This window comes from Heloderma suspectum, chromosome 4 (genome assembly GCF_057233095.1).
Source record: "Heloderma suspectum isolate Gila_16-S chromosome 4, 16-S_ref, whole genome shotgun sequence".
Taxonomy (NCBI): Eukaryota; Metazoa; Chordata; class Lepidosauria; order Squamata; family Helodermatidae; genus Heloderma; species Heloderma suspectum.
The window spans coordinates 157436085-157508173 of record NC_139461.1 but is presented as its reverse complement, the minus strand read 5'-3'; the positions used below and the strand labels follow the sequence as shown (position 1 = coordinate 157508173).

The following is a 72089-nucleotide window of genomic DNA, read 5'->3' as shown; positions in this document are numbered from 1 at the left end:
TGTGTTTAGCATCACAACAAGAGACGCAAACTCCATTTTATTCTTATAGAGCATCTCTACACCAGCCTAAAATCCTGCATTTAAAACAGGGCTTTCTGCTTCCGTTTTAAATGCAGGATCATGACGGACTCCCGTTACATGTGCTTCCTTCCCCCCACTCTTTCCCCCTTCTTTTCCCCCTTATCTGAGTCTTCTGTATGTTTCATTATGCAGCCACTAGATGGCACTGTGGTCTAGCTCCCCTTATTGCTAGTTTTCCTCTTTTCACCAGGGATCTCAAGCGGAACTCAAGCACAGTAATTTGATAGCTCATTATCTCCAATCTTTTAAAAAATGGAATAAAGGTCATTTAGTGCACGAGGCACCCTGGAGGTTGCCAATGTCACCTAAAGGGCCCACAAACTTCAGTGAGTTACCAACCTCAATAGCAGGATAAAAGCTCCATGTGAAGAGAGCCATAGCCCTGATGGTGCCATGATTTAAGTAAATTTACAGGGTGAAACTGCACATGATATCCTTCTGGACCACCTGACTAGGATGGGAGTTGGGGACAAGAAGAACCTCCACCCCACCACACACACACACACATACACACACACACACTTTCATGTTGTGTCACAACAAAAATTTATTGTCTACAGAAAGTCTCAAGCTGGATTTTGTATAGAGATCCTAACGTAATAACACAACAAAGATAAATGAAAGAAGGAAAACTCTCTCCTGAGACTTACCTGCCCAGATGAATTTGGAGCTGTTTCCTTCCCATTCTTCACCTCTCCATTCTCCACAAAGGCAGGGATGTTGGGGCTGAAAACCATGAGATCATTCTTGGCACCAGCCTCCCCAGCTGCACCTGCCAGGATGTGACTGTGGCAATTGGAATATGACCAGCTGCCCACTTCGCTGGCACAAACCAATGTGGCTGTGCCAGGGCCATACAGCACTCCCCCCTTCGGCTGACACTGGCATCGCAGGGCCATGTATACGATGATCACCAGCAGGAACAAGCTGGACACAGAGCAGATGGCAATGATCAGGTAAACATTTGTGTTTTCTGCAAGGGGCCTTGGGTTCCCTCCTACCCTAGAATGGTGGCCATCAGTGTGGATGGCCTGGGCGCGCACCACCAGTGATAAACTCAGTGTGGCTGTGGCTGACCGCATTGGCTTGCCATGATCCTTCACGAGCACCAACAGATTCTGGCTGCTGCCATCACCATCCATCTCATCCAAGGCACGTGTGGTGCTGATCTCCCCACTATACAGTCCTACCCGCCAAAGACCACTAGTCGCCTCATGAAGCTCATAGTGAAGCCAGGCATTGTAGCCTGAATCAGCATCCACAGCATGGATCTTGCCTACCATCTGTCCAGCCACCAAAGGGACCACCAGCAGGCTGGGAGCATTCTCTGGCCCAGATACTGTTGGGGCATTGTCGTTCTCATCCACCACAAAGACTTGCACAATTACATTGCTGGACAAGGAGGGCATCCCGGCATCCCTGGCGCTCACTTTGAACTCCAGCAGCTTCAGCTCCTCGTAGTCCAAGGGCTGCAGGGCATAGAGCTTCCCACTCTCCGAGTGCACTGAGATGTAGCTGGACAGGGGCCAGAGCTTCTCATCCAGCCAGTAGCTGACCAGGGCATTCTCAGCCATGTCTAGATCTGATGCAGACACAGTGAAGATGTGGGCACCAGGCGGGTTGTTCTCCTTCAGAAATACCATGTAGGAGGGCTGAGCAAAAGCAGGTGCATTGTCATTCACATCCCCAATGGGTATTACCAGGCTGGTGGTGGCTGACAGGGATGGAGCCCCTTGATCTTGGGCTGTTACAACCAGCTTGTATTCTGCAACCTTCTCCCGATCCAAGGTCTCATTTAGCACCAGTGAGTAGTAATTCTTGAACATAGATTCCAGCTTAAATGGGAGTCCAGGAGGCCACAGAGAGCTGCTTACTTGTCCATTGGTTCCAGAGTCCTTGTCTGAGACACTGATCAGGGCCACCACTGTCTCCAGCGGTGAGTCCTCTGACACAGGCACTGACAGAGACGTCACTGACACTTCTGGGTTGTTGTCATTCATGTCCATTATTTCTACGATGACATTGCAGTGCCCAGACAGAGGGGGAATTCCTTTGTCTTTCACTTCAATTTCAATGTCATAAAGATTAATATCTTCATAATCCACTCTTCCTTTTACTCTAATTTCGCCTGTATCTGAATCTATACTAAATATATGTTTTACATTGGGAGAAACATGCTTACTGAAGTAGTAGTAGATTTCTTTATTCATTCCCTCATCTAAGTCTGTTGCATTAAGGTGAATAACCAATGTTCCATCAGCCACATTTTCTAACAACTTCACTTTATACGCCGACTGATTGAATACAGGCGCATTATCATTTGCATCCATCACAGTGATCTCAAGATGGACCGTGCCTGTGAGTTCTGGTTGGCCCCCGTCAGTAGCTGTTAACACCAAATGATGCACAGGAGTTTTCTCTCTGTCCAGAGATTTCTTTAACACAAGAACTAATGATTTACTGTGCCTGTCGTTGATCTTCTCTTCAACAGCAAAACATTCGGTGGAACTGAGCTTGTACTTCAGCTGAGTATTGGCACCAACATCTGCATCAGAGGCTCCCTCTAGAGGGAAATGAGCACCCGGCAGTGTTGACTCTGCAACACTCAAAATCTCCTCACTCTGGGAGAAAACAGGAGCATTATCATTCACATCACCGACCTCCACTTCCACATGGAAGACCCGCAGGGGTTTATCCAGGATTATCTCCAGATTAATGATGCACATGGGGCTCTGGGCACACAGCTCCTCCCTGTCTATCCGGGAATTCACAAACAAGGTCCCATCCTGCACATTCACCTCTAAATAACCCTTGTGCTCTTTGGACACCATCCGGGACATCCGAGGCACCAGCTCTCCCGCCTCCAGCCCCAGGTCCTGGGCGAGGCGGCCCACGACGGTGCCGTGCTGGGATTCCTCCGGCACAGAATAATGGAGCTGGCCGATGCCCACCTCCCAGGCTGCGTGGAGCAGGGCCAGCTGCAGCAGTCGCACCGTCAGCTGAAAATCTCTTGGCAGAACATACATGGCAAATGCAAGTACTAACAATCTGTTGTAAATTATCCGGTTATAACTGAGTTGATGCTGACTAACCTGGCTAGAAAGGAATAGATCCCAGTCCTTTCACAGCAGGAATCAGAAGCTCCCAGGGAAGGATTTTGATCTAGTCAAGAGGAGGAGCATGTTCTTCTTGCTTTTGGAGACTGTCTTGTTAGTCAATGGCTCCCCCTTGTGTTCGATACTCTTGCTTACACAATATTCTGGAGCTCTTTCTTCAGTCTAGTAGAACAGATTTATTCTTCTGATTAATCCAAACATAACGCTATTTTATTTAAAAAATAAATAATGTTGGAGCTCTAGGATGCTTGGCCTTCTTAAAATAAGAAGAAAGGGGTATTCTGCTAAGTATGGGAATTCTAAAATCTATAATGACATATTCCTATACAAGCCTATTCCCCATACAGTTACTGGTATATTTTATGTTTAAAACCGTATTGTCTAGTTTTTCTGGACTGTCCAGACAGCTTTGGCTATTGGGTGGCATAGAACTGAAATAAATAAACAAATCCCTTCTTCAATTAGGACATCAACATTTTCAGAATACAAGCACTCATAGCCATTGATACCTCAACATAAAATTTTAAAAGCTCATGAAATCTTCTCTTTGGTAGTCATTCTTCCATATGTGAATGATGGCAATTTACCTTTTTTTGAAGGGTTCCATGCTGCTTCGAGTTCTTAAATGCTGCTTTCCACCTGTACCAAGGATCTCCACTGGATATTTGTACCAGATTTTTTTAAAAAGATAGATGTTTTAAAAACCTTGTAGACTACAGTAGTTGTTTCTTTATAAGAAGCTTGCATGACAGAGAAACTTACATGTTGAATTTGGCACCCATCTTACATACCAAACTAATATAACTTATAACTATGCAGTTCAAAATACAGCATGCAAAAGTATATGGAAATGATCATTTATAACCATTTTAGCATGAATATTTAAATATTTTTATTATTTTATTTCATTTTATATTCATAACCTGCTTTTCTTTCCCAAAGGAAGCCCAAAAACCATCAGCACAGCAAAGTGGTTTTCTAATTCCCTGACGATTAATTCCTCTGGCTACATTATTGAGAATAGTGTGATATGATGCACTGAGGTGCTGGATGAACTGGGAAGACTTGTGTCCGTCCATTATGCTCCCTGTGTGGTCCTGGGTCAGGCACAAGTTCTTCGCCCACCCTAGCTCACATGGCTGTTGTGCGGACAAACTGAGGGAAAGGAAAAACCTTGTAAACCACAATGGGTTCCTTGGAGGAAGGGTGGAATTAAAAGAGTAATACATTGGGGGGTGGGTGTAAATGTAGCTTTAATAGGAATGTTACCTAAAATAAATAAATTGTAAATTTTCTTTTTGCATCCCAAACACTAGACTACATTGCAGTTCATTGTTTGACAAAATGGGTAATTCACTAATATTCAGTCCTAAATATGTTTACCTTGCAGAACAATCCCATTCATTTTAATTGAATGTAATTCCAAGAAAGAAAAAGTCTCAGCCAGAGACTGTGGGTGAATACAAATGACCAGCTTACCACGTGGTTGATGTGATTAAGTTTGTCCACTTCTTAAATGTGTACTAAAGTATGAAGTGCAGCAATACAGCTGAAAATGGCTGCCTTTGTCTTATTCTATGACTGCTATAGCTCCACCCCTAGTTACTGACTAGTTTTGTTACTATGGTGTGAAGACCTATCCCTCCATGCATTGCTGTAATGCGGATGGAGTGATAAGCCTTCACGTTGCTGCAGTGTTTAGCTTTAATCCTGCAACTGAGATTGCTCCTTCACAGAAGTTAGTGGGCTCTTTACATGACACCATGAACCTCCAAGGCGTCTCCTGCACTAAATGCCCTTTGTTCCGTTTCTAAATAGATCGCAGATAATGAGCTATCACATTACCCCATTGTGTTCCGCTTCAGTTTCCTCCATGAAAAGAGTAAAAGAGGCAAGAAGTGGATTACGATCAATGAAAGATAATGAAAGACTTAGTTACGGGGAGAAGGAGGGGGGAAAGGAAGCACATGAAAAAGGGAGTCTTTGTTATCCTGCATTTAAAATGGAAGCAGAAAGCCCCGCTTTAAATGCAGGATTTTAGGCTGGTGTAGAGATGCCCTTTGCTTAGGGAAGTACATGGTTATTCAGTTCTCCCAGTCTTAGGGTGCAATCCTATGGGGATAGGTGGCCACCTCTGAACTCAGAGGCGGCCGCCTATCCAATGCAGAGCAGGAGAAGCGTGAAGGGGATCACCCCCTCTGCACTTCAGCCACCCTGCATTTATGTACTTCCTGGAAGATGGGCTGTTGGCTAGGGATGGGTTGCACCTCACAAAGGATGGGAAGAATGTGTTTGGCCACAGCATGAAGAACTTCATCAGGAGGGCTTTAAACTGAATCCTACAGGGAAGGGAGATGTAATGTTGGGGGTAACAATGGACATAGGCGCATGCACTGCAATGGAGAGAACAGCTCTGATAGCGCCCAATAATAGTCTTCAGACACATGTAGGAAGAAAGTCAGACTATGAAGCACATGGTCTTCGATGTCTATATACTAATGCCCAGAGTATGGGAAACAAACAGAATGAGGTTGAACTCTTAATACAAGAGTATTAAGCCAGTGTAGTGTAGTGGTGAGAGTGACGGACTGGGAGCCGGGAGATCCGGGTTCTCGTCCCCACTTGGCCATGGAAGCTCACTGGGTGACTTTGGGCCAGTCACAGACTCTCAGCCCAACCTACCTCACAGGGTTGTTGTTGTGAGGATACAACGGTGAGGAGGAGGATAATGTAAGCCGCCTTGAGTTCCTTGCGAGAGGGAGAAAGGCGGGGTATAAATGCAATAAATAAATAAATAAATAAATAAGAGGGAAATTATGACCTGATAGGTATAACTGAGACTTGGTGGGATGACTCTCATGACTGGAATACAGCAATTGAAGGATATAACTTGTTCAAAAAGAACAGGAGGAACAGAAAGGGAGGTGGGGTTGCACTGTATGTGAAAAATACATATCTCTGCACAGAAATACAGGAGGAGGAGCTTGGTAGCCCCATCGAGAGCATCTGGGTTGAAATAAATGGAGCAAAGAATAAAAGGAACCTGGTGGTCAGAGTCTACTACCGGCCACCCAATCAAGGAGAAGACAAGGATGAAACTTTTGAAAAGCAAATAGCCAATGTTTTAAGGAAGCATGATGTAGTAGTAATGGGGGACTTCAATTTCCCTGATATTTGTTGGGAGACAAATTCTGCAAAACATGGCCCCTCCAGGAAATTCCTGACTTGTGTGGCGGATAACTTCCTCCTACAGAAAGTAGAGGAAGGAACTAGAGGATCGGCTATCCTTGACTTGATCCTAACCAACAGAGATGACTTAGTGGATAAAGTAGCAGTTACAGGAACTCTGGGGGAAAGCGACCATGTTGTACTTGAGTTCTTGGTTCTAAGGGAAGCAAAAGCCGAGTGTAGTCAAACGCGTACCCTGGATTTTAGGAAAGCTGATTTTCATAAACTCAGAACAATGATCAGTAAGGTCCCATGGCAAGCGATGCTAGCGAGAAAAGGAGTCCAAGATGGGTGGGAGCTTTTAAAAAAGAAAATTCTCAAGGCACAATCACAAGCAATTCCAACAAGAAGAAAAGGTGGAAGACAACAGAAGAAGCCAATGTGGCTTCACAAAAAGCTTAGGGATGACCTGAAAACAAAAAAGGACACATATAGGAAGTGGAAAGAAGGCCAAGTAACAAAGGAAGAGTACAGGCAGATAGCACAGAATTGCAGGGATGGTGTCAGGAAGGCTAAAGCTGAGAATGAGCTGAGGTTAGCAAGGGATGTTAAAAACAACAAAAAGGCTTTCTTCAGCTACGTGCATAGTAAAAGGCAGAGGAAAGAAATGGTGGTTCAGCTATTAAATAAGGATGGCAAAATGATAACAGATGACAAAGAAAAGGCAGAGGTGCTCAATTCCTACTTTGGCTCAGTCTTCTCCCAAAAGAGGGTCTATGACCCCCCTGGCAAAGGCGAAGTACAGGCTGAAGGGGTAGGATTGCAGCTGGAGATCAACAGGCATATGGTCAAGGAATACCTCATTACTTTGAATGAGTTCAAATCTCCAGGGCCAGATGAACTGCATCCTAGAGTCATAAAGGAACTGGCAGAAGAACTCTCAGAACCGCTGTCTATTCTCTTTGAGAAATCATGGAGGACGGGGGAAGTGCCAGATGACTGGAAGAGGGCTAACGTTGTCCCTATCTTCAAAAAGAGTAAAAAAGGAGGAACCTGGGAACTACAGACCAGTCAGTCTGACATCAATCCCTGGGAAAATTCTGGAGCAGATCATAAAGCAATCCATCTGGAAGCACCTTGACAACAATGCCGTGATTACTCGAAGCCAACATGGATTTGTCAAAAACAAGTCCTGCCAGACAAATCTGATCTCATTTTTTGATCAAGTAACCTCCCTTGTAGACCGTGGGAATGCTGTAGACATCATATATATACCTTGACTTCAGCAAAGCTTTCGACAACGTGCCCCATGATATCCTGATGAGCAAACTAGCTCAAAGTGGGCTAGATGAAACAACGATCCGGTGGATCCACAGTTGGCTACAGAATCGGACTCAAAGAGTGCTTATCAATGGGACCTTCTCAAACTGGGGAGAGGTAACGAGTGGGGTATCGCAGGGCTCAGTCCTGGGCCCAGTGCTCTTCAACATTTTTATTAATGACTTGGAGGAGGAGGTGCAGGGAATGCTGATCAGATTTGCAGATGACACAAAATTGGGCAGGATAGCTAATACTTTGGAAGACAGAAACAAAATTCAAAGTGATCTGGATAGACTGGAGCGCTGGGCAGAAAACAACAGAATGACATTTAATAGGGACAAATGCCAAGTTCTGCACCTAGGAAAAAGAAACCAAATGCACAGTTACAAGATGGAGGATACGTGGCTCAACCACACTACAAGCGAGAAGGATCTTGGAATTGTTGTCGATCACAAGCTGAATATGAGCCAACAATGTGATGTGGCTGCAAAAAGGGCAAATGCTCTTTTGGGCTGCATTCATAGAAGAATCGCTTCCAAATCCCGGGAAGTACTAGTTCCCCTCTACTCAGCACTGGTTAGGCCTCATCTGGAGTACTGTGTCCAGTTCTGGGCACCACACTTTAAGAAGGATGCAGACAAACTGGAGAGGGTTCAGAGGAGGGCAACAAAGATGATCAGGGGACTGGAAACAAAGCCCTATGAAGAGAGACTGAAAGAACTGGGCATGTTTAGCCTTGAGAAGAGAAGACTGAGGGGAGATATGATAGCACTCTTCAAGTACTTGAAAGGTTGTCACAGAGAAGAAGGCCAGGATCTCTTCTTGATCATCCCAGAAAGCAGGACACGGAATAATGGGCTCGAGTGACAGGAAGCCAGATTCCGGCTGAACATCAGGAAAAACTTCCTGACTGTAAGAGCAATACGACAATGGAACCAATTACCTGGGGAGGTGGTGGGCTCTCCCACACTGGAGGCCTTCAAGACAAGGCTGGACAGCCATCTGTCGGGGATGCTCTGACTTGGATTCCTGCCTTGAGCAGGGGGTTGGACTCGATGGCCTTGTAGGCCCCTTCCAACCCTACTATTCTATGATTCTATGATTCTATGTCTAGACAGCCGATTTCGACTATCTAGCCGCAGGAAGGCAGAGCGGGGGAAGCAGCTGCCGGATGACACATAGCATGTGTTGTACCAGCATTTCCGCCTTCCCTGCCCCGGAATGCCCCCAGGAACACCCCATTTTCACCGCTCCACACTCCTCTTCTGAGCGCGGTGCCATCCCAAGCTGCCTGCGAGGTTTCTCAGGGAACCAACCTATCCTATAGCTGTCTAGCCGCTGATGAGCAGCCATAGGGTTGCTCCCTTAAAGGTTTATCCACACTGATGAAGACATTTTTCCAAAGATGTCATTTTCTCTTCTCTTTGGAGTTATTTTCACAGAAAAAACACCAGCCTTTAAAATAAAAGACTGCCTTACTTTAAGCCTTCAAAGTCTTCTGTCGCTTTGCTATTAAGCCTTGTTAAGCCATCTATTGTGTGTTATTTTAGATTATCCATGCATGTTTTGTGGTTATTTTTTAACAATGATTGCAATGTGTGCACATAGCAGTTGTGACGGATTAAAAAAACATTAAAATAATTTTAAGTTTACACCTTGAAATCACACTTACCTCACCCTACACGTAGAAAAGAGATATTACTACAAATTCTTGCCAAGAAAAACCTCAAACACACCAAAATGTAACTGACTTACCTCAGATAATGGCAAAATTTAAATATTTTAAAATACATAAACAACATTTGGAATAGAAATCTTAAAGTTAAGATTTAGAAGGCATGGGTGGAAAGCAGGAAGACAAGCTGTTCCTTAAAAGACCGTTCTGAGACACGACAGCACACTAGATGTCACCTGTCACAGATTACTAATACAGATGACCAAGTTACCGAGTGGTTGATGTGAGGAAGCCTGACCACTTGATAAGACCCAAAACTTTACCGCACATTAGATTCTGTAGCAGGAAAACCCCCCCACCACACATCCTTTAACAGAGATGTCTAAGCAAATTCATGGAAAAAATCCTTGGTGAATTGGTCATCTTACAGTGCAGTGTAGACAATACTTGTCTACTCAGAAGTAAGTCCTATCAAATTCAAGGGCACTTATTCCCAGGTAAGTGCATATAGGATTGCAGCCTTCACAGTTCTTCACAGAGGCAATTGATATTTTGCACATAATTAGTAATTGCATGGGCATATAAACACAGTATTGATATAAAGCATCTTCAGAAATAAAAATGAAGAATTCACAAATCCTTTTGCTAAAGGAGGCCCTGTGTGACATCTGATCTGAGCCCTGTGCAGATTTCAGACTCTGTACAATGAACATGCATTGAAGGGAATGGGATTATGGCAACAACCCCACCTCTAACCTACACTCTTTCCGTGTTCTATGTACAAGCTGCACATGCATGACCAGGAACCATACATGAGACAGCAGACAAACCTGTATGCATAGAGTTTGTTTTAGAGCTTTGCGCAAATGGCCTCTTGAAATGCTTCAACTTCTGGGCAGATAAGTTTGGCAGACAATTTCACTGAATTTCTCAGGGAGAGGAGAAATTCTCAACCATTTCTCACCGGTAGGGTTCCCTATTGTCAGCGCTTGTAGCACAGCTTTTTCCTTTTTTGATTAAGGGGAGGGGGGGTTGTGCCACAACAGCATCAACTGTCTTGGCAGGCTGGCCCCCAGTTTGTATCCTCGACAATGCAGGTGGGAGCAGTGTTGTGTCCAGCTCCAGGGATGAGGAGTTCGTTCTCTGCCAATATCTGTCCTCCAATTTCCTGATTTTTTCTCCCCCCATCAAAGAGGCTTCCATTGCTTTGCCTCATTCAGGATGTTTTATACTGTATTTTTGTTTTTGAGCTTACCTAATCACAGCTAGCCTCCCAGGCCTGCGCTTCCTGATCTGAAAAAGCCCTATGAGAGAAATTATCTCATGGAGCCATAAACTGGGTTTTAACTGAAGGCTACAGGCTGCTGGAGAGATGATTGTACAGTGAAAAACAGGACACTTGTGCTTGCTCCTCGGCCACCTCCTAAGTAAGGTAAGCCCAAGAAACCCAAACCCAACCCACGAGAATTTCTCTGAAATTTATTCACCACTGAATTTCTTTTCAAAAGCAATTTCTCTTCTATCACATTCAATGAGAATGGTGGGGGAAAACGTGGGAGAAATTTCAGCACAGGACTCGTTTGTCTGCATGTGGGTTCTATGCAAAGAGGGCCTACTACCTCTCCCCCGACGTGCCCTGACTGTACACAGTTCTATAGATCTCCAGACTACCCAGAGGCAGGTAGCCCAGTGCAGTCCTAACAGGAGCTTGACTGAATGTTTCTTAAAAACTTCCACTGCATAAGCTATAAAGGAATTTCCTACAGATGTGCAAAGTGAAATATATACAGCACACCTCAGGAGCCTCGACCAGGCATCTTCTATCTGCTACCTAAAATACACAAACCAGGGAATCCTGACCATCCCATCGTTTCAGGCATTGGGACTATCACAGTTGGGGTATCTGGCTACATGGACTCCATTCTCAGACCATATCCCATCATGATTCCAGGTTACTTACTTACTGTCTTCCAGGGAAAACTACAATGTATTGACAATCTTCCAGAGAATACCATCCTAGTCACTATGGAAGTTGAAGCCCTTTACACCAACATCCCCACAAAAAATGAACTACATCAGGAATATCGTTCCAGATGGGGTACAGCACATCAAGCCACCAAACTCTGCCAATTTGTATTTACCCACAATTACTTCAGCTTTGGCAAGAACATGTATCTTCAGGTCAGTGGCACTGCCATGAGCACTTGCACAGCTCCACAGTACCCCAGCATCGTCATTTCTGAGCTAGAATAATGCTTTCTCAGCTCCTGCTCTACCAGGACTTTGATAACTTGCACCGCACATTCAGCCTGAGCCTAGACCAGTCCATGCAACAGATTCTCTTTCTCAATACTACTGTAGAACTACATAAGTATCACATTATATTGGAAATATAATGACTACTACATATACTTACTTGCTTCCAGCTTCCACCCAGAACACACCACAAAATCCATTGTCTAAAGCCATGCCCATTGTCTAAAGCCAACCATATCTGTACAGACTGGTCAACAGAGACTCACAACTAAAGGATTTACATCAGGCATTTCTCGAACTACAATATCCACCCATAAAAAAGAAAAGAAAAAAAGACATAGCCAGACTGGTACTCTGGAATAATTAACTACAGAACAGACCCAGAAAAGAAAACAACAGAATGCTCCTTGTTGTCACCTACGGCTCCCAGCTGAAACCACTCAGACATATCTCCAGTTATCTACAGCCCATCCTAGACAAGGATATTTCTCTCTCCCAGGCCTTGGATGGTAGGCCTGTACTTGCTTAAAGACAACCACGCCCCAAGCTAGAACAGCTACTCACTAGCAAGAACAGGCCACATAACAAGGATACAAACACACGGAACAGAACCTGCAACAAACCCAGTTGCCAACTCTGTCCCCATATCTACTTTTGCAACACTATTACAGGCTGTAATAATATCTCCCCAAACATCAGGAGTTCATTCATGTGCTCATCTTCCAGTGTGATATGCTATCTTCTGTCAGCAATGCACTTTTGCATTCTACATAGGGCAAGCAAAAGTCTCTATTCAAAAGAATAAATGGATACAAATTTGACATCTGAAATGGCAATATTCAAAAACACTTCAGCCTCCCAGGACACTTTTTATCACTGACCGCAAAGTGGCCATTGTGGAGCAAATACACTTCAAAGAGAGATTAAAGTGAGGGACTGCTGAGTTACAATTCATCAAGATCTTCAATTGTATCTTCAGAGGCTTGAATCAGGATAAAGGTTATTGTAACACTAAATGTGTGAATTGGCTTACCTAGACCCCAGATGTTTGTGTTAACAACAACTGTGATCATCACTGTCTGTACTTTCTGCATTTAATGTTCCTCTGACCTCACCGTTTACAATCCCCACCCCCCAATCATGTGTACTGTATATATACCTGAACCTCTTCATCTGATGAAGTGCATCTGAAGAAATGGACTGTAGTCCATGAAGGTTTATGCCATAAAAAATGTATTAATTTTAAGGTTCTTGAAGACTCTTGGTTATAATCTCCCTGCCTTCTTCTACTGTACTTATACTGAGGTAGTGTTTACTAATATTTAACCTCAGTTTACACCCCTGCTTAGTGCGCTGCCATCAATAGTGCTGTTCTTCCACATTAAATCTTTTCAAACATCTGAAAATTGACAACAAAGCCAGATTCAATCTTATTTTATGTATGACCAACACAAACAATTCCCTCAGGTTACATTTGAATATGATTTCCTTCTAGAGTTTTTATCATCCTTATTGCTGTCCTCTGGAACAGTCCAAATTTGCTAAGATCCTTGTTCAATTCTGGTGGCAAGAATGGGAAAAAAACTAGTCCCAGTCTCCCATTGATCAAGCGTATTTTAATATTTTTGTTTGCTGTCTAAACTGTTTCCCTTTTTGTGGCCACAGCAATCATATGAACTTATTTGGAAATATGTCCCACAGAATTATGTGGGACATGCTTCCAAGTAAACATGCATAAAATCAGTCTGCCAGTCTGAAACCAATTTTAATTAGTTGGCACCACTACCTGCATACAACAAAAACTAAGCTTCAGTTCATGATAATTTCTTATTATTTTTATTCTGGGAAAATGCGAATCTAGTCATCAGATATATCTATTTCCTGGGAACATGAAAAGTTAAAAGTTCCTACCCATTTTTGTTTAACCATCACTTAATTTCAGAAAATCAAAGCATAATTTCATTAGCACAAATTTCAGAAAATCAGAACATAATTTCATGTCCTTTTCATGGTTTTTAATTGCTAGGCATTCCATTTCCAAAGATACCTTTTTGCCATTAAATTATATTTTACAGTGCAAGGATGTTAACATCTATAGCTGATCAACTTTATTTTTAATCTGTATATACAGTGTATATATACTACAGACTTAAAAGTGTTCTTTTAGTTATTCCCTCTCCCATGGGAACCCTGCAAAGTGTATTTTAGTGAGGAGACTAGGGTTGTCGAACAGACAATTTTCAGAATAGTAGTTTAAATTCCTAGGATTCTTGGAGGAATGAATGCCACTTAGATATAATTTGTAGTGTAGACATGCCCTGAATTGCATTAAACTATCATATAAAACAGCATTCCTCAAAAGGAAAGGAGCTGTGAAACTGAACAATATAGGGGAAAACAGACGTATTCTTCATAAATAATCTATTTGCAGTCTAATGACTCAAAGCAGATACTTACGGAAATTTACAACTAATTTCAAATTCAGTGTTGAATTGTACGAAAAATTATTTTTCAATCTTACAGAAACTGCAGAATTTCTCAAAGGAAAGCCACAGCCATTTACTAACCGTTGCACAGAGCAGGTCCTGCTGTTTCCCATTCTCAGCAGAAGCAGGAACGTTGGGGCTGAAAACCATGAGGTCACTCTTGGCTCCAGCCTCTCCATTCACACCCGCCAGGATGTGGCTGTGGCGATTTGAATACGACCAGCTGCCCACTTCACTGGCGCACACCAGGGTGGCTGTGCCAGGACCATACACCACGGACTCCTCCGCCTGGCAGTGGCACCGCAGGGCCACGTACAAGGTGATCGCCAGCAGGAACAAGCTGGACACGGAGCAGATAGCAATGATCAGGTAAACATTGGCAGTGTCCTGCAACGGCCTTGGACTCTCTCCTGTCTTAGAAAGGCGACTGTCACTTTGAACACCCTGGGCACTTGTCACCAGTGACACACTCACTGTGGCTGTGGCCGAGAGCTGAGGCTGGCCGTGGTCCTTCACCAGCACCAGGAGAGTCTGGCTGCCGCTGCCCTCCTCCTCATCCAAGGCACGCGCGGTACTGATCTCACCACTGTACAGCCCCACCCGCCAAGGGCCTCTCGTTGTCTCATGCAGCTCATATCGCAGCCACGCATTGTACCCTGAGTCAGCATCAAGGGCACGGACCTTGCCCACCACGTGCCCAGACACCGCAGGGGCCAGCAGGAGAATGGGATCCTCTTCCGCTGGCCTCGACACGGCAGGCGCGTTGTCGTTCTCATCCACCACAAAGAGCTGCACCGTCACGTTGCCACACAAGGAGGGCAGCCCGGCATCCTTGGCCCTCACCTGGAACTCCAGCAGCTTCAGCTCCTCGTAGTCCAAGGGCTGCAGGGCATAGAGCTTCCCACTCTCCGAGTGCACTGAGACGTAGCTGGACAGGGGCCAGAGCTGCTCGTCCATCCAGTAGCTGACCAAGGAGTTCTCAGCCACATCTGGGTCTGAGGCGGACACTGTGAAGATGTGGGCACCTGGCGGGTTGTTCTCCTTCACAAAGACCGTGTAGGAGGGCTGAGCAAAAGCGGGTGCATTGTCATTCACGTCACTGACTGGCACCACCAGGCTACTACTGGCTGACAGTGATGGGACCCCTTGGTCTTGTGCCATCACCATCAACCCATACTCGGCCACCCGCTCCCGATCCAGGAGCTCAGCCACCACTAACGAATAGTAATTCTTGAAGGTGGACACCAGTTTGAAGGGGAGCCCCGGAGGCCACAGTGAGCAGCTCACTTGCCCGTTGTCTCCAGAGTCCCTGTCTGAGACACTGATCAGGGCCACCACCATCCCTGGTGGGGAGTCCTCTGGCACTGGCACTGAGAGGGATGAGACCGACACCTCTGGAGCATTGTCATTCATGTCTAACACCTCAATGACCACTTGGCAGTGCCCAGACAATGGCAAGCTGCCTTTATCTTGCGCAACTACCTGAAGATCATATACACTAATGTCTTCAAAATCTACTTTTCCATTTACAATCACTTCCCCTGTGTTGGAACTTATACTAAACATTGTCTGAAACGTTGGTGGCACATGATTAGTAAAAGAGTAAGAGATTTCCTTATTAATGCCTTCATCTAAATCTGTGGCATTCAGTTTAATAACTAATGTTCCAGCAGCGGCATTTTCCAATAATGTCACCTTGTAAACTGACTGGTTAAATACAGGAGGGTTGTCATTTGCATCCAGCACCCTGATCAATAGCTGGACTGTGCCTGTGAGCTCTGGTTTGCCCCCATCTGTGGCTGTGAGTATTAAGTGATGCACAGCGGTCTCCTCCCTGTCCAAAGGCTTCTTCAAAACAATCGCCAAGGGTTTATTGTGTTGGTCATCTGTTTTCTGTTCAACAATGAAATATTCATTGGGCCTGAGCATGTAGGTTAGCAGAGCATTAGTACCGATATCTGCATCAGAGGCTCCCTCTAATGGGAATCTGGTTCCAGGTGCTGTTATAAATTCTGCTATGCTCAGAATTTGTTCATTTGCAGAGAAAACAGGAGCATTGTCGTTTATGTCCCTGATCTCTACCTCCACATGGAAGACCCTCAGAGGTTTATCCACAGTCACCTCCAGGTGAATGGCACACACAGGGCTTTTGCCACACAGCTCCTCCCTGTCTATCCGGGAATTCACAAACAAGATCCCATCCTGCACATTTACCTCAAAACAGTCTTCATGTCCTTTGGACGCCATCCGGAACATCCGAGGCACCAGCTCTCCCACCTCCAGCCCCAGGTCCTGGGCGAGGCGGCCCACGAAGGTGCCATGCTGGGATTCCTCCGGCACAGAATAATGGAGCTGGCCGCTCCCCATTTCCCAGGCTGTGTGGAGCAGAACCAGCTGCAGCATCCGCTTTGCCACAGAATCATTCTGCCAGGTAAGCATTGCAAACACAGACACAAAGCCCAGCTGTGCCTTCTCTTTTTTCAAAAACCTTTCTTTAAAAGAGTGAAGAGCAGAATCCAAGGAGCTCATCCAATCTGGCATGTATGAAATCACTGAAATAGTCCAGTACTGTTGCATTCTGTGCTTGATATTGCAACTGTGAATCTTACAGGCAGGATTTTCAGTCAATCTGAGGGAGGAGCTCTGTTTTTTTTTTATTTTTCTTCTATATTTCCTTAGGCAACAGTGACCTCTAGTGAATGAATTTTGAAACTGAGAAGCAGATGATTAAACTTTATGAAATGTTTGTAAAAAGCTTTTGCTCCTTCATTTGATTTTAGGAACTTTTACTTTCAAATGAAATTCTTAGCACCCCATCATTCCAAAGGGGTGGTTTACACATGTACATCTTATCACTGCTCTATGTTCTCTTATTATACACTCTTATTGTGTGAGCTGACTCCACTCAAAAGCATTGCAGTTGTAGTAGCATCATGTGAGATCAAAGTTCTATCAGGTGTTAGATCTTTGAAGGCTCGTTCACAATTCACTAGTTGATGCTGAAGTGGTGCTTCATTTTATGCATTTCCTTTAACATTGTTCAAACAAAATAAAAGGTTAATGTGTTTTTCAGGATTAATTCACCTTACTCTCTCATGTAGGAACTCATGCTTGAAACAGCAATTGCCCAAGTTCTTTTCCACTTCCAGAGAAAAAGATATGGGTGCCACCAGGATCTTTTCCTTCACAGGTGGAAAATCAGTTTGAGAAGTGATTTTGAGCAGAAAAATGGCTAGAGGGGAAAACATCAAGGATCCCCTTCTCCTGTTGTTCCTTTGCTTAAACACAAAAGGCAGAAGATTCAAGTCTTCTTTTAGTTAAAGAAAAAAATAAAATCAGGAGAAAGTCACATATGACTACATGAAATGTCTATTTGGCCCACAAAAAGGAAGGAAAATGTCCCTGATACTAAGGGGTTCATCACATGGCGCTTTTATCCTGCTATTGAGATGGCTCTGTCATGGAAGTTTGCGGGCTCTTTAGATGACACCGTTATCCTCCATGGTGTCTCCCGCAATTTCCCCCAGCCTATCCCATGTTTTCCCCAAACACAATAAATGTAGTATTTTTTCCAACCCACAGAACAGGAGCGCCATGACCTCCCCATGAAATTCTCCAATAGTGGGAGAAACCTCTCTGTCTTCCTGCTGTAGGCGTTTGTTTTCAGTTGCTGGAGGGGCAGGCGGTCAGGGTGACGAAGGCATCCACTCAAGTCTTGCTGAGGAAGGACTTTCCTCAATTCCCAGGTGTCTGTCATGTGCTTGAGCACATTTCTCAGTTGGAGGGAGAAGAGGGTAAAATGCCTCCCTGCAACGAAGGGAGACTCATCTGATCCCTCACCCCACCAAGTTCAGAAGCAACGTCCTCTGTTGATTCAGAGCACCCCATTAAGTTTAATGGGGCTTACTCCTACGTAAGTGTGCTGAGGGTTGCAGACTTACAGGGTGATTTTATGTCTGCTCAGAAGTAAGTCCCATTGAGTTCAATGGGGTTTACTCCCATATAAGTGTGCTGAGAGTTGCAGACTTATGGCACAATCTTGTCTTTTTATAAGACATTTTATGTCTACTCAGAAGTAAGGAAGAGGTTTCCTGGGGGCTGCGAGAAAATAGTACAGCAGAAATTAAGCTATGAAAACAAGACACCCTCCCCCCTTTGCACACATGCCAGGGAGGGAGAAAGGCACTCCCTCATTTCAAACCACATATCTGTCATGTAAAGGAGCCCTTCCTAATACTGCAAAGAAACGGAAAGCAGGAAGCTCTGGAAAGGATGTGGATTTTTGAGGGGGTTTTGCTTAATGTAGAGACACCCTAAGAGAATAACTTTGAAGCCAACTGCAGGTTGCAATCCAAAGCACACTTACATAGGTGGGTTTAAAGTTGCAATCTTAAACAGACTTACTTGGCATCAATCTCCAGTGAACGCAGCAGGGCTTTTTTCTGAGTGAGCATGTGTAATCCAGTGGTATATTTTTCTTTAAGAATTCTGAGTGGGAATATTCCTGCACATGCTCAGTAAAGGAGTGAGATAGGGAGTGGCCACCATTTTAGGCAGTTACCAAAATGCGGTGTGGAAGAAGCTTGCTTTCTTCTCCCTGTAAGACCCTGAACCCTTGAGACAGGTTAGCAGGGCAGTTTCCTTCTGAATTTGTTTAGAAGAGTCCTTTGCATTTCGATTCAGCAAATTTGTACAGAGCAGGAGGAGGTGGAACAAGGCCTGCAGTGGCAGCCAATGGGAGCAGGGAGATGTTCACCAGCTCTGGAAACCCTGGGCTTCTCCTGGTGGATTCATTCAGCACCCTTTAGTCTTTCAGCCTCTGTGGTTCTCAAAGAAATTATGACTGATAGTGAACCATTGCTTTGTGCAGCATGACTTCGTGAAGGTGTGCAAAACTCTCCTTTGAGTTCTGTAAGGAGGATGTAGGTAGGTGGTATGATCTGTGGAGTTGTTGCTGGCAGCATCCATTTTCACTGGAATTCTTACAAGAGAAACATTGTTGTATTGGTCTGAGATGTTTCCTGCTTGGGACTGGTGCTGAGATTACCTATAATGAATGGTTTTGAGCTACTCGTGCAAGCGGCCTTCACCCATTTTCCCTGATTCATTCCTCCTAGTGGAGGGATGCTCCATGCCCCAAGCATTTCCTAGGGGTCCCTCAACAATCAAGGAAGGCTCTGGGGGATTTTTCAGGCTGAAGTGGGAAAGAGGGGGCAGGGAATTCCCCTAGTGCAAACAATCTTGCATGATATTGAATACAACCCTGTGTCTCATGGCAAAGGACTGCTAAAAAAAAAATACCAACAACCCAACCCAATGAACACTGGATATGGAATCTAATTTAGAAAATTAATATCAGTCTTAGTAAAAATGTCCACCTAATCTATACATATTCAGTATTTCTTCTATATCACATTGAACACGTCATGTCTTATATTTTCAAATTAATCAGTTCTATTCCAGTATCTAACAAATGGGTACCAATTCTCCAATGGTTATTTTGTTGTTTTTAATCCATCCTACATTAAATCTCCTGTTTAATTTGTGGCCAATATGTAACATCTCCTTGTTTTCCTTTGCCGTTACTCCATGTCCAAATGAGCTTCATATATCCATTCCAATACAGCTCATCTTTGACTAATAGACACCCCTATCCTATTATCTTTGAAAACAACCCCAGCAATTGCACTTAGTTTGTTGCCATGATTCCTATAAGGCAATGGAATTTTCTTCATATTACTCCCAAATTTAATTGCTTGAATCAGTTGACCTCAGTGTAACAGCATGCTGTGTTGCCTATCTATTCACATTCTATTTGTCATAAATACTTGTTATTTCAATAAATGTACAGGTACAAATTTTGCCTCAACATTTTCATTTTTCTCAACATAAGCCCTAGATGATGTGTTAGCAACAACCAATGACCACCATGGAGCATAAAGTAATTTAAAAGCATATAACTGCTGCTGAAAAAGATAACTGTTCTAAACATGGAGGTGTATCCCACAATTTTTTTATTTAAAATAGTTACTAGTGCCTTATGATGGGTCTCTGCAATGAATACAAAAATACACTAACTATGTTTACTTGTAAAAACAAGTGCTAAAGCCTCTGGGTATCTCTACATTAAGCAAAAAACCAGCAAAAAAACACATCCTTTCTGGAGCTTCCTGCTTTCAGTTTCTTTTAGGGATTAGGAAGGGCTTCTTTACACGGCAGCTGCGTGGTTTGAACTGAGGGAGTGCCTCCCTCCCTTGCATGTGTGCAAAAGAGGGGGGATGTCTTGTTTTCATACCTTAACTTCTGCTGTACTGTTTTCTCACAGTCACCAGGAAACCTATGACTTACTTCTGAGTAGACATAAAATGTAAAATCGTGCTGTAAGTCTGCAACCCTTGGCATACTTATGTGGGAGTAAGCCCCACTGAACTCAATAGAGTGCTCTGAAACTACAGAGGACATTGCTTCTGAGCTTGGTGGGGTGGGGGATCAGATGTGTCTCCCTTCATTGCACGGAGGCATTTTACCCTCTTCTCCCTCCCATGCTTTGATACATCTGTTGATATGTGAGTTTCTCTACTGTTATCAAAATATTTTACTGCCCGTGCTCCCTTAATTAAATACTTTATTCTTATAAACTCTTTCTGATAATACCCCTCCTAACACTGCTTTGTAACATTTTAAAAGTTGTTTAAATGGATTGTTGCCTGTGCCAAATTAAGATTGTATTTTCCCAGTAAATTAAGCATGCCCAATACTTTCTAAACATCTTCCTTGTCTTGGTAGGTATGATTGTGATCGCCTTTACTCTGTGTTGGTATATTTCTATTCTAACTACTGATAACCTTCCCCCTAAATATGAAATTTTCCTCATTCTAAACTTAAGTACTTTCATTCAGTTCTGGCCCTGCTTCGTGTACTTTATATGTTTCCTCCCCCCATTTCTCATCATGCTCTTCTAAAGTTAAACCCCAAATTAAGTTGCTGTTATCCACCACCTCTCAAAAAGATATATTCAGTTAGCTTTTACATTTCATTCAGCCTCTAAATCTTCCCTAAGCATTTTCCTATATTAATAGCCAATAAAATAATCTGTGGGGTCAAAGGAAGGGGATAATCTCTACACAATCCAGTCACAGAGGCAATTTTACCCCAGACATACAAAAAGGCAGCTTTGGTTTGTGCACATTTTGAACATTTATCATTTCTATTTCTATAAATCTTACTAAAATTATAGTGTATCAGATAGCTTTGTAATAGTATTTTACAATGATTATCCTTTATAGTGCCAGGGGAATATGCAGGACCTTTCATATATATGGACTGACAAACATGATCTGTGATTAATATTGTCAACATTTTTCTCAGCTGACCTTAAAAGAATTCCCTCTTGCATTTTCCAATGAAATCTGGTAGATTAGCATTTTCTCAGGCCACTTATCAAATATTCCCTCTCATCAAATATTATCATTTCAAAGACCATCAGATTAATATTATAAGGGGATTGTCATGCAGGATTGCTAAAACAGATTTATGTTATTTTTTATCTACAGATGCTCATCAGCTAGTAAAGTTCAGTTTCCTTCTGTAAGATGTCATGCTTTAGTTTTTTTGTGTGTTTATGCATTGATAAACAGCATTTAGACAAAAAGTATAATAATATGAATAATGTTGAGAATCCTTTTATGTAGCATCTGCATTGGTGTCATTGGACTTCTTGTTCATTTCATTAAAATTTTTGCCAGTTTCTAAATGTTACCAGAGAGATTGATATGGAGAAACCTTCAGAAATAAACAGCAATCTACTGAAATAGCAAACTGTACTCAAATTAGACCACCATATTTTACAACATTATTTTAAAATATTTCTTTAGTCAACAATATCCAGCAATTCACTTTTTCCTCATAATCCTATATCCAGAAAATTTACTATATTGCTATATATAATTCAAGACTTCCAGAACTGATTCTGGTGAATTCCATAATAAATCCATTGTATCAATTGCCTATAGGGAATTTTAAAATATTTTGTTGACCCATTGTAATCCCCGTTATAGTTGGGTTAGACCTAAACAAAGCTGTTAAGGGTTCTCTGTAGGTAATAGAGCAGAAAAGGGGCTTCTATGTCTACCTCCTTGCTGAAAAGTTAACTCAAATTTTTTTTGCCCATTAATCATTCTTATGGTTGTGGGTTTACTATTGATCAACTTAATAGAATTCCAAAACATATTCCAAAATTTAAAGTTTTGGAGGGACCAAAATAAATAAAAAATCTACTCCACTCAGTCAAAAGCCTTTTCAGCATCTACAAATATAAATCTACTTCTTTTTAGAATTCTTACTATTCGGTATTTATAAGGCACAGCCCTACCATTAGTCAGAGTGAGGCACTGGTGCCAGGCCGCCAATTTGGGGTGTCATTAAAGGACAGCAAATCGTTAGATATTTTAATTTGTTGTATTGTTTCTGCCATGGCTGGGAAGAGCTGCTTATGGGATTTTTCTCCCTCATGTTCCAAAATAACTTGGCTGGCTTTGAGTAATATGTAGTGGTGAGAGTGATGGACTGGGAGCTGGGAGATCCGGGTTCTAGTCCCCACTTGGCCATGGAAGCTCACTGGGTGACTTTGGGCCAGTCACAGACTCTCAGCCCAACCTACCTTACAGGGTTGTTGTTGTGAGGATACAACAGAGAGGAGGAGGATAATGTAAGCAGCCTTGGGTTCCTTGCAAGAGGAATAAAAGCGGGATATAAATGCAATAATACATAAATAAATGCCTTGACTTAGGTGGGAGGGACACTATATGCTGCTCTACCTCAGGCAGCAAACTGTCTTGGGTCAGCCCTGGTACATGTTTCTGCAGGCAAGAAAATAGCTTGCCTGCAGTATAGCAAGTGTGATCATGGTGTGTGTAATTTCTGATTACTTTGTTAGCAAAGATAGATTTTAAAATCCTGGATTAACAGTGGTATTGGTCCATAAGAATCAGCAAATGTTGGAATTTATCTTTCTTTATGTATTAATGATATAAACCTTTCCATTGGGTCGAAGTTTGGTGTTTTTACAAGCATTCATTAAATAAGTTAGATAACAGAAATACATAGACAGTATATAAAGACATTGGCTCCAGACTGGCCATTCCATAAATGGAAGGGCTCCTTCCTTCCATAGAAGGCATCAGGATCCAGCGGAGGCTCCCTGTTGGAGGATGGGAGCAGAAAGGTGAACTTCACAATTCCCCCTGCAGCTGCCTGCATCACTTATCATTTATTGTTAAGGTTGCAATCCTATACCAACTTACCTGGGAGTAAACTCCATTAAACTCAATAATACTTATGGGTATACATGTCCTGTAAAGGTCTTCAGTTATGTAATGATATTGTGTGTAATGCTATGTAATTAAGATACATATTTCTATAAGCCCTAATTTAAATTCAAATATTAAATCCTATAGCCGTTGCAAACAATACAGAGTTAGGTACAATTTCAACAATAAATATGTATTGCAGTACTAGTTAATCGGATACTGGATAATTCAAAGGGAGAAATATTGTGCTGCCAGATATCAAAATATTCCACATATACTGCTTGGTTGCTGAATGCTATACAGTAGTTAAACATTATTAAACCTCACATACAATGACTGAACAAGTAAAGAATGCAACAGTATACTGTGTACATTTCACAGCTAAATCCCTGATCATTTCACTTAACCATAGTCATGAAATGCACTACCCAGTGATTGCTGTTGCACTTCCCAATATTTGACTAATTGCACAAATACAGTATATGTTAAATAATATAGAATATTTCACTGTTGAATATTTATTAGTATTTCATCATCATGAGAAAATATCTGAATCTTGAATTTTAACAGCAGGCACTTTCTCCTAACAATCAAATAATAATTTCAAACAATTGATTGATTGTTCTAATTAATTAATTTAAGCAAATGGAGAATGTTGGCTCTTTCAGTAAAGATTTTTAGGTAGTCTGTAGATTAGTTTATTGTGAGCCTGATATTACACATGTTGAAGTCCACAAAAGAATATTTTTACAAGCTGCAATGGCTAACCCAGAATAATTTCTGCAGTAATTATGGATTAGGTATGTTATTTCTGTCTCCTAATAAAAGTCACAAATCACTTCAAGCATAATAAAAGGTGTAAAGGTGTCCCCAACCAGTCATGTCCGACTCTAGGGTGTGGTGCTCATCTCCATTTCTAAGCCGAAGAGCCAGTGCTGTCCGAAGACGCTTCCGTGGTCATGTGGCCGGCATGACTGAACACCGAGGTGCACGGAACGCTGTTACCTTTCACGCCGAGGTGGTACCTATTTATCTACTTGCAATTTCTTGCTTTCGAACTGCTAGGTTGGCAGGAGCTGGGACTGAAGACGGGAGCTCACTCCGTCACGCAGCACTCGGGTCTCGAACTGGTGTCCTGCTGACCTTCCGGTCTGCAATTCAGCGTCTTAACCACTAAGCCACCGCGGCCCTTCTTCAAGCATAATACTTAACAATGTTTACAGCTCCATATAGGGTGAGTGAACCTGCCAGTTATGGTGACAAGAGGCACAATATGAAGGGAGTAGCCCATTAAAGAAGGAAACATCCCCACAAGTTCAAGATCACCATGACCTTTCTCAGAAACCATTATTGATTCATTCCCAAGAATTCTGACATTCCTTGATCAGATTTATATTCTAACAGTTTCCCCAAATCATTCAAGAATATGGCTTTAAATACTCCTATATTTACACACAAATTGAATAATAGTGATGATAACACCCTTGTTCAACTCCATATTTAGGTGTAAACAGATATCAGATTGGCCATTTACTATTAATCTTGCAGAAGGAGAAGCATATTATTAATGATCCAAGTGCCGGTCCTTATGCACCCAAAATGGCACCACCCATGCACAAGAGGGAGGTATCAGCAGACTCAGCAAAACCCAAAGTTTGTAGAAGAACAACAATTCTTTAGAAAAAAACTCAGGGGCAACCCTCGAAACAGCCCAATGAAGACTGAGGATGCTCAGTGGACATGGAATGCTGACTGATTATTGGAGTGAAAAAATGGGGGAGGGGGAAACAAAGGAGTGTCTGGATACCTGAACAGGGAGCACTCTACATTACAACGTTTAGTTCTCCTTCGTGGTCTCTGTGCATCACACATATAGGTTCTGTGCCTCCGCTGAGTCTTGTTCGGGAAACTTCTAAAGCTGAGGAACGTTTTGGCGGAAACCCTCCCCCACCCTCCACTGCGCATGTCCCAGTGGGTTCCCGCCCATTCCCTCAGTTCTCTTTCGACTGCCTAGCAGTAGCCTCTTTGGGAGCTTCCTCCATGCATGGAGAACTTTTTTGTAAGTGTGTTACCCTGCGGCTGAGGTCTTTTTGCTATTTTTTCTCTGTTTTTTCTCTTTTGGATGTTGTCTTCATCTAAAAAAAAAAAAAAAGTCTGTTGTTCGTCCTTCACCATCTTCTGCATCTGTGGTCTGCATATGGCCACAAAGGCCCCGTTTCACAAATGCATCAAATGTGGGAGTAAGATGCTCCCCACTGACCCTCACTCCCTTTGCCTTTTTTGTTTGGGTGAAGGCCATCTACCCGGCACTTGTTTTTTGTGCAAGTCCTTCACAAAACAGGCATGAAAGAATAGATCTGACAGGCTCAAAGCAGGTCTGTGGAGGAGGGCTTTGTTGGCCAGATTTCCAAAGAACTCCACCGACTCTCATGTAAAGGAGAAGGGAGCAGCTGCTATGTCTTTCTCAAAGCTGTCATCTCCTTGTCCCTCTGGTTCTGCTAGGTAGCATCTGATCCCGAGGCACTCTTCAGCACTCTCAGCCACGAGGATGATTTCAAAAAAGGCTAAGGTTCCATAGTTGGGATCTCATAGCCTTAAGAAATAAAAGAAAAAGAAGGTTAGTGATAAGCCTTCAATACCTAAGGTTCCAACAACCCCTCCTTTACTGGACTCGCCTATTCATGTCCTTTTGTTAGTACAGACTGTTCCTGTGATCAAGCCAATTCCTACGGCACCAGAAGGTGAAATCTTAGAGTTGTCCCCTCTGCAGCTGGTTTCTCGGAATCAAGACATTTCCCCATTGGGAGATTGTCAATTGCTGTCTGCAGTGGCAGATGTGTCTCCTTGGCACCAATTGCCTTCTCCCTGGGACTGAGAGCATTGGTTCCTTCCTCCTGAGTCATTCAGGTCTCTGTATGGCGATCATCGTTATGAATTTCAGTATAGGGAGAGGTCTAGGTCTCCTCATGGCAATTGGGATAGAAGTTCAGAGTGGTCTTACCCACCACCACGGCACGGTGCTTTTGAGGACTGGCCTCGTTCTCGAGATCAAGAATATTATTATGATCATACAAGATACCTAGGCGTAGCCTCGCCTCGGTACCATCTGCAGCTGTCGGTGACTATCGCTCATCCTCCTGGATGAGTTTGTTTCACCTCCACCTGTGCTGCCTCGATCCTCATCCTTGGTACGAAGCCAGTCAGTAGCAGACAAGCTGATGCAGTTACCACCTTCAACTAGTCCTTCCTCCGGTCCAGACTCCTCTACCAGCTTTGCCTCATAATTTGGCTGATGATTACCAGTCCGATTCTTCTTCTTACTCCTCCGTTCCACTTTTTGTTCCCTCTCCAGATGATGTATCAGGAATGCAGGAGGAAGCTTCTCCTTCAGAGGACATGTTCAGTTTTGCTGAACAGGTCAGCGGAATGGCCCAGAATGGGTATTGAATTTCAACAACCGGAGCAGCATATTCAGGACCCATTTTTTGATGCGGTCCATACTGAATCATCAAAACCAGTAATGGTCCCATTCCTCCCAACCCTTCTTCAAACAGTGCAACTATCATGGAAGGCTCCCTCTTGGATGGCACCTACATCTAAGTAGCTCGAGTCCCTCTACCATATGCAAGAGAAGGATGCAGCATTTTTATATTTACATCCTCGACCAAATTCCATCATCATGGAGTTGGCGCAGAGACGGTTGCAGAAAGTTCATGCTTCCCTAGTTGACGAGGAGGGTGGAAGATTGGATCTTTTGGGGAGGAGATTGTATTCTTCTGCTGCTCTTAGACTCTGTGTGATGAACTATCAGGCCATGATGGCCAGATACCAACTGTTCCTATGGGAGAAAATGGACTCTCTCTGCGTTATACCAAAGGGATCTTGCCAGAGTTTTTCATGCGGAGGTTGTCAAGCTGTCAAGGCAGCAGATTAACCATTCCCATCATGAAGCTGAATGTAGTGCCAAGTCAATGGTTCATGTGTTCACTCTCTGGAGGCATACCTGGTTGAGATCTGTGGGCTTAACTCCTGAGGCTCAGTCACAAATTGAGGACTTGCCCTTTGATTTTGATGGCTCTTTAATGCCAAAATGGATGAACAAATGGACTCTGTCCAGAAAGCAAAGATGACTACTTGAAAAATGAGTTTAGGTCCTCAATCTCCACAGCACCAGTACAAGGCATGCAGGTGGTTCTGTCACCAACTGTATGCAACCAAGCAGCAGTTTGATCATTACTTGCAATACGAGCCTCCCCTGCAGAAGAAGAAGCAGACCACTCCTTTTTCAAAGTATTGTGAGGGTCATAGTAGGCCTGACTCATCCTCCAAGCAGGGACTTTGACTTTCTGATGTTTGCTGTCCCCAGCCTCTCCAGCCAACCCTTCTTCAGGTCCATCCTGGCTTGTTTCTTGCCAACCTGGAAGATAATAACAATGGACAGCTTGGTGTTAAGTATAATCAGTCGGGGTTACATGTAGGGGTGTATGAAACCCCATTTACCTGGCTCTGCCGGGTTCCGCAGGTGGGGGGAGGCGATCCGTTCCTCCCCTGGAATCCTTGACGGGGGGGGGAGGCGATCCGTTCCTCCCCCCCCGGAATCCTGCCCGGCTGGCTCCGCTTCGTGGCCAGGCCGCGGGGCCGCTGGCCGGGCCAACCCGCAGCAGGGCCTCCAGCCCCTGCTGGGCTGCTGCGGACGCAAATGGTGTCCTGTGTAGGGGACGCCATTTCCGTCCCTATGCCAGCCCGTGATAGGCTACGTAAATATTTACATAGCCTATCACGGCAAAAAAAAAGGGAACGCAAATGGCGTCAGCTACGGCGGCCGCCATTTGCTTTCCCTTTTTCACTGCAATAGGCTATGTAAATATTTACATAGCCTATTACAGCCTCCGCAGGGATGCAAATGGCGTCCCTGCGTTAGCCATGATAGGCTACGTAAGTATTTACGTAGTCTATCACGGCCATTCGAAAGACACGAATGGTGGCTGCAGACGCGGCCACCATTTGAGGAGCCCCAGAACGGCCGACAAAGGTAGGCTCCGTTCCAGGCCCTTTTCATGGGGGGGGGGGCAAGATGGCTTCATTCCACCACGGATTTCTCACCGAGATCCATGGCAGAATACTCTGCCATGCCTAGTTACATGATAGAGTTTCACACCCCTCCCCAACTGGGTGTTGTTCAGGTTACCCCTCCATTGCAGGCCCTCCTCTTGGAGACAACCACTCTGCTCCAAAAGGGAACGATCCAAAGAGTTCTTCTATACTGACCGGAGGATGGTTTCTTTTCCTGGTATTTCACCATACCAAACGGAGGCCTCCATCCCATCATTTATTTGAGGAACTTGAACAACTTTATTACTCCCAGGAAATTCAGAATGATCGTGATGGCTTTGATCCTCCCTCTCCTTTGGAAGAACGTTTGGTTTGCTGCCATAGACCTGAAGGACACATATTTCCATATAGTGATTACAGAGACTCACCAGCGGTACCTACATTTTATCATTGGTACCGACATGTTCCAGTGTAGGGTCCTGCCCTTCAGTCTAGCAACTGCCTGGGAGTTTTTACAAAATGCATGGCGGTTGTGTGTGCATATGTGCAGCTTCAGGACATCAAAGGCTACCCTTACCTGGACAATTGGCTTCTCGTCTCAGACTCCAAAGATGCCCTTTTTCATGCCATTGAGATTGTTCTGAACCTTCTGGGAGCATTGGGCCTGTATGTCAACAGGGAGAAGTCAACTTTGAAGCCAACACAATGGCTCCAATTTATAGGGATGCTGCAGGATTCGACAGTTGCACATGCTTATCTTCCTCAGCAAGATCAGTTGACTGCTTTCGTGGAGACCATTTTCTATCCTCAGCGAATCCCCATTTACACTACTCAAACACTACTGGGGCACATGGCAGCAATGATCATGGTTGTTCATTGTGCAAGGCTTCAGATGCAACCACTACAGAACTGGTTGCTCCAAAACTTTGATTCCATCTCCAATGCTCAAAGTCATCTGAAAGTTCCAGACAAGATAGCAAAACCCCTCTGATGGTGGATGCAGCCATGCAAACATACTTCAGGGAGTTCCCTTTGTCCAAATATTCCCTACACAGATATTGACAACAGACGCTTCCCTTTCAGGCTGGGGAGCTCACTGTGGCCCACATCGTACTCAGAGAACCTGGTCTGCAGTGGAGAGGAAACATCACATAAATTAACTTTAATTTCTTGCCACTTGGAAGGCGATGCGGGCATTCGAGACTTACCTTCAAGGAAGGCATTTTCAGATAACATGTTATGGCACATCAAAAAGCAAGGGGGCATGCATTCATCCAATCTTGTGAATCTCACAGTGGACGTGTTCCAGTGAGCAATCCAATGGAACATTCTTTTGAGTGCTCTTCACATTGCCAGAGAAGACAACGTGTTGTATGATCAACTCAGAGTGTCTGCCAAGTCATCCCATGAATAGCAGATGTCTACCTCCATCCTGCATCGCTTCTTTCTGAAATGGGGTTGGCCCATGACGGACTTGTTCACGACCCCATCAAATGTGATATACAAGAGATTCTGCATGACAGTGGGGATAGGTTGATCATCCTTGGTCAACGCTTTTCAACTATGCTGGCATGGGGTACTGTTTTACCTATTCCCTTCATTTCCCCTTCATAGAATCATAGAATCATAGTATAGTAGGGTTGGAAAGGGCCTATAAGACCATCGAGTCCAGCCCCCTGCTCAATGCAGGAATCCTACTCAGAGCATCTCTGACAGGTGGCTGTCCAGCCTCATCTTGAATGCCCCCAGTGTGGGAGAGCCCACCACCTCCCTAGGTAATTGGTTCCATAGTTGTATTGCTCTAACAGTTAGGACGTTTTTCCTGATGTTCAGCCAGAAACTGACTTCCTGTAACTTGAGCCCATTATTCCGTGTCCTGCACTCTGGGATGCTCAAGAAGAGATCCTGGCCTTCCTCTCTGTGACAACCTTTCAAGTACTTGAAGAGTGCTATCATATTTCCCCTCAGTCTTCTCTTCTCAAGGCTAAACATGCCCAGTTCTTTCAGTCTCTCCTCATAGGGCTTTGTTTCCAGTCCCTTGATCATCTTCACTGCCCTCTTCTGAATCCTCTCCAGTTTGTCTGCATCGTTCTTAAAGTGTGGTACCCAAAACTGGACACAGTACTCCAGATGAGGCCTAACCAGTGCTGAGTAGAGGGGAACTAGTGCTTCCTGGGATTCGGAAGCTATGCTTCTATTAATGCAGCCCAAAATAGCATTTGCCTTTTTTTGCAGCCACGTCACATTGTTGGCTCATGTTCAGTTTGTGATCTACAACAATTCTAAGATCCTTCTTGCTTTAGCATTGTGTGGAGCACCCTTCTCTCAAGTATGCTCCAAAAATTAGCACACAATGGGATGGACCGCATTTTGATCGCTCCTTGGCTGCTGAGGCAGCCATGATTTGCAGCCCTGCTGTGTCTGTCCAGGAGATAGTTCCTGTGTCTTCCACAATCTTCAGATCTAATCTCTTGGGACCAAGGCAGGATCCGGCACCTGGTTCTCAACACCCTGAAATTAACAGCCTGGAGGATTCAGCAGTGAGTACCAGTATTCAACTCCCATCAGAAGTTCAGACAGTTTTGGACGCAGCTAGGAAGCCAGTTACACGTTGGTCCAATGCTACTAAGTGGTCATCGTTTTGAAGTTTGCAAATCTCCACGGTTTTGATCCTCTTCAGGGATTGATTGAAAATGTTCTTTTGTTTCTGAATGACTTGTTTCAAAAAGGTTTTAAACTTTTGTCCATAAGAGTTTATTTGGCAGCTTTTTATAGCGAGGAAGTTCAAAGTTTTTCACTCTTCGTTCACCCTACTACTTGTCAGTTCCTGCAGGGCTTAAAGAATTTGGCACCTCCAGTAAGAACTGTAGTCCCACAGTGGAATCTCTCTGTTGTTTTCCATGCCCTTCTTTCAAAGCCCTTTGAACCTCTGGCCACAACAGATCTTCAGTTGCTATCGTGGAAGTTGGCCTTTTTGGTTGTCCTCTAGACATGTTAGTGAAATTTGTGCCTTATGGGTGGATCATTCCTTCATGAACTTTCAGACAAAGTTGACCTGAGGCCGGATATGTGGTCTCCAATTTCCATGTCAACCAATCTATCTCACTACCGACTTTTTTCTTGGACCCATCTTCTGACTTGGAAAGTTGCATGCTCTGGATGTCAAGAGGGTATTGGCATCTTTTTGTAAGACACAATGACTTTTTGTTTGTTATAGTGGCTCCAAGAAGGATTTTCCTGTCTCCTCTCAAAGGCTGGTCTCATGGATTGTGCAGACTATTGGTTTAGCCTATGACTGAAAAGGTTTGGAGCGCCCTTCTCACGTCAGGGCACATTCGACATGAGGGATTGCCATGTCTACAGCCTTTGGCAAAGGTATCCCATTGTCAGACTTGTATAAAGCGGCGACATGGTCAAAACCATCGATGTTTGTAAAACATTACAAACTGGATGTTAAGGCACATTCTGACTGTGCTTTTGGGTGAGCCGTGCTGCCATCAGTCCAATCATGAGACATCTACCAACCACAGGTAAGTGAGCTTGCTAATCGCCCATATGTGTGATGCACAGAAACCATGAAGAAGAAATGCAGGTTGCTTACCAGTAACTGTAGTTCTTTGAGTGGTCATCTGTGCATTCACACAACCCACCCACCGTCCCCACTTTGGTGTCAATGTCAAATTCAATGTTGGTGATTCTCCCTCAGATTCAAGGCCACACTAGGCAGTCTCAAAGAACTGAGGGAACAGGCGGGAACCCGCTGGGACATGCACAGTGGATGGTGGGGGAGGGTTCCTGCCAAAACATTTCTCAGTTTAGAAGTTTCCCAAATGAGGCTCAGTGCAGGTGCAGAGCCCATATGTGTGAATGCACTGATGACCACTCAAAGAACTACAATTGCGGGTAAGCAGCCTGCATTTGCAGCTCCCACTTGTTTATCAAAGTTATACAAGAAACCATAAGATATTTCCATTCAATCTTATCAACCACTTTCTCTGCATCTGCAAACTCTAGTATTGCTGGTATCTTGTTTTGAAAGGTTTATTATATTGATAAGTTTTCTTATCTTTACTTTGAACTGTCAGCTCTTTTAAAATATCACATAACCTCAGTGTATATTCTTCCTATATACTCCCCAAGAACCTAATTTCACTTCTTACCTTTCTGCTAAGATAACAGCCAGAAGTGAAATTAATCTAAAAGTGTCTTCCCCTCAACATTTACATAAGCGTTGCAGTGAGTGAAAGCTTAGTTTCTGTCTGAGAGATTCACTTTTGCCTTAGACAATAATTAAATAATTCTACAATTTTTGGAAGTGTGTTTAGGACCATATGAAAAGTAAACCTTTCAGGAAAGTGAAGCATTAAACAATAAAATCGGGCAATAAAAATTGAAAAAATACGAAGTAAGCAGAAGCTTCACAAGCACCGAGTTCAGTCTTTGAACATAAAATGACACTTATGCACTATGAATTGAGACTAGAGCATGCTTGCTACAGAATATTTCCCTTATGTCTATAGAATACACTAATGCAAAACACAGCAGCAATTGTTCATCTGCAATAATCTGAGCCCAGGTACATTTCCATCTAAACCCCAGACAAACTGGGATCCCTGGATGCATTTTTTCAAGCAGATATCTATAATACTATATAACTAGACAATACAACAGTTAACTGAAGTTCCATTTATAGCAATGGTGGTGAAACCTTCTCTGGTCTGGGGGTCAGACTGACCACCTGGACCAGTCCAGTGGGCCAGTTGATGTCATGGGGTGGAGCCCACCTCGAAGCCAGTGGTGGCTGGTGGCCATTGTGTTTGGAGGGGCAGGGAGACAGAGGCAAGGAGTCACGGTAGGATTCCCCACCCACTCCCAAGCAGAAGTGCAATGTAATATTAAATTCATTCAGACAGATTTTAAATGGTCTTACTCACTTACTCCCAGAGATACAAAATAATATTAAGCCCAACAAGTGCTGCTTAAATAAAATAGATAAGAATAAACAGAATAGGCCACAGAGAGAGGAGCTTCTCTCCTCATGTTCATCCTGTCTGCTGCTGCTGCTCTGCCTCTGCCTCCTCCCCCTTGGCTGAAAGAGTAGAGACTACGACACAGCAGTGGGAGGAGGGCAGAACTAAGCTGTGGTGGCACTCTGTGCCCTCATAAGTTTACTTCCAGCCCATCCCTTTGGGAAGGATCAGGGTCAGATCCAGCTGGCTGCCTGGCCCAGAAAGGCTGTGCCTTCATAGCTTGTTGTGCTGTTTTTTACAATAATCCCCAGTTTCGGAGGAGCAAGCCCTCCAGGAAGGGAAGTCTTTCTTTCTTTTACTGTGTGCACATGCACTTGCACAGTTAGCATGCTGACACTACCAGAACTTCCTTCTGGCCTGCAGCCGCAGCCACCATCATAACAGAAGCCGCCACCACAGTTGGCGGGACTCACAGGAGTTTTATTTTTTTTAAAGACTTGGTGGGTTGGTAGGGGTGGGGCAGTGAACACCCTGACCTCTGATTTGCCCTGATACTGCTTGAGGCCCCATCTGATGACATTTGTGCCCTCGGAGCCCATTTTGCCTTTCTCCATGCAGAGGGAGGCATGGAGTTCCATGTCTCTCTCTGTACAGAGAAAAGGGCTCAGCCACCGCCTGGAGGACTGGCTCCTCAGGCAGCCATGGAGCTGAGTGCCTCCTTCGCGTGCTGCACCCCTTCCTGATCAGGGCAGTGAGCAGCATGTGAAGGCTCCTCCAGACAGCAACAAAGCCAGGTGTCTCCCTCACATACCACTTGCTGTCCTGATCAGGATGGCACGCAAGGGGAACCCTGACTGGAGATAACAGTGGGAATTCCTCTGCTCACAGAGAGGGAGGGATTTGAGAGGGCAATTTCCATGGGAGGGATGGAGAAACTGAGCCTGCAGGCCGCAGGTTCCGCATCCCATCCAACTTCGCCATTCCGTGAACAGATGGGGCTCTTTGATCTAGCTAATGGAAGGGGTGCATTTTCACCAGTTCCCCCTGTGCCCCCAATCTGTTGCAGAAAGTTCAGAGACCCCCTGGAACAGCATGGGAAGTGGTGTGGGGGGCTGCAGTGAAGAGAGGGAATTGGCAAAAGTCACCTCCCTGTTCCATTACAAGAAGCATCTACTAAATCAGAAGCCCTTCCATTCACAGAAGGACACTGAATGCAACCAAGTTCATCAACTCACTATTTGACAGATACTAAAAGGGAGCACCTCTTCTTTTCCCCTACAAAACTTTAAATACCTTGACATTTACATACCCATAGAACCTCCCTTAAGTATGTCAGTTAAGTGTGCCCTTTGGGAAGCTCCTTCATTTCTAAAATAAGAATAGGACACCTTCTCCCTTCCCCCTACAATATTCTCACTATAGGTCCACAAAAGAAGGATAATGAGTGCATAAATATTTAAACACTGCTTGACCTGCCTTAAGCCTGGAAGTAAACGAAGGGAAGAAATTCAAGAAAGGAGGAAGACACTGCAAATAGCCTTTTAAATTACAGAACCTAGGTTGTGGAACTACCTGCCTCTGGAGTTTTTATGGCCTTCTGGTGTGCTTATAAAATTGAGTTGCATCCAGTGGTGTCATTCTCCATTGCACAAGCTGTTCCACAAGCCATTGCACAGCCACTGCACTGATTATTGTATGAGCTGTCACACATTTCGTTATGACTTCATTGTGCTAGGGGTTCCTTGCAGTAGTTGTACTAGTTGTTCTGCTAGTGGCTGCACAAATGCTAGTGGAACAACAATGCCTCTTGTAGTTTTTCTGCTAGCATAATGTTGGATACAACCCATTGTTTTGCTTCGTTGGGCTTTTGGCCTTGCTTGGTTTGTTTGTTCCTTTTTTCTGTATTTTTTATTTGAAAGACTGGCTTTCTGTTGCACTGCACTCACTAGTTTATTTTGTTTTATTGTTTTATGATGTAATGTTTTATGTTTTTAACTTTGTTAGCCTATAGGTCTATAGGCAAAAAAGCATCCTACAAATATGAATATGAATACATTTGTGTGCAGAACTATCATGTCTCATAACATCTGATAGTTGCCATATTCTCCATATTCTCTGAACACTTCAGTATTTTCATAACAAAAAGAACAGAAGGTCAGTGTCAAGGATCTTGAGGATTCCATTCAACTCACCTCTTCAGATGAATTTGAAAGCAGCTCCTTTGCATTTTCCACATCCCCATTCATTGCAAAGACAGGAACATTGGGACTGAAAACCATGAGGTCGCTTTTGGCACCAGGTTCCCCACTCACTCCTGCCAGGATGTGGCTGTGGCGATTTGAATAGGACCAGCTGCCCACTTCACTTGCACACACCAGTGTGGCTGTGCCAGGACCATATATCATGGCCTCCTTGGTCTGGCAATGGCATCTTAGGGCAATGTATACTATGATCACCAGCAGGAACAAGCTGGACACTGAGCATATAGCAATGATTAGGTAGACATTGACATTGTCCACCTGGGGCTCGGGGCTCCCTCCCACCCTGATGAGGTGGGCATCAGCCTGAACAGCCTGGCTGCTCGCCACCAGGGACACACTCAGTGTGGCTGTGGCTGACAGAACAGGCTTGCCATGGTCCTTCACCAGCACCAGCAGACTCTGGCTGCTACCATCACTCTCTGCCTCATCCAGGGCATGTGTGGTGCTGACCTCACCACTGTAAAGCCCCACTTGCCAGGGGCTGTTGTTTGCCCCATGCAGCTCATAGCGCAGCCATGCATTGTAGCCTGAGTCAGCATCCAGGGCACGGATCTTGCCCACCACATGCCCAGCTCTGATGGGGACCATGAGCAGGACAGGGGCCTCCACTAGCTCTGATACTGAAGGTGCATTGTCATTCTCATCCACCACAAAGACCTGAACAGTCACGTTGCCACACAAGGAGGGCAGCCCGGCATCCTTGGCCCTCACCTGGAACTCCAGCAGCTTCAGCTGTTCATAATCGAAAGGCTGCAAGGCATAAAGCTTCCCACTCTCCGAGTGCACTGAGACGTAGCTCGACAAGGGCCAGAGCTGCTCATCCATCCAGTAACTGACCAAGGAGTTCTCAGCCACATCTGGGTCTGAGGCAGACACTGTGAAGATGTGGGCACCTGGTGGGTTGTTCTCCTTCACAAAGACCATGTAGGAGGGCTGAGCAAAAGTTGGTGCATTGTCATTGATGTCGCCAATGGGCACCAGCAAAGTACTGCTAGTCGATCGTGATGGTGTCCCTTCATCCCGAGCCATCACCACTAACACATATTCTGCCACCCGCTCCCGATCCAGGGGCTCCTCCAGCACCAATGAGTAGTAATACTTGAAGGTGGACACCAACTTGAAGGGGAGCCCAGGTGGCCACAGGGAGCAGCTCACTTGCCCATTGGCTCCAGAGTCCCTGTCTGAGGCACTGATCAGGGCCACCATCATACCCTGTGGGGAGTCCTCTGGCACGGGCACTGACAGGGACTTCAGCGACAGCTGAGGGGCATTGTCATTCATGTCTAGAATCTCTATCACAACTTTGCAGTGTCCAGTCAGGGGAGGGTTGCCTTTATCTTCTGCTACAACTTGGATTTCCCACAAATTAATGTCTTCATAATCTATTGGCCCTGTAACCTTGATATCACCAGTGCTTTCGCTTATTTGGAAGATGTGTTTAACTTTGGAAGGCACAAGGCTGCTAAAGGAATAAGAAATGTCTTTTGAAATTCCTTCATCCATGTCTGTGGCATTGAGTGTAATTATCAGTGTCCCATTAACTGCATTCTCTGGCAGTCTGACTTTGTAGACAGATTGACTGAATAACGGTGCATTATCATTTACATCCAACACACTTATCACCAGCTGGACTGTTCCTGTGAGCTCTGGTTTGCCCCCATCGGTGGCTGTCAGTAATAAATGATGCACAGAGATATCTTCTCTGTCTAGCAGTTTCTTTAATTCAAGTCCAGCAGATTTTGTATGGTCTTCATTTGTTACTACATGGAGCATGAAATAATCATTTGGATTGATCTTGTAAGTTAACAGAGCATTAGTGCCAATATCAGCATCAGAAGCACTGTCTAGTGGGAAAAGAGAGTGTGGCAATCTCGATTCTGCAATAACCAATGTTTGCTCAATGACAGAGAAAACAGGGGCATTGTCATTTATATCTGCAATCTCCACTTCCACATGGAAAACCTTCAGTGGTTTATCCACAATCACCTCCAGATGAATGGTACAAACAGGGCTTTTGCCACACTGCTCCTCCCTATCTATCCGGGAGTTCACAAACAAAATCCCATTCTGCAAATTTACCCTGAAATAGTCCCCATGGCCTTGGGATTCCAGCTGGAACAGCCGAGGGACCAGCTCACTCACCTCCAGCCCCAGATCCTGGGCGATGCGGCCCACGAAGGTGCCGTGCTGGGATTCCTCTGGCACAGAATAATGGAGCTGGCCGCTCCCCATTTCCCAGGCTGTGTGGAGCAGAACCAGCTGCAGCAGCAGCCTTCTCACCAAGGAATCTATCCACATAATAATGATGGAGATTTGAGATTAGGGTGCTTCTAAATGTTTGTTTTAAGAGTAGCTAATATGGGTGGTCTGGGTCACCAGGGAGTTGCATCATTGGTAGAAATCTCTCTGGATCTTGTAGTTGCATCTGGATGTCTCCTGACGTCTTCTTCCAAATGCTTTTTTAAAGGGGAAGAGCAGAATTTTGAGGTTCCCAAGATTATTTATGCAATTGCGACACCTCGTGACTGACTATAGGAAGTGCAGAAAAAAACAGACTTCCACCTTTTGCCTCCAACCTGGAATCCAGATGTGTTGGACTATAACTCACATCATCCCCATCAGCATGGTCATTGGCCACACTGGCTGGGGATGATGGGAGTCCAACACATATGGAGGGCATCAAGTTGGGGAAAACTGTTTCAGGAGAATCTGCTCATATCACTGTCAAACTCTACACAAATGGAAGACTTCAAGATTCTACAGGGAAAAGTTCATTCTGCCTTCATACATTTTGCAAAGTGTTGATGTTCCTCTTCATCTTCAATGTTAGCAAAGTGTTCAATAACTCAGGTCCCATAACTTCCCAAACTGATGGTTCACAAATGTTTGTTTTGTTCATTAATTTTTTAATGATGTTTTCTGATTTGCCAGTAATTTGGAAGAGGCGGTGACATCTTTTAAGGAAATGGATTGCTTCTGATGAGTTTTTCTTTGTAGTGTTTCTTTCCTTTGATAACATAGGTTGCCACTCAGAAAGGTCAGTGACACCAGAGGACTCCAGGCAGGGGACCCTCCTTCAGCCCGAGGGCCAAATTCCATTTTGGAGATGCTCTTGGGAGCCACCTTCCAGCAGTGGGTTGGACCAGGGGCAAAAAGGGCAGGGTTAGAAAGACCAGCATCTTTCATCTTCAAGCTCTTAGTGCCAGCAACTCAGGCTTAGGAGAGGTTTAGCAATTGGGAAGGGGAGAGTGCAAATGCTGGAAAACCACCAAATGGTTGGAGGTCAGGGAAAGAAGATGTGGCCATCTAGGGAAGCCTGGAGGGCTGGACTGGGACCCCAGGAAGGCCGAATTTGGCCCATGGGCCTGAGGTTCCCCACCCCTGACTTAAGGTGGCTAAAAATCTTCACCTTAAATGCCAGTGTAGTGTAGCAGTTAGAGCAACATACTAGGACTGAGAAGACCTGGGTTCAAATACCCACTCCACCATGACTTGGGTGACTTTGGGCAGGGTGGTTGTGAAGATACAATGGTTGAGAACACATAAGCCACCATGAACACCTTGGAGAAAGGGTGGGATAAAGGTTTAATAATTAAATACATACGTTTAGGGATTAAGCAGCTGCCCCAGCTTAGAGTATATGGATATTTTACAATGTGGTAGCCCCGATCAGCTCTGCTGATGCCAGGGGAAGTGACATCAATGCATCATAATATTACGTGATGGCATTACATACTATAATCATGTATCACTTTATATTGGACTGTCTTCAAATTTCAGCAAATAAAAGAAATGTACAGATCTAAACTCAGGCCCAAAGACATGACAGTAGCCACAGAAAAAGCACTTGCCTGCATTTGCTTTCTGTGTCAAGTATAAATGCGCTAATCACATAAAATGGCCCATTCACATGTAGAGTTAGCACATTTCTGGCGTGTTAACTCTACTTGAAATTGGCTGGCTCCAGTTGTAAGGGTGTTTGTTTGTGAAGGGAAGTGCACAAAATGCTTACAGGAGATAAAGTGTTTTACCCACTGCCACTGATAAGTGTATCTTGTCTGCCTTTTTGCCCATTTTTAATTGATAATTAAAATTATAATTCAGAAAGCTCTGAATTGTCTGCCGATTTTTGCTTATGCTGTTCTTTTGGAAAATGTCATTTATTATTAGCATTATTATGGCTACAAGCCTATGGTACCTGGGAGGGCATTCCAGAGGCAGAGGACAGATCAGATCTTCCCCTCTGTGAGTGGAGAGAAAGGTCCAACCACAGAGCAGGAGAGCTGGCCTCAGAGCCCCATGCAGCCCCTGTGGAGACCTCCGCATTTTGATGTCAGAGAAGAGGGAAAGGGGGGTGGATCAGCAGGCAATCCCTGGGTATGCTGGGAGACGTCTTGGACCCACAGGATCCATAGCCCTCCCAGTCGCCTCCCATGGCCACAGAACAGGGCGGAGGAGGTCTACACCAGCCCCAGAGTTGGGGTCATTTATTTCCTTCCCACTGGAAGGAAAGCAAAGGGGGAAAGGAAATGGAACTGGGAGGTGGGGACGCTCCTTCTTCTCTCCTGCCCTGCCAGGCTCACACTGGCAGGGCTTTGGATATGTTGGAGCCTTGGAGGCTCCAACATTGGAGCTCTCATGAAGGGCAGGTGGGATTGCTCTATTACTCATATATATAACTCTTTTTTTTAGATAATAAACTTTTGTTTCTCATACTCTATTGGATCCCTTAATTTGATTTTTTTGCAATGTATTGCCACTTCCTAATAGGAGAGTGCCAGCCATCCTCTCCTCCAGCAGGTCATTACATCCCTCCACTCCCCAGTTTCCCTTCCCCCCCCCCAACTGATAGTCAACACTCCATGGCTACTGAGCATGCTCAGTCCTTGGTGGATTGTGTGTGTGTGGGGGGGGCGTGTTGTTCCTTTCTTTTTTGGGTTTCATTATCCTTATGCAACCCTTACACCTCCATCTTGTTTCTCGGTCACTCCATTTTGGCTCTATGCCTGTTGGCACTCACCACATGAATTCAGTATTATTATTAGTGATGGATGCATTTTAACTGATCCTTTTGGCAAGCTCTAGAATACTTTTAGTAGTATTTAAAATCCTGGTCCAGTACAAACCAGACTTTTGTAGTTTAGGTCAGGGGTTGCCACCTTTTTGGATCCATGTGCACATTTGGGAATTTGATAAACTGCTGTGGGCACACCACGAACTGGCTCCCATGGAGGATGTGGCTAGTCACCTGATGGCTGCTCTGGGGCCTGGCTAGTTACAAGTGAGCTAAAGAGGTGGGGGAGAAAAAGCAAGCCTAGAGGCTGGGAGCAGGGAGAAACAGCTGGGTAAAGACGTGGGGAGAGCAAGAGTGAAGCCAGAGGCTGGGAGGGAGAGGGAAATGGGAAAGCAAAGTGATACAGAAGGAGCAAGGCTAGAGGCTAAGAAGGGGAGAAACACTGCGCTAAAGATGGGAGTGGAAAGAAACAGTGAGGGTAGCATGGGAGAGAAATAAGATTGCCCTAACATTTTCCAAGGTTTTTATTTTAAAAAAAATTTGAAGGGGGCAGGGAGGGGAGAGCATAGCTGGAGTACTTGAAGGCCCAATGGACGCTATGTCACTAACAGGCACCACACTGGGGACCCCTAGTCTAGGCAAAGCCAGCGAGGTACCCAAACCAGCTGAGCACCATTATAATAATAAAGAGATGTCTGGGGCCATGGATTCTCAGTCTCACATGCTCTTTCACAGTATGTTCACAGCCTTTTGTCCAAATCCTGCACAAATACAGAAAATTCTTACTGTAATGACTGAGCATCTGGGTACCCAGTATAGCCACAGAGAGCCAGTATAGTGCAGTGATGAAGTCTTTCAATTTGGATGTGGGAAACCCAGAATGACCAACACTGACTCACATGTATTTTTCCCCTAATATTTTTTCTTTACACAAACAGTAGCTGTGAACTGAGGATCAGCAGGGATGGAAGGGTCCACCTAACCATTTCTCCTTGGGCCATTTTCCCTCCCAGCTGATTTTTGCCCCACATGGGAACAGATAAAGGTACCCATTTATTTCTCTGTGTTGGTAAAAACTCAGCTGGTGGGGTGTGGCAATGTTGGGCAGAAAAACAGCCAGTGGTGGACTGTTTGAGCATACACTTCCTCCCCTGCTGCTGCTCCACTGAAGACTGCAGCCCTATGGCTCTTTTTAACTTAAAAAATGATTTTGGGGGAAATACACATGACTCGGATTGCCACTTGGCATTACACAAGAAATTCATCAAAACCTCCCAACAGTCTCCTAACCTGACTGAATTATGTCTTATTATCACAGTTAAAATAAACTTGCAAGAACCTTTGTTTTAGTGTGTGTGTGTGTGTGTGCACTTATTTTTTAAACAGAAAATAACCAGCATAACATATATTCTTCTGTGAATGAGTTCCAACATCTAATACAGCGTTTCTCAAAGTGTGGGTGGTGACCCAAGCCTGGGTCGCAGAGCACTTCCAGGTAGGTTTCGGGCCTTCATCACTTCGTCCGCCACCCCCTCACCCCCGCTGCCTTATGTCACCACCCACCTTGCTGCCAGTTCCGCCTCCCAGATATTCCATTCGGCTGTAAAGTTGTTGTTGTTTTTGCTCCCCTCTAGCCTTTCTCTCTCTGACTGATCAGCAAAGGAAGCCATTTGAGCCAGTGCATGGCCTGCTTGGAGTTGGCGTTGTCTTCCCTTCTCCCTCCTTTCCAAACTGCAAATCCCGGCAAGCGCTGGGAGGGTAGGGATTGTTAAAGAAAGAAACATACTTTTACATGAGGAAGAAGTGTCCACGTAGTCGCTGCTTCTTAACATGCAGGAGCAGGGGAGGTGGCAATGCCCCCTCCCAATCTTGCAGCTCTCTGTGTATGTGGATAGAGATGATGCTGGGGCGGGCAGGGGTAGAGAGAGTGAGGGTGAATGAAAAAAGGAAGGGAAGCTGCCACTGTTCAGATGTTAGGACAGAGAGAGGGAAGGAGATGTTTTAATCTTGAAAAGCAAGTTGCAAAGCGATTAAATACAGAAATAGCATAGGGGCTGCAGTGGCTTAGTGGTTAAGATGCTGAACTGCAGACCGGAAGGTTGGCAGGACAGCAGTTCGAGACCCGAGTGCCGCGTGACGGAGTGAGCTCCCGTCTTCAGTCCCAGCTCCTGCCAACCTAGCAGTTCGAAAGCAAGAAATTGCAAGTAGATAAATAGGTACCGCCTCAGCGGGAAAGGCAACAGTGTTCCGTGCACCTCGGTGTTCAGTCATGCTGGCCACATGACCACGGAAGCGTCTTCGGACAGCGCTGGCTCTTCGGCTTAGAAACGGGGATGAGCACCGCACCCTAGAGTCGGACACGACTGGTTGGGGACACCTTTACCTTTACCTTTTACTACTCCTTTTAGTTATGTAACAAATGGATTGGGGTGGTTTGATTCACACAAAGTGAAGAATTTACAAGAATGAATCAGAGGCTGGAATTTATCACACCCTAGCCTTGCTTAAAATGTAATTAAAAAATAAGTGTAACAGTGTGTAGCCTTTGTCTAAAATATAAACCTACAGAAATTGTCCAGTTAGACTGCAAGATATACACACTTACCTGGGTGTATGTCCCATTGAATTCAAGTTGGGCTTACTTGCAGCCCCCACCTACCAGAGGGAATCGTAATGGGCACCCTGTCTATGTTGAATTTAATTTGATTTGGAGGGGGTAATGGTATAATAAAGAAAACATGGAGAAGCTCTATACAGTCAGTAAAAACAAGACCTGGAGCTGACTGTGGCTCAGATCATGAGCTTCTTGTTGCAAAATCTTGGCTTAAATTGAAGAACGCAGGGAAAACCACTAAAGCATTCAGGTATGACCTAAATCATATCCCTTATGAATATACAGTGGAGGTGACGAATAGATTTAAGGGATTAGACCTGATAGAGTGCCTGAGAAACTATGGACGGAGGTCCGTAACATTGTTCAGGAGGCAAGCAACTCAATCCATCCCAAAGAAAAAGAAATGCAAGAAAGCAAAGTGGCTGTCTGATGAGGCTTTACAAGTAGCTGAGGAAAGAAGGGAAGTGAAAAGCAAGGGAGAAAGGGGAAGATATATCCAACTGAATGCAGAGTTCCAGGGAATAGCAAGGAGAGACAAGAAGGCCTTCTTAAATGAACAATGCAAAGAAATTTAGGAAAACAACAGAATGGGAAAGACTAGAGATCTCTTCAAGAAAATCGGAGACCTCAAGGGAATGTTTTGTGCAAAGATGGGCATGATAAAGGACAAAGAAGGCAGGGACCTAGCAGAAGCAGATGAGATTAAGAAGAGGTGGAAAGAATACACAGAAGAACTATACAGGAAAGATCTGAATGTCCCTGATAGCCATGATAGTGCGGTCACTGAACTTGAGCCGGACATCCTAGAGAGTGAAGTCAAGTGGGCCTTAGGAAGCATTAGTAACAACAAAGCTAGCGGAGATGACAGTGTTCCAGCTGAGCTATTTAAAATCCTAAAAGATGATGCTGTTAAAGTGCTGCACTCAATATGCCAACAAATTTGGAACACTCAACAGTGGCCACAAGACTGGAAGAGGTCAGTTTACATACCAGTTCAAAAGAAGGGCAATGCCAAAGAGTGTTCAAACTACCGTACAATTGCGCTCATTTCACATGCCAGCAAGGTTATGCTCAAATTCCTACAAGCTAGGCTTCAGCAGTATGTGAACCGAGAACTACAGGAAGAACAACCGGGGTTTCGAAGAGGCAGAGGAACTAGAGATCAAATCGCCAACATTCGCCGGATCATGGAGAAAGCAAGAAAATTCCAGAGAAACGTCTATTTCTGCTTCATTGACTACACTAAAGCCTTTGATTGTGTGGATCACAACAAACTCTGGCAAATTCTTAAAGAGATGGGAGTACTAGACCACCTTACCTGTCTCCTGAGAAACCTGTACGAGGACCAAGAAGCAACAGTAAGAACCAGACATGGAACAACCGATTGGTTCAAAATTGGGAAAGGAGTACGACAAGGCTGCATATTGTCGCCCTGCTTATTTAACTTATATGCAGAGTACATCATGAGAAACGCCAGGTTGGATGAATCACAGGTCGGAATTAAGATTGCAGGGAGAATTATCAACAACCTCAGATACGTAGATGATACCACCCTAATGGCAGAAAGCGAAGAGGATCTAAAGAGCCTCTTGTTGAGGGTGAAAGAGGAGAGTGCAAAAGCTGGTTTGAAACTCAACATTAAAAAAACTAAGATCATGGCATCTGGCCCCATCACTTCCTGGCATATAGAAGGGGAAAAAATGGAAGCAGTGACAGATTTCATTTTCTTGGGCTCCAAGATCACCGCAGACGGTGACTGTAGCCATGAAATTAAAAGACGCTTGCTCCTGGGGAGGAAAGCTATGGCAAACCTAGACAGCATAGTAAGAAGCAGAGACATCACCTTGCCAAAAAAGGTCCATATAATCAAAGCTATGGTTTTCCCAGTAGTAATGCATGGCTGTGAGAGCTGGACTATAAGGAAGGCTGAGCGCCGAAGAATTGATGCCTTCGAACTGTGGTGCTGGAGAAGACTGTTACGAGTCCCCTGGACTGCAAGGAGGTCAAATCAGTCCATCCTAAAGGAAATCAACCCTGACTGCTCATTGGAAGGACAGATACTGAAGCTGAAGCTCAAATATTTTGGCCACCTAATGCGAAGAGAAAACTCCCTGGAAAAGACCCTGATGTTGGGAAAGATTGAAGGCAAAAGGAGAAGGGGACGGCAGAGGATGAGATGGCTAGATAACATCACTGATGCAATGAATATGAAACTGAGCACACTCCGGGAGAGAGCGGAGGACAGGAAGGCCTGCTGTGCTATGGTCCATGTGGTCACGAAAAGTCAGACACGACTTAACGACTGAACAACAACAACAACGCTATGATGGTTGACTTGACTGAGAGTAATAACTGAAGGAAAACAATTTTAGAGTTATCTGGGAGCAAATTGATTGAATAAGAGAACAGATGTGGGTGATCTGGGGTGGACTGCAAATTAATTTAAGAATCTGGAGAGAATTTGGATGGGAAATTAAGTGTAAAGAATTATTTTGCAATTTTACCATTTGTTCAAGGGAAAACTGCTTGCCAGTTACTGCTTGTAACATATAGTTAGTATATTTTGTGACTGGCTCTGCTTGCACCTGCTGCTATTTTTGACTGGCCCTGCCTGCACCTGAGACCCACCATTTTGTGACTGGTGAGTCTAAGTGATTTTCAGCCCTCTAAAGTGGGCCCTGGGTGTAGAACACTTGAGAACTAATGAATATATGAGATCTTGAGATCTAATGAATATATTCCACTTTATATTAAAGGGAATTTCCATCTTTCATGGTATTTTCTAATCATCTCATTTTTCCAGGCTTGACATCCAGACCTCAGGTGCTCATAATGTTTTCGTCAAATACAAGACAAGCATTAAAACTCCCAAATATTTTCTGGTTCAGATTTTAATCCTAGCCAAAGAAACAGTCTCCTTCTGTCCCCTCCCTCCCTCCCACCCAATTTATGAAACACTGGCAGCAGTGGCAACCTGTAACCAGCAGAGGGAGGGAGGCGGGAAAGAGTTATCTCCCTTGCCTGTACCCACTTCCTGCAGCTTGACACCACTGCTGGAGGTCTGCTCAAGCAGTGAAGGGAGCAGGGTGAAAGGGAGGGAAGATTAGGGTTTGCTGCTCACAGGGGTGAGGTTGGGTGGAATCCAAATTTGGATTGGCTCAGAAACAAAACAAGCTATTTCCTGATCTGGGGTAAGTAGCTCAGCTTGTTTCTGAGCCAACCCAATAGGAGCTAGGAGAAGCTCACCACCAATCACTAGTATTTACAGAGATATGTTTAATTTGAACTTGAGTACATTTATTGCTACTATTTCAAATTCACCTACATGTACTTGATATCCATATGCCTTACTATACTTTAGTACTATTCTTTGTACTTTCTCAATTGAGTTAACAGAGTCAGTAATTAAAACAATGGCATCTGCCAGTAATGTAACTGCATTGCTGCTTTGGATTGTATTGATTATTTGTATATCTCTGTTGCCCTGACACTCCACTCTGTAGGAAAGGTCTTTATACCCAGTGCCTAGGAGAGAGCTTCTCTGGAGAAAAAAATGTTCTCAATAATTTCCATTTATCAGAATCAATATACCTAGTAATTGTATAGCATTCTATACCATTGCTTAAATATTTTTCCTAACTCATATTCTTCCAAGAATCACTCAAAAATGTCCATTCTAGTCTATCAAAGGCATTCTGTGCGTCAAGTAACATCAAAATGGTTGGCACACTGTTTCTTATTTTTTCTTTGAAATAATAATTCTTCCAATATTATCAAATAAGTAACTAGCTTTAATAAATCTCATTTGATCAAGATCAATATGATAAAGAAAGCTACCAAGTTTACCATCTTTATGGACAACAGGATCTTATAAAAAACAAAGAGGCTTGTGGCAACTTAAAGACTAACACATTTATTCTGGCATAAGCTTTCTTGCACTATAACACCCTTCATCTTGGCATAACATATTCATAAAGTGTTACTGAGTACATATAAAATGTTACTGAGAGTTTAAGGTATATAAGTGGGGGAGGTAAGGGGGGACGAACTGTAAATAGTGAGACCAAAAGGAAACTAAATGCAGAGAGTTCTGACAGTGATTATTAACAGCAATTAATTAGTTGCTGCTGATAACACAAATGTCCTAGCACTAGGTAAGCCAATTAACACATATGGTGTGATAAAAATCCATTATCCTGATTTAAGCTTCTGGAGATACAATTCATCAAGAGGTTCAATTGTAATTTAGCAGTCTCTCACTCCAGTCTCCCACTGAAATTTCTTTGCTTACCAATGGCCATTCTAAGGTCACTGACAGAGCGTCCTGGAAGGCTGAAGTGTTCTCTCCCTCTTTGTTTTTTAATATTGCTGTTTCTTATGTCAGATTTGTGTCCATTTATTCTTTTCCATAGAAAAGTTTGTTTCATGTAGAATGTCGATGGGTATTGCTGACAGGATCTCATAAGCCCTCTTTCATGTGTTACTCCTGTGAAGGTGACTCCACACACTGATGGTAACTAGGGCCCCATCCTTGACATCAGGTGCACCACTGGGTCTGTCTCTAGACACCCACATATTGGCACGCACGTCTGCAGGAAGGCAGGCTTTGCAAGAGCTGCTGCCCAATTGCATGAGAGCCCTAATCGCATGGAAGCATATGCATGAGCAGCTTTCATCCCTGCAGACATCCATGCAGGGATGTGTGACGAGCGGAGCCAGTAGTATATTTAGTGCTAGTAGCAGAGCCGGTAGTATGACTCCACTCCCCATCATTGCATGGATGCCTCCTCTTGTGAGTAACACATGGAGTGTCTGTACTAATAAGTGAAATGGATGTAAAAAAAATCTGGTAGAGATTTTTCCTTACAAGACTTACAAGTCTTTTCCTTGTACAGTATATGTATAGGTATCCATTTCACATAATTCCAAGTGGAAAAAAATCTTACATAACTTGATAGATTCATAATAAACTTGAGTGACAGCAGATGAGAGAATTGCTGAATTTTTTTTGTAGAATTCTGCTGGTAAGCCATCTCAACCATATTACCTTTCAATGCTTTCAATGGAATTTTGTACTCCTGGAGAATTCTATTTAAGTGACTAATTTTAGGGTTATTTAACCTATTCAGAGATTTCCTAATATTTTCTTAGGATGATATTTCTAATGTACATAAATCTTTTAGGGCGCAGTCCTATCGGGATAGTTGACTACCTCCAAACTGGGAGGTGGCTGACTATCTAATGCACGGCAGGCAGAGCACAGAGGGGATCTACGCTGCCATGCTCCTGCTGCCCTGCATTTGCAGCCAGACAGCAGATTTTCACAGTCTAGCTGAGGACATCAGAGCAGGGGGGTAGGCCAGAGGGTGCATAGGAAGCATCATAACAATGCTTCAACAGTCTCCTCCCCTCCAGACCCCCGGGAAGCACTGCAATTATGAGCATGGAGACATAACTGAAGAACCATGCTGCCTATAAGGGGGAAGGGAGTGCAGTTTCTGGGAACCAAGCTCAGTTCCCAGAAACTGAAAAATCCTATGGCCATCTAGACACTGTCTAGCAGCATAGGATTGCTCTTTTATTTTTAAAAAAATGGTGATATTTCTTCTGTTTCATGACAATAGCTATTGCTACTGTCCTTACTGTTTTTTTTAAATGACAATGTCCTGTTGTCATTTTACTAGTTTCCATGTCAACATTTTACTAGGCTTATTTCCAAATTCACAAAAAATCTTGATTATGCAAATTCATCTTCTGTTCCACCTTATGAAAATGGAGAAAATCTAGCTCCTTTCTGGCCATCGTAAATGTCTTATGAATCCAGGGCCAGTTCCAGGTTTTGGGGCCCTCAGCAAGATATTAGCTCCTCCTCCTCCCTGGCCATTGCACAGAGGGAGTGGGCAGGCAGCAGTAGTGGCTACTGTCTGTGCTTGCTACCACGACCGGTAACTCATCCATTTGCTTGGCCACTACTACCTGCCCTCTTTTTCTCCCCTGTGCAATGAGCCCAGAAAAGGACACCTTCCCCACTTCTATATGCTCCCCTTTGCCACCCAACAAAACCCGTCCCTGACTGCTGGATGTGAACAATTTCTGACAAATATAATTGAAAGTATGGTCATTGATAAAGCAAAACATGGCTACATGACTAATGCAAAAGACATGATAAGGAGCATCACATGAAGAATTTGTTGCTGGGCTGTACCACTTGAAATGGGGGGGGAGTATCAGGTGTGTGAATGTTCGCTCCCTCATGTATTAAACAATGTCAGGGAAAGGCCTAGGCTGGAAACCTTCTCCCTAAAATGCTACTCTTATATGTTCAGCTTGCTTGAAGGGAAGTGTTTGTTAGTTTGTTTGCTTTCTTTTCTAAAACAATCAAACATTCTATCTCCTATCTGCAGTCCAAAGTGGTATAGCTCAACTTTACCAAACAGAACTGGTGATTATGTACAGCAGCCCTCAGGAAAGAATGAATGAATGAATGTAATGGCTTCCACATTCATATTGCATTCCACAATGAATGTAATATCTTCCATGACTATGCATACAAAGTAGACAAATCAGAATGCTTATATTTAAATAGTCTGTTCTGACAAATCTAGGCTAATTTCCAGTACCCCAAACCAGCACAGGAGATTTGCAACCTCCACTGACGTGGATGTGCATCTGGATACGAATGTGCATGAGATACTCATCTGGTCACCATTGAACTTACTGAATGGATTTAAAGCAGCTGGAGAAATGCATCCTTATCCCAGGCTCCTAGTTACAAGAGGAAGAGCATGACTGTCTAAACATGCATAGGATTGCGCCATTGAAGATCTAAGACAATTGACACTGGAAAGTCCTTTCCTCACTCACATCACAGCAAGCATTCTCAGTGGTGATGGGGATGGAATGAACAATGACTACAATTGAATATGATTTAAAAAACACCCAGATGTTCTTTAAAATGTGTGACTCACCTGCACTGATGAATCACTAAGTATTTGTTCCTGTTTTTCACTGCCTGGAGGAGGAATATTGGGGCTGAAAACCATGAGATCACTCTTGATGCCAGCTTCACCACTCACTCCCGCCAAGATGTGGCTGTGACAATTTGAATATGACCAGCTTCCCACTTCACTGGCACATACCAGTGTGGCTGTGCCAGGACCATACATCATGGCCTCCTTTGCCTGGGACTGGCATCGCAAAGCAATGTATAGTATGACTGCAAGCAGAAACAAGCTGGACACTGAGCAGATGGCGATGATCAAGTATTTGTTGACATTGTCCACCAAGGGCTTTGGGCTCCCTCCCATCCTGGGAAGGTGAGCATCACTGTGGATGAGCTGGGTGCTTGCCACCAGGGACACACTCAGTGTAGCAGTGGCTGACAACACTGGCTTCCCATGATCCTTCACCAGCACCAGCAGATTCTGTCTGCTACCACTAACATCTCCTTCATCAAGGACACGCGTAGTGCTGACCTCACCACTGTGCAGCCCCACTCGCCAAGGACCATTGGTCCCCTCATGCATTTCATAGCGCAGCCATGCATTGTAGCCTGAGTCAGCATCCAGGGCATGGATCTTGCCCACTACATGTCCGGCCATCACAGGAACCACTAGCAGAACAGGCACTTCCTGAGCCAGTCCAAACACTGCAGGTGGATTGTCATTCTCATCCAGCACAAAGACTTGCACCGTTACGTTGCCACACAAGGAGGGCAGCCCAGCATCCTTGGCCCTCACCTGGAACTCCAGCAGCTTCAGCTCCTCATAATCCAAGGGCTGCAGGGCATAGAGCTTCCCACTCTCCGAGTGCACTGAGACGTAGCTCGACAGGGGCCAGAGCTGCTCGTCCATCCAGTAGCTGACCAAGGAGTTCTCAGCCACATCTGGGTCTGAGGCAGACACTGTGAAGATGTGGGCACCTGGCGGGTTGTTCTCCTTCACAAAGACCGTGTAGGAGGGCTGAGCAAAAGCGGGTGCATTGTCATTCACATCACCAGTGGGTACCACCAGGCTGCTGGTGGCTGACAGGGATGGTGCCCCTTGGTCTTGGGCTCTTATGACCAGTTTGTATTCTGCCACCTGCTCCCGATCCAGGGGCTCAGCCACCACCAGCGAGTAGTAATTCTTGAAGGTGGACACTAGCTTGAAGGGGAGCCCAGTGGGGTGCAGGGAGCAGCTCACTTGCCCATTGGCCCCTGAGTCCTGATCTGACACACTGATCAGGGCCACCACCGTCCCAGGCAGGGAGTCCTCTGGCACTGGCACTGACAGGGACTTTAGTGACATCTCGGGGGCATTGTCGTTGACATCAAGCACTTCGATGACAATACTGCAATATCCGGTCATGGGATTGCTCCCTTTATCACTAGCTTGTACTTGAATCTCATACTGGTGATCTTTCTCAAAATCTAATTTTTCTTTAGTTCTTATTTCACCATTAACTGAATCTAAGGTAAATATATTTTTTAATTTAACAGGCACATGGGTCTGAAATGAATACGTAACATCCTTATTGATTCCCTCATCCAAATCTGTGGCATTTAACTTAATCACTAATGTCCCACTTCGAACATCCTCTGCCATTTGGACTTTATAAACTGATTGATTAAAGGCAGGTGTATTGTCATTTTCATCAAGCACAGAAATCACTAGCTGCGCTGTGCCGCTGAGCTCTGGTTTCCCCGCATCTATGGCTGTGAGCAGCAAGCGATGCATAGCCTTGACCTCTCTGTCTAGAGAGATCTTTAACAGCAGTCCTAAGGATTTACTTTCATCATGTTTCCTCTGAACGTCTAGAGTAAAGTATTCATTGGGGCTGAGGGTATAGGTGAGATGAGAGTTGGGACCAATATCTGCATCAGAAGCTCCCTCCAGTGGGAAAAATGATCCAGGCATTCTAATTTCTGAAACAAAGACATTTTGTTCCTTTCGAGGGAATGTAGGGGCATTGTCATTTATGTCCTTGATCTCCACCTCTACATGGAAGACCCTCAGAGGTTTATCTACAATTACCTCCAGGTGAATGGCACACACAGGGCTTTTGGCACACAGCTCCTCCCTGTCTATCCGGGAATTCACAAATAAAATCCCATTCTGAACATTTACCTCTAAATAATCCCCTTGGCTTTGGGACTCCATCCGGAACATCCGAAGCACCAGCTCATCCACTTCCAGCCCCAGGTCCTGGGCGATGCGGCCCACGAAGGTGCCGTGCTGGGATTCCTCCAGCACAGAATAATGGAGCTGGCCGCTCCCCACCTCCCAAGCCATGCTGAGGAAAAAAACCTGCAGCAGTTGCCTTCTCACTCGACACCATTGGAGCAAAACAACCATAACTAAGGTAGGTTTAATTCCTAGTTTTTAAAATTAAATCCACTATCTAATGTTGGCATTAAATGTTGGGGAACAGCCAAATGTTACGCTGCTGTATCCATCCTGTCGTCTCACAGCCTCTGCTCTTCTTGTATAGCTGGGAGGGGCTTGGATCTTTGTATCAAACAAGCATTTTGATTTTCAGTGGGCAGCGACATCTTGTGACAATTGGTATAAAAGGCATTCTGATTTCCATTCCTTTTAATTTTTTTATTTCCTCTATTTCTTTTACTCGAGTATTAATTAATTACATTCTAGAATTCATGTGAAGTTGGGTGATATATTACACTGTAATATTGTTCCTTGAATTGTTCAATTGTTCCTTGTCTTAAGTATATCATGTTAATTATTTTCTTTTAAAAATCTAAAAATGCAATCCACAGGGTAGGTGGAGTACTTTAATTGGCCAAAATTAGATTAAAAATACTTTGGGTTGTAGCCTCTGCTTTTACATGTTGCTAGAATTGTACTGCCCTTTTTAGACATTATCTTTTTTGAGATCCATGGTACTGGTAATTTTTCGTTCACTGTGTTTTTTGCAAAGGACCAAAAGGGCCTGTCCCAAAGGCAAGTCTGTCTTGCCACCAGTCCACGCTTCTCCCGTCAGTCTGTACCATGATGGCTGTGGTCACAGCATATAGCTAAATGGACTTGCACAGTCTGTATGGCTCCAGCAAGGTTGCCGATAAGCCACAACTACGAGGAAAGGGGGAAAGCCTCAAGTCCCTAGTCTGAAGGGGTGCGGGAGGTTATTTCTTCCAGACCTTAAATATGGCAAACAAGAGAAAACCCATCTGCTAAGTCAAGGAAGAAAAAGAAAGGGTGCAAACCACATGCTAGTCATGGGAATCCCTGAAGTCCCAGAAGAAGGGGATGGGTCACAACAGATAAACAGGAGAATGGACGTTGCAAAATATCCTTTCTACCTAACACATGCGGATGCTGTGCACTCAGTGAGTTTCATTTTGCTCCATGAATAATAGAGCAAAATGTTTCCTCTGTGTTTTGAATTTTACATTGTGAGCTCCTTGGGGCAGGGACTTGTCCCCATGTACTCTGTAAAATGCCGCATACAGTGAAGGTGCTATATAATAATAACCATCGTCATCATCGTTCTATCCTGAAATCCTAATTCCCCTAACAAATCTAAACGTGGCTTGAGTTTTCAGCTGTATCTAATATTTAATTATATTTAATCAACATGGGTTTTCCCTGTGGAAAGTACAGTGTCAATGGAAGTATCTGAAACAATGGCACTCTACATCACATTTCTCTACCTTCTCCATAATAATTTCCATCTCTCAGTTTCCATAGGTTTCAGTATTACACTAATGGAAACAGAGAGTGAAAAGCAGTAAAACAGTTTTCTGTTCTAACTCACTGTGAAGCAGAATCATTTACCCACAAGAACCAACCTATGCACTCCAGAAAGAGACGTGCTAAGAGCAGAGGCCAGGTTCCATGGAAGGGGTGCTTATAGAGCTTGAGCTCCAGGTGAAGCATGCAAAGGATACATAAAATAGAACAGGTGGGGAGGAAGGGGACTGCAAAAGGAATAGGAAAACCACCAAAAGGGTAACCGAACAGTCCTACACCATGGAAAGACTCTGAACAAGTAATGTATATTTTAAGAATGTAAGAACAGAACACAGTCCAAAAGAATAAACTGCAGTTAGATACAATTTACATATGAAGACTCCCATGTATCCAAAAGGGCAGCATAATTTGCCAGGATCTCTTCTCCATCATCCCAGAGTGCAGGACACGGAATAATGGGCTCAAGTTACAGGAAGCCAGATTCCAGCTGAACATCAGGAGAAACTTCCTGAGTGTTACAGCAATATGACACTGGAACCAATTACCTTGGGAGGTGGTGAGCTCTCCCACACTGGAGGCATTCAAGACGAGGCTGGACAGCCATCTGTTGGGGATGCTCTGACTTGGACTCCTGCATTGAGCAGGGGGTTGGACTCACTGGTCTTATAGGCCCCTTCCAACCCTACTATTCCATGGTTCTATGGTTCTATGACTCTATGATTCTATAATTTAGCTCCATAATGCTCTATATAGGTACTTCAGTTGTATATACCCCAAAGCAACAGTAAGAAATCAACAGTTTCAGTGCATACTTTATTGATAGAATCTCTCATTCAGAGCGTGAATTGATTCTATCCAGAGAAATATTCTTTTTTTCTTTTCTTTTTTGCTCCATCTGTCAAAGCTTACGGATGTACGGAATTATTTAAATAATATGAACAATGCAATCCTATATAAATCTACTCGTAAGCCCCACTGAGTTCAGTCAGACTTACTCCCAAGTAAGTGAGCATTAGGCTGCATCCTGTACATCTTTACCTGGAAGTAAGTCCTACTGAACTCAGTGGAGCCTACTTCTGAACAGACATATAGAGGATTGCATTGTAAAGGACCTTTTTGAGAACAGGGAGTTATTTTCCCTTTGATAAATTGGGGAAATGTATCCCTTTGATAAATTCGTAAGTATCTAGAGTTGGACCTCTTTTCCCTTGGCGGGTCGCTTCATTAACTATGTTTCCGTCCAACCTAACCTCCAAGGAGCTCAGAGCAGCACACATGTGTTCCCCCTTTATTATTCTCACAATAACCCTATGAGGCAGGTTAGGCTAGAAATAGTGACAGGCCCAAGGACACTCCGTGTATTTCAAGGCGGAGTGGGGATCTTGTCCCAGCCCAATACAAGCTTCCATCCACTACATCACACCATCTCTCATCACATAAGAACATCAGAAGAGCCATGCTGGATCAGACCAAGCCTCCATCTAGCCAGCATTTTGTGTACACAGTAGCCAGCTACTCATGGGAAACCCACAACCATGACATGGGTGCAACAGCACCCTCCCACCCATGTTCCCCAGCAACTGGTGTACATATGCATACTACCTCTGATACTGGAAGTAACATATACCCATCAGGACAAGTAGCCATTGATGGCCTTCTCCTCCAGGAATTTGTCCAGTCTCATTGTGAAGCCATCCAAATTGGTGACCATACTAAATCTTGTGGTAGTGAATTCCATAGTTTAACTATGTGCCATGTGAAGAAGTACTGGAAAGTTGTTCCAGCCCCTTGATCATTTTAGTTGCCCTTTTCTGCACTGTTTCCAGCTCTACAATATCTTCTTTTAGGTGTAGTGACCAAAACTGTATCCAGGATTCCAAGTGTGGTCGCACCACAGATTTGTATAAAGGCAGCATGATATTGGCAGTTTTATTCTCAATTCCTTCACTAATTATGCCTAACATGGAGTTTGCCTTTTTTTACAGCAGCTGCACAATGGGTTGACACTTTCATCAAGCGTCATCCAAGATCTCTTTCTTGGTCAGTCACCACTAGCTCAGATCCCTTCAGCATATGTGTGAAGTTGAGATTTTTTGCTCCAATGTGCATCACTTTACACTTGCTTACACTGAGCTGCATTTGCCATTTGGATGCCCATTTTCCCAGTTTGGAGAGATCCTTTTGGAGCACTTCACAATCTGTTTTTGTTTTAACCACCCTCAATAATTTGGAGTCATCTGCAAACTTGGCCACTTCATTGCTCGCTCCTAATTCCAGATCATTCATGATCAGGTTGGCTTGCTCATCACCCATGAGCAAGCCAAGCCACCACCTCCTGCTTCACTTTTTTTTTTAAAACTTTTCCATTTACTGTAATGATTTTCAGAAATGCCATTGATTAAACAAGTGTGTGCAGAAACACAGACAGCTTGGTCGTGTCATTCAGAGCTTTCTATCCTTTGGTTTTACTTTATTATCAAATGAAGACACTTGATATCCACACAGTATCGAAAGTCAAGGATTTACTGCGATTTCTAACTTGAATCATGCCCATGATGTTCCTTTTACAAAAATGATTCTCACATTTTAAAATTGTGCACAAGAGGAAGATAATGGTCTGGTTTGCATGACCCAACAGCCCACCATGGGTTAATTTACCTGCAGGGGCTGTTGCTTTGTGCTGGGCACCTGCAGGCACCATTTTTGCATGGCACCCGCAAGTGCCCAGTTTGCCATGGGTTGTTGTGTTGTGCAAACACAGGCAGCAGAGGTTGTTTGAGGATTAGACAATGGGTTGTCTAACCCTCAAACAACTCCTGCCACCTGGGTTCTCGTGACACAACAACCCATGGCAAGCCAGGAACCTATGGGTGCCATGCAAAAATGACACCCACGGGCTCCCAGCGTGACATGACAGCCCCTGTGGGTAAATTAACCCATGGTGGGCTGTTGTGTCATGTGAACCAGGTCATTAAATTTTGATCACAAACTTACTAGCCCCTTCACAACTAATGCTGTGCTTCTGTTACCGGGTGACACTTGACAAATGCCTTTTCTTGCATTAGCCTACCCCATCAAGAATATTTTAAAAGCATGTTCTTAGTTATAAACTATGTGGCCCATATACCACTTAACCTCAGTGAAAAAGCTCCCACTTATGTTGAGGACTGCTGAATTCATGAATCATACAGCAGTATATTTTGCTACTGTATAGTCCCTCTTCGTGTTCAGTTCACATCCTGCTGTTGTCAACAGCAAAACAGTGATTGAGTTCTAGCACTGCTTAATTTACTAAGGGCGCAATCCTATGGCAATGCCCATAAGCCTCTGAACTCAAAATCCTATGCAAAGTGGGAAGAGCAGCAGAGCCGATCTTCGCCTCTGTGTTCCTCCAACTCTGCATTATAGCTACACAGGCTTTTTCACCCACCTAGCTGGGACACATCAGAGCAGGAGAAAAGGAGGCTGGGAGACCTCGGGATACATTGAATCCCAGCTTCTCCAGTCCCTGCCCCGCCCACTGGCACGCCCCCTTTAACTCCTCTCCAAAGTTGCCTTTGTGACCTCAGGCAGCCGGCATATTTCTCTCTGCACTGGCTGTGAGGGGGAGGGGGCAGGGAGTGCGGATTCCTGGATCTGTGGTCAGAGCACTGTCTCTCATCTCGGATCCAGGAATCCACATTATTCTCTGCCCCCTCAGACTCTGTCTAGGGGCCATAGGATTGTTCCCTAAGTAATAAACATGAGCTCTGATGTAAGAACAGGATTTTAAAATCTAGGATTCCTTTGCCTAAACTATTTAAAATAGCTTGTCATATAATTAGTTCATTTCATAGAAGGAAGGATTGCAATAGCAGATTGCTCTCAGAGTAAAATATGGTACCGAAATTAGAATGAGAATGCTTGCCCCTGGTAGTGGGAAATCAGCACTGACAATACTACAGTTGATCTCTCTTGAATTAGACAATATTTTTAACACTCTCTTCTATATATTCAATTATCTGTCTATATTTAATTTTTCACATTAGCACCTTCAGTATAGATCCAAAATGTCAGATGCATTCTGTAACATTTGAATTGCAAATTATCCGTTAATTTCTTAAAAGCAAGATAGTTAATTGATTAAGGCCACACAGTCCTGTGCATGTTTGAACAAAGTGGGAGTTACTTCCATGTAAACATTCAAAGGATCCAACTGTAAATCACTTTAGTCAGTTAGCAGAACTAGAAAGTTATTTTAAGAAGAAATAATAGGAAAGTGTTGTTGCTATTGCAAATGTTACTATTGCATACGTTTTCATGATGATCTTCTGTCCATATATTTTGATGATGTTCTGTTCTTAATTATTTATAACATTTTGTCTACTTATCATATTTTTGTATTCACATTTTGTTTACCTCCAAGGAGCTCAAAATGTCATACATGAGGTTATCTTGTTTTATCCTTACCCTGTGATGTAGATTATGCTGAGAGATAATGAATTGCCAAAGGCCACCCTGTGCAATTTGTGGCCTGTTGGAGATCTGAATCCATTTCTTGTATTCTTCTTGTTATGTCATCATCACAATGCATCTAAATTGGCACTGAAGCCAATTTTTCTCAAATTTTGCTAGATCCTGTCCAATAGTTTTTTGAATGGAAATATATTTTATCCATAATAACTCATTAGTAATACAGGATACCAACTGAAAATGTGACTACAGCTCATAGAAAATACAGACATTTCCACACTGATGATGCTAATTTGAAACCAAACAACCAACTGAAACTCATGAATGTCACAGTTGCCCAGAGACTGAGGCAGATATTAGAGCAGGACCCCAATATCTGCCCCAGCTTCCTATATTCTTTCCACCAAACTACATCAGCATGCAATATTCCATTGAGATTTTTAAGCAAAGCTGGATGGGAAGGTAGGCAAGAAATTAAATTAAGTGAAACCAAAATAAACATAAAAATATGTACAGCGTTTTCAAGCTGCAGCATGTGCAACAGCTGGCCAGTACTCCAATTCAATATATTCAAATCATAAAGGAATACAAGAGTGCAAGGATCTTAAGGCTTCCACCTCACTTACCTCTCCAGATGAATTTGGAATAAGCTCCTTTGCATTTTCTGCCTCTGCATTCATAGCAAAGACAGGAATATTGGGAGTGAAAACCATGAGATCACTCTTGATACCAGCTTCTCCAGCCACACATCCCAAGTTGCGGCTGTGGCGTTGTGAATAGGACCAGCTGCCCATGTGGCTGGCACACACCAGTGTGGCTGTGCCAGGGCCATGCACTGCAGCATCCTTGAGCTGAGCCTGGCACCTCAGGGTCACATACACAACGATTACCAGAAGGAACAAGCTAGACACTGAGCAGATGGCAATGATCAGATAGATATTTGTACTGTCCACCAGAGCTGTTGGGCTCCCTCCCATCCTGAGAAGGTGAGCATCAGCCTGAACAGCCTGGGTGCTTGCTACCAGAGATATACTCAGTGTGGCTGTGGCTGACAGCACAGGCTGGCCATGGTCCTTCACCAGCACCCACAGAGCCACGCTGCTGCCTATATCATTTGCCTCATCCAGAGCATGTACAGTGCTAATCTCACCACTGTAAAGCCCCACTCTCCAGGAGCTACTACTTCCTTCATGAAGTTCATAGCGGAGCCATGAATTGTAGCCAGAGTCAGCATCAAGGGCATGGACCTTGCCCACCATGTGCCCAGCAGCCACAGGAACCATCAGCATGATGGGCGCCTCTACTGCCCTGGACACAGCAGGCACATTGTCATTCTCATCCACCATGAAGACCTGCACTGTCACGTTGCCACTCAAGGAGGGCAGCCCGGCATCCTTGGCCCTCACCTGGAACTCCAGCAGCTTCAGCTCCTCGTAGTCCAAGGGCTGCAAGGCATAGAGCTTCCCACTCTCCGAGTGCACTGAGACGTAGCTCGACAAGGGCCAGAGCTGCTCATCCATCCAGTAGCTGACCAAGGAGTTCTCAGCCACATCTGGGTCTGAGGCAGACACTGTGAAGATGTGGGCACCAGGTGGGTTGTTCTCCTTCACAAAGACTGTGTAGAAAGGCTGACCAAAGGTAGGTGCATTGTCATTCACATCACCAATTGGCACCACTAGGCTGTTGGAGGCTGACAAAGAGGGAGCCCCTTGGTCTTGGGCTGTCACTGTCAACCTGTACTCTGCCACCTGTTCTCGATCCAGGAGCTCAGCCAGCACCAGCGAGTAGTAATTCTTGAAGGTGGACAGTAGCTTGAAGGGGAGCCCAGGAGGCCATAGCATGCAGCTCACTTGAGCATTGATGCCTCCATCCCTGTCTGAGACACTGATCAGGGCCACCACTGTTCCCAGCGGAGAGTCTTCCATCACTGGCACAGACAGGGATGTCACAGACACTTCTGGAGCATTGTCATTCACATCCAAAACCTGGATCAGAACTTTGCAGTGTCCAATCAGAGAGTATGATCCTTGATCAGCAGCTTCAACTTGCAATTCAAAAAAGTTAATGTCTTCGAAGTCTATCTCTCCTTTTGTTTTGATTTCTCCTGTGCTTGAATCGATAGAGAAAGTGTGTCTTAAATGGGCGGACACCATATTGCTGAAGGAATACAGTATTTCTTTATTAGATCCTTCATCCAAATCATAAGCCATTACTGTAAGTACTGATGTTCCCACCATGCTATTTTCTAGCAGATTCACCTCATATACAGACTGATTAAACATAGGGACATTATCATTTGCGTCTAGGACAGTTATCTCCAGCTGCATTGTGCCACTTAGCTCTGGTTGTCCTCCATCAGTGGCAGTAAGTAATAAATGGTGGACAGGGGATTTCTCTCGGTCCAGGGCATTCTGTAGCACCAGTGCTAAAGATTTTCTGTGGCCACCGTGCTTCTCTTCACGTAGCTGAAAATAACCATTTGGACTAAGGTGGTAGGATAGCAGACCATTCGAACCAATATCGGCATCCGAAGCTCCCTCCAGTGGGAAATAGGAGCCTGACAACCTAGATTCTAAAATAAACAGTTGGTGTTCATTTACTGGAAAAATGGGAGCATTGTCATTTATGTCCCTGATCTCAACCTCTGCATGGAAGACCCTCAGGGGTTTATCCACAATCACTTCTAGATGAATGGTACACATGGGACTCTGGGCACACAGCTCCTCCCGGTCTATCCGGGAATTCACAAACAAAATCCCATTCTGTACATTTACCTCAAAATAGTCCCTAGGATCTTTGGAAACCATCCGGAACATCCGAGGCACCAGTTCATCCACCTCCAGACCCAGATCCTGGGCAATGTGGCCCACAAAGGCACCATGCTGGGATTCCTCCAGCACGGAATAATGGAGCTGGCTGCTCCCCACCAACCAGGCTGTGTGGAACAGAATCAGCTGCAGCAGCTGCCTTCTTTCCATCGAGTCAAATGAAGCAAAAAATAGGGTGCTCCCTGATACTATGAATCCATCCTTTGGCGAATAAGAACTGCTCTGGAATCTGTTTTGTCACAATAAAAAGGGTTGCATCTCATTACATTCTGTTTGATGACATTTGGTGTTTTTCCCCTGGATTCTTGCATCAAATGATTTGCTTTTCATCTGTGGGTGCAGCAAGACATTCCCTCAGGTTCCCAAACAAATTTTGTAGGCAAGGGCGACATCATGTGTCTGAATTCAGAAGCACCGGTGGTTTGACTGGAGGGGGCAGGATGTTTTACCAAATTCTTTCTCCTCTTCTATACACTCCTCTAGTGTTTTACAGCCCATACTTCTACTTTATATTTAATTATTTTGTTAATAGTTTAGGGGTGTTTTTCTTCCCCGAAATTATAACTATGAACCAAACCTTGTTACAATTTTTTAAAAAAACACCTGTCACAGATGATGAGCAACCCATCTCACAGTCCAGGACTAAAGTATTCAGATTTACAAGGTTTCAGTTGGACAATGCTAGTTTAAATATAAACCAATAAATGTATATTTGACTAATATTTCATTTATTAGCCAAATTAGGATTGTATGTCTTTTTCATGGTTTTTAGTAACCCTGATTTCATTTACATTCATTGTTAAATTAGTGAGGTTACAGGAGAAAATGTTTTCGTTCTTGGACTACTTTGAACTCTGTTCTTCTACAATATTCCAAAGTTAGTGGATAGTAATAAAAAAGAAACCCTTTAAAAATCAGCAACTATTCACTGAGATATTCCTAGGCATTATGGAGAATATAGTTATATGCAAGATGTTCTTAAAAAGGAAAGGAAGGGGATGGCAGTTCCTAAAAAAGGAGATATTAAAGGTTCAATCAGAAAAAAACCCAATGAGTGGGGGAAAACAAAGACAACAGAAGAAGCCAGTGTAGCCACAGTGTGGCTTGGTAATGATCTAAAAATCATAAAGGACACATAGAGGAAGTGCAAGAAGGAGGTGACCTGTCACACAGGAAGTGTACAGGCAGATAGCTCAGAATTGCAGAGATGGTGTCCAGAAGACTAAAGCTCAGAATGAGCCGAGATTGGCAAGGGATGCTAAGAATAACAAAAAGGACTTCTTAGATATGTTAAAAGTAAAAGGCAGACAAACATAATGGTAGACCAACTGCTCAATGAAGGTGGCAAAATGCTGACGGGTGACAAAGAAAATTGTTTAACTCCTATTTTGGCTTGGTCTTCTCCCAAACAAGTATCTGTATTCCATCTGGCATATGTGACAAACAGACAGCAGGGGTAGGATTGTAGCTTGAGGTTGCAAGAGAGATGGCCAGGGAATATCGAAACACCTTAAGTTCAAGTCTCCACATCCAGATGAATTGCATCATACAGTGTTGAATGAGCTAGCAGATGGGCTCTCAGAACCTCTGTTATATTTGAGAAATCCTGGAGAACACGTGAAGTACCAGAGGACTGGAGGAGGCCAAATGTCCCTATCTTCAGAAAGGGCAAAAAGGAAGATCTAGAGAACTATAGACCAGTCAGTCTGACATCAATACCAGAGACAATTCTAGAGCAGATTATAAAGTGTTCTATCTGTAAGCACCTTGACACCAATGCAGTGATCATTGGAAACCAGCATGGGATTGTCAAGAAGAAGTCCTGCCAGACTAATCTTATTTCATTGTTTGATCTGATAACTTCCTTGGTAGATTATGGAAATGCTGTAGACATAGTATATCTTGACTTCAGCAGGGCATTTGAAAAAGTGTCCCATGATATTCTGATTAGCAAGTTAGTTAAGTGTGGGCTAGATGGCACTGTGGATCCACAGCTGGCTGGAGAACTGTACTCAAAGAATGCTCATCAATGGTTCCTCATCAAACCGAGGGGGAGGTATTGATTGGGGTGCCACAGGGTTCAGTCCTGGGCCTTCTGCTCTTCAACATTTTTATTAGTGACTTGAAGGAAGAGGTGTGATGAATGCTTATCACATTTGCAGATGACACAAAATTGGTTGAGATAGCCAATATCTTAGAAGACTTATCTTAGCCAATATCTTAGAAGACAAAAACAGAATTCAAAATGATCTTGATGGTTACAATAACCCAATTTTAGAAGACCAAGCAGAAAATAACAGAATGAAATTTAACAGAGACAAGTGCAAAGTTCTTTAATTAGGAAAGAGAAATCGAATGCACAGGTATAAGGTGGGGGATATCTGGCTTGACAATAGGACATGTGAAAAGGTACTTGGTGTAGTAGCCGATCATAAACTGAATATGAGTCAGCAGTGTGATGTGCAAAAAAGGCAAATGCAATTTTAGGTTGCATCAATAGAAGTTTCTAAATCATGGGAAATAATTGTCCCACTCTACTTTGTGCAGGTCAGACCTCACCTTGAATACTGGTGAGGTTTCTGGACACCATACTTTAAGAAGGATTCAGATAAATTGGAACAAGTTCAGAGAAGGGCAACAAAGATGAGCAGGGGACTAGAAACTAAGTCCTGTGAGAAAAGATTGAAGGAACTGGGTATGTTTAGCCTTGAGAAGAGAAGACTAAGAGGAGATATAATAGCACTTTTCAAGTACTGAAAGGGTTGTCACACAGAATAGGGCCACAACCTGTTCTCTGTCATCCAAGACCGGAGGACATAATGGGAAGGCAGATTTCGGTTGAACATCAGGAAAAACTTCCTAATAGTCAGAGCAATCAGACAATAGAACCAACTGCAGGCTCTCTGTTGCTGGAGGTATTCAAGCAAAGACTGGACAGCCATCAGCCATGCTTTAAACTGGATTCCTGCACTGAGCACTGCGCATTCCTGCACTCTGCACTGATTCGCTGTCCTAAATGTCCCCTTCCAACTCTGTGATTCTATTACTTGCTGCATTTTATTTTACAGTAAATCTTGTTCACAGACTAAGCCAAATGGTTTCTATGAAAATTAAAATCTAGATTCCGCTTCTGAAGGAATTTCAGTTTCTTCAGGGATGATGCTATATGGCCCTAATGGAAAGTGGGGGGGGGGGGTTCCCAGAGGCATTACTGTAAATTATAGGATTCCAATAGGATTTGGACAGCATGTAAATGCAAAGTCATATATCTCTAATGAAATTATCCTCCTTCCCCTCCTGATTGAATTAAAGCTAGCTGACTAAGCATTACAAAAGGCATGATTCCAAGAAGTGGTTAAGTATACAGAACAAAGGGGTACCACAAGGAGAGCCCCAAGTGGTACTTTAACTGCCAGCATGCCAATCATCCGGAATTCTGGGATTTGTAGTCCAAAACATCTGAAGGGCACCAGGTTGGGGAAAGCTGATCTATCTTGAGATGAGGATGCTTCAGGATTGGATCATGCTTCCCATAAGGAGAAGAGCAGCATACCACAACAAAACAATAAAACTAAAGCCTAAACCAACAGAATGTATCAAAATGCAATCAAGAGCAATAATTAAACCCCACCCAAACCAGAGGCAGACTGAAACAAAAATTTATTCAGGGCCTGTCTAAAAAAAAACAAAGAAGGTCCCAAATGTATATCTCTAAGGATGAAGTTCCATAGATGGGGGGGCACCACTGAAAAGGCCCTGTCTTGCAAGCTTGCCAACCCAATAGTTTGGGCAGGTCTACTACCAGAGCCTCTGAAGCTGACCTTAGGGTGAAGACAGGCTTGTACGGGTGCAAGGGGTCCATCAAGTAACCTGTAACCAGGTCCTTTCTTGTAAACCACCCAGTGAACTTTGACTAATTGGCAGTATTGAAATATAATAATAAATAAACTTTCCTTATAGTCCCTGAAGATGGAGTACAGCAGGGGTGGGCAACATCTGGCTCTCCAGATGTTTTGACCTTCAACACCCATCAGTTCTAGCCAACATAGCTAATGGTGAGAGATGATCGCAGTTATAAGCCAAAACATGTGGAGGGCCACAAGTTGCCCACCCCTGGAGTAGAGACATGACTGCAAATCAACTCTGATTATTATATGATGCACAACAATTAATAAAATCTGTTATAACTATAGGCCTCTACCAAGCTCAGGCCACTCTCAACTCCCTCCCAGTTTTCTAGTTATGTGAGTTGAGTTTCTTTCTAGAGGTATTCTGAGAGTCGGCTTTAAAGCAACAGCACCAAAATACTACTGTCAGCCAGTCTCTCATCTCCCTTTTGGCACAAGGAGATTGAGTGGATGGTTGCCATTTGTCACCAATCATTAGACTGCAGTGACTCAGGGAAGAAATTGGTTTTTTAGACCAGTTATGATCAGGGTTCAGACTGCTTTGGTGGCTGTCGAGTAGTAGAAAATCTGTGTCAGGAGATAGGAGCATGGTCCTGCACATTCTCCTAGAACTCTCAGTGGCTTCAATATACTTTCCATCTAAGGCTATTATAGTTGAGGTTCGACCTGAATCTATAAGGTTTAAGCCTTCTTCTCAGTGTCTATGAGGAAGGAAGGAGTGAAATCTGAGTGAGAACCAGAATTAAGGGGGGGGGGACGGCTATGTTCTGCTTGGCTTGCCAACATTTGCTGTGTGCTCTGCATGTCCATCGGGCTCCATCCTTGAGGCACCGGGAACAGCCTGACTACCAGTGTGCCATCCTCCATTCCCACCAGGCACCAGGGGCTCAGCTCTTGTCCAATTAGGGTCTGAGCCTCAGAAGAACTGGAGCCCCAGATCCTTCTGGAATGTAATGCTGGAAAAACAGAGAATTGGGGGTTCTGTTTTGCTGTGGTTCTGATCTGACCTAACTGGGTAGTTTCAGGAGATGGTGTTGGGTGTCATCTGTTCTGCTCTTACAAGTGGTTGTGTATGGTGAATTTTGAAGTGCAGGTCCTCATCACGACAGTCCCCATAGCAACATCCCCACGGAGAGTCCAGAAACGCAAGCAGCTGTGCTGATCCCTATCAACCAGTTCTAGCAGCTTTCATCTCCACCAGGAGCTGGTCTTTTGTAAAACTAATGGGTCTTAATTGCCCATTCAAGTCCAAGCCACCCCAAAATACTTTGCATAACAACAGGGGACAATATATCGTTGCTGGGAAAAATCATTGTCCCCCAACTACTTTGAGGATTTCAGCTAAGTTCAGAGGGAACAGGGAACAGATGATGTCAGCATCCCTTCAAATCAAAAAGTGCTGGAACTGTGTCCCTCCGTTACACTGCCGCTTACAAGTTGTCTTGTGGTAACCACTTAATTCAATATTAGCCTTTGCCAACGTTTCTTGGAATAATATGATATCCTATTGTTTAATATATTTCAAAAAATCATTGTCCCATTGTTCGTTGGCCCATCCAGCAATATTCCATGAGAGGATTTTGAGCACAGATTCTTTATGAGTTATTGAGTGTCAGTTCAAAAGTTCGAGAGCATCTAGTGTCACTTTTGTGTCTACATCGACACAGCCATTCCCTCGTACTGTGATGTGTAATGAATAGCATTTATTAATTTGTCCCCATCTCAAATAGTTCCAGCACACGCTGTTGTCGCCATTCCTGGAGAGACATTGGTGTTGGCTTAGCTGAGGTATAAATAAATGATTTCAGAGGTAAGTTAGGACTAATCTCAAATAATTCTGGGGTATTACTGGCACTGTGTCCCTCCACTACACCACTGCTTGCGAATTGTCTTGTGAGATGCCTTGGGCTCCATCCATCTTGATAGTAGTACTCCTACCATCTTTTAGATGCTACTAGAAGAGATCATTTGGAAGTTGAGGATGTGGTGTCATGAGTATACAGATGACACCTACACAGGTGGCTTTTCCCCCCAGCCCATCTGGGAAAGTGATCTCAATTGTGTGAACAGTTGTGTGCCTGAGCGTTCCAATGGGCTGGATGAGCGTTAACAAACTGAAGATGAATCCAGATAAAATGGAGATGATAATCAAAATAATCTACCAGAATTGCATTTACCTGTTGTAGATGGGGTCACCCTCACCTTGGAAGAGCTGTTTCACCATCTGATTGTACTCTCGGATCTGGACATGGTCCTGGTTACCCTGGTGATGGCTTTGGCCTTGAATGCTTTTTACCCATTACATTTGGTATAGTAGCTGCCCTCTTCCCAGAAAATTGAGTTACTGAAGCCATCCATGACCTCATAATTTCATAGATTAGCTACTGTAGTGTGCTCTACCTGTGACCATTAACAACAAGCAATCTACTATATCACATCAGCTCTTGCAGAACTCAAGTGTGGCAATTTGATAGCTCATTATCTCTGATCTTTTAAAAAATTGAATAAAGGTCATTTAGTGCAGGAGATGCCCTGGAGGTTTATGACGTCATCTAAAGGACCCGCAAATTTCCGTGAGTTACCAATCTCAATAACAGGATAAAAGCTCTGATATAGAAGGCCTATATGACCATAAAGTATAAAACCCATTTTTCTGCTACATTATGTTTGATGAACACCCTCCTTTCTGTAGGCTCCTGCTGTTCATTTGGCCATCTCAGCCACTCCCTAATTGTGGGAAGTAGAACTTTTCAAATGTCTTGCCCAAATTATTTTAGCTGCAAATAACACATTCAAAACTAGTAATCACTATTCTTGGTAGACTAGAATTTCATAGAATCATAGAATAGTAGGGTTGGAAGGGGCCTACAAGGCCATCGAGTCCAACCCCCTGCTCAATGCAGGAATCCAAGTCAGAGTATCCCTGACAAATGGCTGTCCAGCCTCGTCTTGAAGGCCTCCAGTGTGGGAGAGCCCACCACCTCCCCAGGTAATTGGTTCCATTGCCGTATTGCTCTGACACTCAGGAAGTTTTTCCTGATGTTCAGTCGGAATCTGGCTTCCTGTAACTTGAGCCCATTATTCCGTGTCCTGCACTCTGGGATGATCAAGAAGAGATCCTGGCCTTCTTCTCTGTGACAACCTTTCAAGTACTTGAAGAGTGCTATCATATCTCCCCTCAGTCTTCTCTTCTCAAGGCTAAACATGCCCAGTTCTTTCAGTCTCTCTTCATAGGGCTTTGTTTCCAGTCCCCTGATCATCTTTGTTGCCCTCCTTTGAACCCTCTCCAGCTTGTCTGCATCCTTCTTAAAGTGTGGTGCCCAGAACTGGACACAGTACTCCAGATGAGGCCTAACCAGTGCTGAGTAGAGGGGAACTAGTACTTCCCGGGATTTGGAAGCGATGCTTCTATGAATGCAGCCCAAAATAGCATTTGCCTTTTTTGCAGCCACATCACATTGTTGGCTCATATTCAGCTTGTGATCGACAACAATTCCAAGATCCTTCTCGCTCGTAGTGTGGTTGAGCCACGTATCCCCCATCTTGTAACTGTGCATTTGGTTTCTTTTTCCTAGGTGCAGAACTTGGCATTTGTCCCTATTAAATGTCATTCTGTTGTTTTCTGCCCAGCACTCCAGTCTATCCAGATCACTTTGAATTTTGTTTCTGTCTTCCAAAGTATTAGCTATCCCTCCCAATTTTGTGTCATCTGCAAATTTGATCAGCATTCCCTGCACCTCCTCCTCCAAGTCATTAATAAAAATGTTGAAGAGCACTGGGCCCAGGACTGAGCCCTGCGGTACCCCACTCGTTACCTCTCCCCAGCTTGAGAAGGTCCCATTGATAAGCACTCTTTGAGTCCGATTCTGTAGCCAACTGTGGATCCACCGGATCGTTGTTTCATCTAGCCCACTTCGAGCAAGTTTGCTCATCAGGATATCATGGGGCACTTTGTCGAAAGCTTTGCTGAAGTCGAGGTATATGATGTCTACAGCATTCCCACGGTCTACAAGGGAGGTGACTTGATCAAAAAATGAGATCAGATTTGTCTGGCAGGACTTGTTTTTGACAAATCCATGTTGGCTTCGAGTAATCACGGCATTGTTGTCAAGGTGCTTCCAGATGGATTGCTTTATGATCTGCTCCAGAATTTTCCCAGGGATTGATGTCAGACTGACTGGTCTGTAGTTCCCAGGTTCCTCCTTTTTACCCTTTTTGAAGATAGGGACAACGTTAGCCCTCCTCCAGTCATCTGGCACTTCCCCCGTCCTCCATGATTTCTCAAAGAGAATAGACAGCGGTTCTGAGAGTTCTTCTGCCAGTTCCTTTATGACTCTAGGATGCAGTTCATCTGGCCCTGGAGATTTGAACTCATTCAAAGTAATGAGGTGTTCCTTGACCATATGCCTGTCGATCTCAAGCTGCAATCCTGCCCCTTCAGCCTGTACTTCGCCTTTGCCAGGGGGGTCATAGACCCTCTTTTGGGAGAAGACTGAGCCAAAGTAGGAATTGAGCACCTCTGCCTTTTCTTTGTCCTCTGTTATCATTTTGCCATCCTTATTTAATAGCTGAACAACCATTTCTTTCCTCTGCCTTTTACTATGCACGTAGCTGAAGAAAGCCTTTTTGTTGTTTTTAGCATCCCTCGCTAACCTCACCTCGTTCTCCGCTTTAGCCTTCCTGACGCCATCCCTGCAATTCTGTGCTACCTGCCTGTACTCTTCCTTTGTTACTTGGCCTTCTTTCCACTTCCTATATGTGTCCTTTTTTGTTTTCAGGTCATCCCTAAGCTTTTTGTGAAGCCACATTGGCTTCTTCTGTTGTCTTCCACCTTTTCTTCTTGTTGGAATTGTTTGTGATTGTGCCTTGAGAATTTCCTTTTTTAAAAGTTCCCACCCATCTTGGACTCCTTTTCTCACTAGCATTGCTTGCCATGGGACCTTACTGATCATTGTTCTGAGTTTATTAAAATCAGCTTTCCTAAAATCCAGGGTACGCGTTTGAGTACACTCGGCTTTTGCTTCCCTTAGAACCAAGAACTCAAGTACAACATGGTCGCTTTCCCCCAGAGTTCCTGTAACTGCTACTTTCTCCACTAAGTCATCTCTGTTGGTTAGGATCAAGTCAAGGATAGCCAATCCTCTAGTTCCTTCCTCTACTTTCTGTAGGAGGAAGTTATCCGCCACACAAGTCAGGAATTTCCTGGAGGGGCCATGTTTTGCAGAATTTGTCTCCCAACAAATATCGGGGAAATTGAAGTCCCCCATTACTACTACATCATGCTTCCTTAAAACATTGGCTATTTGCTTTTCAATATTTATCATATTGAATAAAATAAATAAGAAAGCAATCCCATTCTCTCTCTCTGGAGCACCCGAGATCAGAGCACTATGTTTTCTCCTATGCCTTGCAGGCATAGTCAGGAGGGAGGGAGGTTTTTTCTTTTTCCTCCACATATAGATGGGGAGAAATCAGGCTATCTCATTGCTGCCAATGGGAGGTCTTCAAGAGCTCACTTCAACATTTCCTGGGGATGGGGGTGAAGCCAGGGGCTGAGAGGGTATTGGAGTCATCCGATCCTCAGCCTCCCCCTCTCTGCCCACCACCACACCCATTCCCCCCCTTTCTGAGGTCAAAATTTTGACCTCACAAGAGGGAGCCGCCATCTAGGCTTCCACAGAAGTTTCTGTTGAGGGGCTTAAAGGGACTGTGGCCCTGTCTCTGGCCTCAGAGGGGAAGATCCACTGCATATATGGCCACAGGGAAACCCTCCCAGGGTCCACAGAACCACTCTCTAAGGCTGCAATCTTATACCTACTTGTACCTACTTACTTGGGAGTAAGCCCATGCATCTTGACAACACACACCACATATGATAAATATCAGCCGTACATTTCCAGCACTGAAGGTGAGTAACAGAAAAAATCCTAATATGCCTGGTTACTGTTAGCATCAATTTATGTTGTATTTTTCATACTGAAAGGCTTACTGAAGAATACTTAATGGATTTACATATATTAAGCAATTCTTGTTCTGAAATAGTACCCCAATATAGAGCTTTGCTAATCACACTTTAGATTCACCACCAGTGATTCTTATTTCTAAGCTTGCCAATTTTCTAGGTAGTACCAAGGCCCAAATATTTTCATTAAGTAACTTTTTATTCATAAATACTAAAACCAGGGAGGGTACCACCTGGCTAAATTTTGACTGATATCTAGACTGATGTCTAGACAATATTTGCACATCTGTAATTAAATTTATCAATTTTACTGATTCTTACTCCTTATTACAGAGGTTAGTAGTGAAATCCCAGGAGTTAACGTCCCCTTATGCTTATCCCATGTTTTCAATATTTGATCTGGAATTAAGTTTAATTCAACCTGATTTCTTCTATCCTTCTTAGAAATCAAAGGCATCAGTTCCAAATACATACTGGTATTTTTCTATTTAAGATTATAAGGTGTATTCTTAATATCATAGGAGAACCATATAGCTAGCTATAATTTCTGGACTCATAATATGAGATGAGATTTGGAACCGCTAACACTTCTATCTGTGAAGTTAATTGCTTACTATATGCCCCTACCCATGATCATTTTTCTGCCCAAATAAAATTATTATTAAGCTTTTGCCAGCTTTTCAGTTTCCTGTAACCTTTTAAGAAAGCTAAAGAAATTAAATGGGTGAAATCCAGTGGTTCCATCTGCCAGTGGAATAAACATGGTTGGTGGAATGGATTCTGTTCTCCCTGTAGCCTCCCCCACACCCCCAGCATCTGTTTTGGGGGCTGAGGACTTTCCAGTGCAAATCTGTGAGAAAGGGTGCAGGGGGGAGAAGAGGAAGGGGAAGTCCCATTGCGCAACCAGTCGTCCACTCATGCAGTGTT

At 44.0% G+C, this 72089-nt stretch overlaps 3 protein-coding genes and 2 pseudogenes across 3 annotated transcripts; all 5 read right to left on the bottom strand.

Annotated features, from left to right (window-relative positions):
- Nucleotides 1–345: 345 nt before the first annotated feature.
- On the bottom strand, nt 346–11816 carry LOC146347553 (protocadherin alpha-3-like). The gene is made up of 4 exons (XM_084851545.1): nt 11777–11816; nt 5058–5127; nt 732–3072; nt 346–402 (listed from the first exon to the last, which is right to left on the bottom strand). The coding sequence occupies exons 1-4, from the start codon at nt 11814–11816 to the stop codon at nt 346–348; spliced, it is 2508 nt and encodes an 835-aa protein (XP_084707671.1).
- Nucleotides 11817–14120: 2304 nt separating this feature from the next.
- On the bottom strand, nt 14121–16544 carry LOC146347552 (protocadherin alpha-5 pseudogene; annotated as a pseudogene).
- Nucleotides 16545–29060: 12516 nt separating this feature from the next.
- LOC146347551 (protocadherin alpha-3-like) lies at nt 29061–37991 on the bottom strand. The gene is made up of 2 exons (XM_084851544.1): nt 35625–37991; nt 29061–29126 (listed from the first exon to the last, which is right to left on the bottom strand). The coding sequence occupies exons 1-2, from the start codon at nt 37989–37991 to the stop codon at nt 29061–29063; spliced, it is 2433 nt and encodes an 810-aa protein (XP_084707670.1).
- An 8277-nt stretch (nt 37992–46268) lies between these two features.
- LOC146347550 (protocadherin alpha-3 pseudogene) lies at nt 46269–53036 on the bottom strand (annotated as a pseudogene).
- Nucleotides 53037–53298: 262 nt separating this feature from the next.
- Nucleotides 53299–61442, bottom strand: LOC146347549 (protocadherin alpha-3-like). The gene is made up of 2 exons (XM_084851543.1): nt 59091–61442; nt 53299–53391 (listed from the first exon to the last, which is right to left on the bottom strand). Exons 1-2 carry the CDS (start codon nt 61440–61442, stop codon nt 53299–53301), a joined length of 2445 nt encoding a protein of 814 aa, XP_084707669.1.
- Nucleotides 61443–72089: the final 10647 nt, after the last annotated feature.

Excerpts from the sequence above, each read along its gene's own strand:
- LOC146347551 (XM_084851544.1), bottom strand. The coding sequence starts at position 37,991 with ATGTGGATAGATTCCTTGGTGAGAAGGCTGCTGCTGCAGCTGGTTCTG. Across the intron at positions 29,127-35,624 it reads TTTCAAATTCATCTGAAGAG|GCCCAATGCTCCCAGAAGGT; the intron begins GTGAGTTGAATG and ends GTTGACATACAG.
- LOC146347553 (XM_084851545.1), bottom strand. The coding sequence starts at position 11,816 with ATGGATTTTGTGGTGTGTTCTGGGTGGAAGCTGGAAGCAA. Across the intron at positions 3,073-5,057 it reads TTTTCATGGAGGAAACTGAA|GCGACTGCTGCAGCTGGCCC; the intron begins GCGGAACACAAT and ends TCAGCTGACGGT. Across the intron at positions 403-731 it reads CTCCAAATTCATCTGGGCAG|TTTGTGGGCCCTTTAGGTGA; the intron begins GTAAGTCTCAGG and ends AACTCACTGAAG.
- LOC146347549 (XM_084851543.1), bottom strand. The coding sequence starts at position 61,442 with ATGGAAAGAAGGCAGCTGCTGCAGCTGATTCTGTTCCACACAGCCTGG. Across the intron at positions 53,392-59,090 it reads TTCCAAATTCATCTGGAGAG|TTGTGGCTTATCGGCAACCT; the intron begins GTAAGTGAGGTG and ends CTTTCCTCGTAG.